Source organism: Pinus tabuliformis, chromosome 1_1 (assembly GCF_031772625.1).
Source record: "Pinus tabuliformis cultivar Carrire ecotype Pingquan chromosome 1_1, CPIR1, whole genome shotgun sequence".
Lineage (NCBI taxonomy): Eukaryota > Viridiplantae > Streptophyta > Pinopsida > Pinales > Pinaceae > Pinus > Pinus tabuliformis.
This window is the reverse complement of record NC_142297.1, coordinates 107,562,479-107,634,567: the sequence shown is the minus strand read 5'-3', so window position 1 is coordinate 107,634,567 and position 72,089 is coordinate 107,562,479.

Below are 72,089 nucleotides of genomic sequence, written 5' to 3'. Positions count from 1 at the left end.
AAAGGGCCTAACTGATTTTTGACTTTGAATTGAGTTCTTTTCTTGGCTAAGACAAAGTTGACTTCATCAGAGTTCATTATCTACCTATAATACTCTAGAGAAAATAACGTCATGGGGAGGTATTTGGGGAGTTTGTATGGGGCTAGCTGGCAACCATAGATTCTTGTACCAATCTCCCACTTTAATTTTCTTGGACAATTGGAGAACTCTTTTGATTTCTTGACTTATTCTAGGTGGAGGGCTTCCTGTCAGCATAGTCATCACTAGATGGACAAAAGAGTCAATGAAGTCTGTATAGGTGTATGGTGATGAATACTTGTAAAATAATGGTGTCCAAAATATGATAGACCTAGGCTAGCCTCTAGTATCAAGATTTTGGAGGGTGAAGGGAAATCTGTCTGACTAATAATATAAAAACATATGGTATAGTACAGATGAGTATTTGAATACTCTCTCATTGTGCATTCTGGTAAATTATTCATACATCCTTTTAGCTATGAACTGGGCATAATCGTACAAAGTAGCAAGAGGCTTTCCTGGGGTAAAAATGGACATAAAGGCTAGGATAAGCTCATCAACAAATTCATCAGTGGTCTAGCCCAAAATACATGATATCATAGTCACAATATGCTTGCCCCTTTTAGAGAAAATGGCAGAAACATATGGAGGGGCATCTTTAGGAATGTGTTGTTCTTCTACAATGAAAGTTTGGAATAATTGGGCCAGTTTTGATGGATTCAACATGGTGTATAGGTCTAACAAATCCCCAATTGAGAGTGGGGTCAGGTTTGGACCCGGTTGGACTTGTAACATCTCATTGATTGATTCAGTTGTAATGGTAAGCAGGACTTTTTTGGTCAGGGGACATTATAGCTCTCTGGCTAGGAATGTAATAGGCATGGCACATAAGGACAATTTCAGGAAAGATATGTACTTGGGGAAACTGGTATTTGGGCAAATTGGAGTCCCACAGGCCAATGTCATCAGAATGGTTCAGATATCTGTCTTTACTCAAATAATGAATTTTGAGCAGGACTTCATATGCACTTGTGTCTCTGATTTGAAAATCTATGTCTACCAAGGGGAGGTGGTCAAGGTCCAAATAGAGAGTTGTGTTAGGTTTGACATCCATGGGGATGGGGGCAGCCATAATTCAGTCCTTGTGGATTTGAATTTGGCAATACAAGTTTATTCAGAGGTTTTGAAGGAAACTGGAAATTTTCAGAAGATTTTGGGCACAAACTTTTAAATTCAAAGTAATTTTGATTAATTTTACTTAATTAAAACACTTCAAAGCCTGAACGTTTTCAAATTTGAAAGGGTGTCTAGTAATTTGTGTTCAAATACCTAGAATTTGGTGATTTAACTGCAAATTCAGTGTTCTCGGGAACTGCAGAAGTTTGGAAGGATCTGTTACAGACTTAGAGGTCAATTGGGGTCTCTACATCTTCTTAAGGAGTGAAATTGGAGTTCAATGGGTTAATTCAGTGTTTTGTAGGTGTCGCAATGGTTTGCGGAGGTTCACAAAGAAAATGAGTGAAAAATGAGAAAAAGGGCTTCTTAGCATTTTTATTAAGCAACAGTCACTTTTTGGTGGGTAATTTTACAAATGAATAGTGGGTGGTTTTTTGGGTTGAGCGGCAAGGCGGTTTCCCAAGCCGTCGCACTGGTTTTCTAGATGAGGCGGTATTTAGGAGGGGTCAACTAATCTATGCCAGCGCTCGACATGTAGCAGTTGTGGGGTCGAAGAAAACCACCTTATCAAGTGGGTAAAGGTCGGCCATCGGGTGCACCCGATATGGCTATAGACCATTGGATGTGGACGTTGATGATCAGACGGTAGTTGGATGAGGGATAAGCACAAATGATATGAGCAGAAGTGTCAGGGGGGCAGGGCTTTAATCCTTGGCGATTTGGGATTAATTAGGGTTTAATCATGGGATTAAACGATTGGGTGGGGCTTAATGGCGCGATTAGTTTAGCACTACCGCGCAGTGGTGTATTAAGTGGGTTTTGTCGAGAATATGGGACAAAGTATAGTTTATATTAAAACTAAGGGTTGGGATATTTATATAGGGGATTTATTTAGTATACGGGAAAAGGTATATTGGGAATTATATAATTAAGTTAAAAATTAATATGAAATTAATGTGCAAAGTGAACATACCACTAAGCATAATGTAATATTGATGCACTTTCTTCACATACATTTACACTTAGGATAAAGCACTTTTGTGGGTTTTTTGAGTGAAATAGAATTTAATTTGGGGTTGTTTACTTTTCCTAGGCAAATGAAGTTTATCCTTAGGAAAAGGGGTTTTATTAGGGTAATGAAGGGAAATTAATTATATGAAGGGAATTCCAACACTTGTGGTTACATAAGTCATTAAGCCAAGGGTCCGGTCCCACCAAAAGTCAGAGAAATGCTCTAAGCCTTTATGACTTGAAGGATTTAAGTACTAGAACTTACTTGTGGATGGGGAAATTAGTAAGTAAAGGGGTGAAAAGAATGAAGGGGAGTTAATTAAATGAACTTGTAAACCATTGTTTTTTCCTTCTTAAATTCTCATGCACATTGAAACATATAATCAAGCATGATAAATGTGCTTTTATCCAATCAACTTTATACTTCAGCAACCTTTCTTCTACTTACCCATTACTTACCCTACCATTTTTTCTTCATTTTATTTGGGTGCATTTAGACTAGCAAACCCTTATCATTCATTTTTCTTTTGAAAAGTAAACTATCTACTTCTAACCTTATATCATCCAAGGGCTCAGATTAAACTGATGAGCTCCTTTTATTTTCTCTACCTATCTAATGATCTGCCAAGATTAAACTGTTTGGTCAGATTTTATTCTCTAACTATAAACATAAAAATGAAAACATGAAATAGTGAAGATTAAGAACTTTGACTACCATGGGTTGTGGCATGTATGACAAGCTGCATACAACCATTATTTAAGATAGTAAAGAAGTAAAATAGTAGTGGCATTTAGACTTGCACACTTTCATGATCTATTTTTGTTTTTGGGGTTCATATTTTTTTATTTTTTGATCTTTTCTTATTCTTTTTGTCCTTTCATATTTATTTTAGGACATACCCTCGTTACATTTTTTAATTTAATATGGAAAACATTTGCAAAAAGAAAATATATATGTACAATATTACAGGGCTTAACATTAGCCAATTCAAAATTATGAATCATATCATTATAGGACCCTAACATGCACAACATCACATGTACATGGCACCACTTGCACAGCGTGTACACAATGCCACATGTACACTATACCACCTGTATAATGTGTACACAATACCACATGCATGACATGTACATGAAACCACATGTACACAGCATCACGTGCACGACATGCACACATAACGACATACACACAACACCACATGTACAACATATACACATCATCACATGCTCACAAAATCACTTGTACAATCATGCACACAACACCATATGTACATAGCACCATATGTAAAACATGTACATAACACCCTATGTACACAACACTACATATCCAACATACGCACAACACCATATGCACACAACACCGCATATCTATCATGCACATAGTACAATATGTACACAACGCTGCATATCCAACATGTACATAGCACCGTCTATACACTCCACTGCATATGCAATATTCACACGACACTATTTGTACCACCTTGTACATAACATTGCATAAATAACATGTACACACACTATATATACACCACACTGCATGAGCATAACATCATAGATGCGACATCTACAACATATGCACAACAATAGTACCACACATCCAAAACCACACTATCTCTACCAAGCAACCTTGCTTTCAATGTCTTATTCATGCTTGTCCTAGCATGTCATAGACCACACTACTTTCATTTCTCTGATGTATCCCTTAGCCTATCCTGTCCTGATCTGAATTGGATCCTTAAACATTCTCTAAGTTTTCATGACTGTTTCAAATTATGTCAAGCTTTAAAATCTTATGGATATCGAGCTTATCAGAAATAACCTTTAAACAATGGCAATTTGTGGTCAGCACAGAAAAATGAGGACCCTCGATCAAAGCACGCAGACTGTTGGCCCATGGTGACTGCGCACTAGCACAAATTGACAAGCGGGAGGTCAAATCTAGAAATAGGGGTGGTTTCTGATACGCGATTAGTGCCACATATTGTAGGGCATCCCCCTCAGTGAAGGAAAGCCCCCAAGTCCTCAGTAACAAGGAAAGCATAAAACCATATGGAAATCACCGATTCCGTCAAAAGGCGGGTCCCGCACTAAAACTGGCAGGATATCAAAAGGGCTTCAAATGGTAAGCGGGTTCAACCGAGTCCTGCCCGATGCCATACACTAGGTGACATGCACCTGGCGGATGAGAGAGAAAATTGGTCACATCGGACGGGTAAAGGCTATGCTACTTACCCACCCGATATGGACGGAGATCGTAGGATCTGGAGGCTCCAGATCAACATAAAAGAAATGATCCGATGTATGATCAGATTCGATGGGGAAATAAGCTGAGTCATATGAGATTTGAGGTCCGGCATGACGGATGAGTTGGCAGAGGAATCAGTTTCGTTGGAAATCTTGGAGCAACAAAAATAACGACCGTTCAAAGAGAACTGACACTCAGTTTGTGAGGAAATAGGTGGCCACCTCTTTATGAAGCGTTACACAGTGGTGATGATGTAGAGCAAGAGAATTCAAGCGGATAAAGGCAGGAGATCTAGAGAGCCAGGGAGCGGAAACAAACAGTCAAGGAGCGGATTGGCTTTAAGCCATGAACAGACAGAGAGTAAGATGGAAAAGGAAGAAGGAGAGAGAAGCAAATTGTAGAGAACAGAGAAGTCGAGCTGACCTGCAGAGCAAAGGCATCATCGAGCAGACAGAGACAGAGAGAGTCTGAGAGTCTGTGAACTCCATAGAAGGCTTGAGAGGTTCAAACAACTCTTCTGTGTATACTTGTTAGGTATTAAGTACCAAATTGGACTCATACCACTGAGACCAGTTGAGGTCGAGATTCAGTAAGGGGAGTCTGTGTACTCTAAAGACTTGGGGGATCCAAGTACAATCCTACTGATCATCATCTGTTAAGTGAGACTCAAATTGAGCTCATTATTGTAAAAACTCTGCTTTTAAGACACAATAGAAAGGCCACCACTGAAGGCTAGACCAGGAGACATAGCCCAGGAGGATTGGGTGAACTCCTTATTAAGCTTGTTGTGTTTTATGTGTTTTCTCACTGTGTTCTTTTACTATTTCAGTGTCTATTTATTTCACAATCTTATCGATCCGTTGCATAAAATAACATTGGCACACCCCAGCACATGAGTCTATAATACCTTCATTAATTCTCTAAGGTCATTTATGGGTGATTTCAGATCAAGTGGTACCAAAGGGGCTAGGTTGTTAAGGTTAGACAAGCTTGTGCTAGATTTTATTGTTGAATGCTAACTAGATCAAAGCTTAAATTAGGAGAAGGAGAATTGGCTAAAACTAACCCGGAAATTGGAAGAGTCTATTCTAAGAGGAAAATTTCAAAAGAAAATCCCTTGGAATCAGACCCCCAGTTCATGGATAGTTTTATGACCCTGAAATCCATGGTGGAGGAAATGTATAGGGACTATAAGAAACATAGAGATGAAGATGCATCAAGCTCCAAACAAGACAAAGGAGTAGAAGAGTCACTCCTCCATGACCACTCCAAAGGAAAAGGGAAAGAAGAAAAATTCCTCATGCCTCCTAATAGCCCTGAACATAAAAGGAAGACATCTTTGATTAAATTAGATGTTAAATTTGACTTACCCATATATGATGGAGACTTGAATGTAAAGAAGCTGGATAATTGGATCAGGCAGATTGATGTTTATTGCATAGTGTAGAGTATTGACTCATACAAGAGTAAGATTCAGCTGGCTAGCCTACACCTTGGAGGCACTACCTTGGTATGGTGGGAAGGCAGGATGCAAGCTAACATGAAGAAACATGGTAATATTCTTTCTGTCTGGAGTGAATTTGTTTTTGCAATCAAAAAACGGTCCTATCCACTAGCTTACATGTAGTAAGCCATGATGAGCTGGCAAACTCTTCACCAATTAAAAGGGCAAAGTGTACAAGGTTACACCCAAGAATTTAGGAAAAGAGCTTTGATTCTAGGAATTTCTTTAGACTCACCTAAGACTCTGTTGAAGTATATAGGTGGTCTACACAGCTACATGAGGCACATTATCCTCATGTTTAATCCCACTAGTATAGATGAGGTATCTGTTCAAGCTACGCATCTAGAAGCTAGAGGAAAGAATGGGAACCCAGAAGTTGGGGGATCATCCAAACCCACTACAAGCAAGAATAAGGAGAAAAGAAAATAGAAATGGAAAGAGAGGAAGGCCAACACTATACAGAAAAGCAAGTCTTCATGCACTCACAGTAAGAAGGATGGGCATGATGATGAGCACTGTTGGATTATGCATCTGGAGCTGATACCTACGAAGTTCGAGGGCAAGAAGAAGAAGACTGCTGCAGCTATTTAGAAAGATTTGGGGTTAGACTCAGGAGATGAAACAACCATTGCAGCCACCGGTATAAAAGGTAAAAATTCTGAAGCATCTACTAGTAATTCTGCACAATCTACTAATAATGAAGAAAATGAGAGGAAAAGACATGAGCTTTCTCATATTCGAGTTATTTCCAATTATCAAAAGATTGATACTTTGTTTGATAGTGGCTCACAATTAAATTTAATTTCTGAAGCAATTGTAAAGAAGTTGGGATTACTGACTACACCTCTCAAGAAGCCATATCCGTTAGGTTGGTTATGTGATAAAGCACAACTACAAGTGACTAGACAATGTAAACTTAAGTTTTCTTTTGGGTCAACATTTGTAGATGAGGTTGAGTTAGATATAGTTCCTTTGGATATATGTAGAACTGTTTTAGGAAGTCCCTACTTGTATGATAGAAAAGCTATTTTCTATAGAGCTGAGAACAAGTATCTACTTGTTAAAGATGGAATCGAATATATTGTAAGAGCTCATAAGCTCAAGAATCATTATACTCTCATAAACTCAAGGCAGATGAAAGGAATTGTAAATTTATGCAAACAAGTTTTATTGATGGTTGTAAAGGAAAAGAAACCTGATAAAACCAATGTATTTGAGGGTTGTGATGCTAAACAATGAGCTGATTTCGAAAAACTTGTTTTAGAATATGATATCTTGTTTCAAGAACCTAAAGGTCTGCCACCCAAAAATGAAATAGTGCATGATATTAATTTGCAGCAAGATGCTCCATTTCCTAACATTGGAATGTACAGGTTGTCCGCTTTAGAGAATGCAGAAATCAAGAGGTAGGTATAAGAGTTGCTCAAGAAGGGGTTCATCAGACCTAGCACATCACCATGTGGGTCTCCAATCATTTTGGTGAAAAAGAAAGATGGCTCATGGAGAATGTGCATTGATTACCGAGCACTGAATAATATAACAATCAAAAATTGTTATCCCCTTCCTCGCATAGATGATATATTAGATCAGTTAAAAGAAGCTATTTATTTTTCCAATTTAGACTTGCATAGTGGCTATCATTAGGTCATAGTTGCAGAACAAGATGCATGGAAGACTACTTTCAAAACAAAGCAGGGATTGTATGAGTGGTTGGTTATGCCTTTTGGCTTAACTAATGCTCCTGCTACTTTCATGAGAATAATGAATGATGTACTTAGACCTTTTCTTGATGATTTTGTTATTGTATATCTGGATGACATTCTTATATTTAGAAAAATGTGGGAAGAACATTTAAAGCATGTTAAGTAGACAGTAGATGTTTTGAAAAGAGAAAAACTTTATGTTAAACTCTCAAAATGTGAATTGGACAAAACATCTTTGAATTATATGAGACATATAGTAGGGGGTGGTGAATTGAAGATAGATCCCTCTAAGGTTGCAGTCATTGTAAACTGGCCTAAACCCAAATCTGCTACAGAAGTTAGAAGCTTCTTAGGAGCAGCACAATATTGGAGAAAGTTCATATCTAACTTTTCCTTAATTGCAGCTCCCTTACATGCTTTAATAGGATGGAACAAGGTGTTTCAAAGGGGAGGAAAACAGTAGAAAGCCTTTGACACCTTGAAAGAAAAGATTAGTACAGCACCAGTACTAGCACTGCTCGATCTTCAAAAACCATTTAAGATCCAAACTGATGCCAGTGACTATGCCATGGGAGCAGTGTTGATACAACACGATAAACCCATATGTTATCATTCTGAGACATTCAATTCTGCAGTAGTTAACTATCCCACATATGATAAAGAATTGTATTCATTAGTACAAGTGTGAAAAAGTGGAAACATTACTTAATGGGCAAAGAGACAGTTATACATATTGATCATCAACCACTTCAATATCTGCACTCCCAAACTAAGTTGCAGTAATCAAGACACTGTAGATGGATGGGTTTTCTACAACAGTTTCATTTAGTCATCAGATATAAAAAGGGCATACACAATAAAGTTGCAGATATGTTATCTAGACCAATTATAAATGCATCTACTATACTTAAGCATAATTCAATATTGCATGAGAGCTACATTGAACAATATGCTCAAGATATAGATTTTAAAGATGTATATGCAACTTTAAGTCAAGGAAAATGAGTAGAAGAATTAGATTATCATATTAAGGACCAACTCTTGTATCATTGTGGGAAGCTATGCATTCCAAAAATTGAAAGAGTAAAGATAATTCAAGAAGCACACACTTCTCTAATATAAGGTCACTTTGGTGTAAGTAAAATGGTTGCACAGCTGCAAATATTTTGTTATTAGCCGAAAATGAATGAGACAGTTTCTAGATATGTAAGAGGGTGTACCATGTGTGCTAAAAGCATGCCCAGCAATAGAAAACTAGGCTTGTACACTCCACTACCAGTTCCTTCTCATCCTTGGGAAAGTGTTTCCATGGACTTTGTTGGAGGACTACCTAAATCTAGGAAAGGTCACGACTATTTATATGTTGTTTTGGATAGGTTCAGCAAAATGTGTATTTTGATACCTTGTAATAAACATATTACAGCTGAACAAACTGCAAAGTTGTTCTTTCAGCATATATGGGTTCATTTTGGATTACCCACTTCCATTGTATCTGATCGAGATTCCCAACTTGTTGGAAAATTTTGGTCGAGTCTGTGGGAATTGATGGACACCAGACTAAAGAAAAGCACAGCCTTTCATCCACAGATAGATGACCAGACAGAAGTGGTCAATAGGAAAATGATCCAGTTGCTCAAAGGCTATTGTAGCAAGCATCCCAAATGTTGGGATGAACATTTGTGTTATGTGTAGCATGCTTACAACCGAGCAAAACATTCTTCCACACAAAGATCTCCTTTTAAGCCCTATTTTGGTTTCACACCAAGGTCTCCCTTGGATTTTGTCTTTGGTAAAGACATAGCAGTTGATGGACACAGTGATGTGGACAAGGCAACCAAGTTCATTGAACAAATCCAAGAGATTCACCAAGCAGTACAGGAACAGTTGGAAAAGAGCCAAGCCAAATACAAGGCAAGGCATGACAAGCATCGGATGGAGCATAGTTTCCAAGTTGGTGATCAAGTCTGGCTATATATCAACAAAGACAGAATGCAAGGTGAAGGTAAAAAGCTAAAGCTAATAAGGTATGTACCTTTCAAGATACTTGAGAGAATTAGTGAGAATGATTTTCGCCTTGATTTACTAACTTACATGCACATCTACTCATTCGTTAATGCAGACAGCTTGAGACTATTTGAACCTTCATTAATTAAAGATCCCGAAGAGCAGAGTCAATTGACTTCTATTGATGATCTGTTACCTGAATATCTCAATGAATTATAAGAAGACACAGTTCTAGACCAGAAGGTGAGGACAATGCACAGGGGAGATGTTGAGTACCTCAAGGTCGCACTCAAGGGTTCAAATCCAAGCAGTGAAAAATGGATAGAGATTGGACAAGTGAGACAGCTATACCCTCACTTAGTCGATGCTTGAAAACCAACTTTTGGTGGTCCAAAAGCTTTTTTAGTGGGAAGGTCGTGATCTAAATTGGATACTTAAACATTCTCTAAGCTTTCATGACTGTTTCAAATTATGTCAAGCTTCAAAGTCTTATGGATATCAAGCTTATCAGAAATAACCTCTAAATAATGGCAATTTGTGGTCAGCACAGAACAACAAGGACCCTCGGTCAAAGCGTGCAGACCATTGGCCCATGGTGACCGCGCACTGGCACAAATTGACAAGCAGGAGGTCAAATCCAGAAACAAGGGTGGTTTCTGATACGTGATTAGCGCTAATCGCATATCGCAGGGCTTCCCCCTCAGTGAAGGAAAGCACCCAAGTGCTCGGTCAAGAGGAAAGCATAAAACTGTATGGAAATGGCCGATTCCATCAGAAGGCGAGTCCTATGCTAAAACCACTAGGATATCAAAAGGGCTTCAAGCGGTAAGCGGGTTCGACTGAGTCCTGTCTGTTGCCATACACTGGGTGACATGCGTCCGGCGGATGAGAGAGAAAACCGCTCACATCAAAAGGGTAAAGGTCATGCTACTTACCCACCCGATATGGATGGAAACCGTAGGATCTGGAGGCTCCAGATCAACGGCGAAGAAATGATCTAATGGATGACCGGATTTGACAGGGAAATAGGCTGAGTCATATGAGATTTGAGATCTGGCATGACTGATGAGTTGGTAGAGGAATCAGTTTCGCGGGCAATCATGGAGCAATGAAAATAACGACCGTTCAAAGAGAACTGACACTCAGTTCGTGAGGAAACAGGTGGCCACCTCTCTGTGAAGCGTTACATAGTGGTGATGACACAGAGCAGGGGAATTCAAGCAGACGGAGGTAGGAGATCCAGAGAGCCAGGGAGTGGAAATGAACAGTCAGGGAGTGGATTGGCTTTAAGCCATGAACAAATAGAGAGTAAGACAGAGAAGGCAGAAAGAGAGAGAAACAAATTGCAAAGAACAGAGAAGCCAAGCTGACCTATAGAGCAAAGGCAACATTGACCAGATAGAGACAGAGAGAGTCCGAGAGTCTGTGAACTTCAGAGAAGGCTTGAGAAGTTCAAGCAACTCTTCTGTGTATACATGTCAGGTATTGAGTACCAAATTGGACTCATACCACTAAGACCAGTTGAGGTCGAGATTCAGTAAGGGGAGTCTATGTACTCTAAAGACTTGGGGGATCCAAGTACAATCCTACTGATCATCATCTATTAAGTGAGACTCAAATTGAGCTCATTATTGTAAAAACTCTGCTTTTAAGACACAATAGAAAGCCACCGCTGAAGGCTGGACCAGGAGAAGTAGCCCAGGAGGATTGGGTGAACTCCTTATTAAGCTTGTTGTGTTTTATGTGTTTGCTTACTGTGTTCTCCTACTGTTTCAGTGTCTGTGTATTTCACAATCTTATCGATCCGTTGCATAAAATAACATAGGCACACTGCAGCACATGAGTCTGTAATACCTTCATTAATTATCTAAGGTCATTTATGGGTGATTTCAGATCATGTCCATAACATAAAAATACTATAACAACATAATATCAACTAATAACCACATGATACTAACCTCGTATTTTTGTCATCACTACTCTTTTGCTTGATTTCTCATAAACCAAGAACCTCTTCATGTCATTCACCCGCGTAAGCAATCATTCCACTAGAATAATGATTCTTGACAACCTTGTCAGACAAAAACATACATACATACATATATATACATATAAATATTAGCATTAAACAATTTGTCAGACAACGACATACATACATACATATATATACATATAAATATTAACATTAATAATCATGATCCATGATGACCCTGTCAGACATGACATACATACATACATACATGTATACACATATAGACATCAACATAATCATGATCACAACATAATTACTAGATATCATAAGGTCAAAGATTAAGAGAACTCCCTTTATGCATGCAACACATGCACAATATCGATAACAACAATTCCCAACATAACCAAGGCATATGACACCTCAAATCCATTCACCTTACCTTTTTTGATTACCTTCCCCATGAATGTCCTACCATCGTCCATTTATACCATTGGACCCAACCAGTCCAACTGGATGTCATACTCTTGCCTTCAACTGCCCTTATACATGCACTGAGCTTCATCCAAGTCTTAGCTTACCTGTCAGGTACCATAAAACTCTCCCTGAGCTCCATTAACTTCCTCCTTCCCCAACCAATTCCCAAGACTCTCAAAACATAAAAGGAAATACCAAGAAGCAAGCAAGAGAAAACCATGAAAACCAATAACAATATGACATCACAAATAAAGTGTTATGGCCATACACCAAACATAAACAAAGTCGTAATCAATCACAAAAAATTAAAAAAGTCCAAAAACACAAGACTAGCAACAAACACCATGACTTAATCCCCATGGTTCCTAGAGCCTCTAAGGGAAATCTCAACCTGAGCCTTCTTCAAGATTTCATGGCATCATCTTTTCCAGGAAATCCCTTGCATCATACTTCCATCAACACATAATTGTCAATGCATAAATAAACATAGCAATACAATGGTTACCTTACCTTGTTGTGACAATCATGATGTCATGCAACTGAACACATCCATGCCATCTTTTCAAGGGACTCCAATTCCTTTGACAGATCTAGCTATAACTAGACACCAACTATTATACCTGTCAAATATATGTCCATGAATATAGCACATACCCACATAATTTTTGATGAAATCAAGGTTAAGAAAACTTTTGGTATGCAAAGAAATCATTCATTTGGAATTAGGGTTTCCAAACATAGGCAAAGGAATTCATGACCATTTCCTTTCTTTTGCATTTTTACCTTGTTGCAATCAAGGGTTACTATGTACTGTCACATCACCCAACTATTAGTTGTATAAACACATCAATTGTTACCTTGTCACATTAATACCAATCATGTTTCCTGCAACTGTTTACACATGTCAACCACATGTTCCAAATATCAAGACAATCATGTCTATCCATTTGAAATCAACCTTTACCAAGACTAACAATCATGTCATAATCCATAGTCATCTCATAGTCATTAGACATAATTCTACAATTTTCACCTACTACACTCAAGTACATATTAGCTATCTCAACACATATGTATTAGTATGACCATATTAAAACAAGATCATTTCTTGATGCAATCTTATAAACACCTACTCATATCATGTAATTGATAAAACATTCAAACAATCTATAAATGTACCATGTTATATACATTAACTAGATGAAATAATAGACACCAAACACTCAAACACCAAATAAACGACATAATCAAACATTCAAGCACCAAGTAGACAACATAAGAAACTCATACCTTAATATATCTCAGGGGAGGCTATATTATCTACACAATCAATCTAGAATAACACAATATAACTTCACAACATATCCACTCAAACATAAACAAGGTCATGATATCCATAATAGTCACTAGCTAACACATTCACATCATAAACTCTTAAACTATTATCAGTGATACATAATAATCACATCAGCGCAGTCAGGCTAGATTAGTATGACACAATGTCACAATATATTAACTCATACCTAAATGTCATAACCCTAACCAATTGCATATTCCAATCCAACTTAGTATGATACATATAACATCAAGGTCTTAATCTAATAACCCTAATCATCAAGTTACTAGCATATAACAACAACAAGTTATATATCATGCTCATCAACAACATATAACCTAACCATCAAGAAAACTATCATATAACAACAACAAGTTATATGTCATGTTTATCAACAACATATGACCTAATCATCAAGCTAACTATCATATATCAACAACAAGTTATATATCATGTTCCTCAAAAACATATAACCTAATCATCAAGCTAACTATCATATAACAACAAGTTAACCTATAACATACTCATCAACAACATATAACATAATCATTAAGTTTTCTAACATAAAACAAAAATAAAAATACATACAACCACAGGTTATTATCATTCATGACTATTTGACACATGTGCATATGGCTATACTAATCAACCAGCATCTATCATGTATGTAACCATAACATCAATATAATGAAATGCATACACCTAATGATAATGCATATAATAATCCTTAACCTAAATACCTTCATGCCAAACATAGAATACCTATATGATGATCTTCTCTTACCTAGAAGTCCATTGTTGCAACCTCATTCTGATGATCTGCATCTCCTGCTTTATCTCAGCTAGCACATTACCATCATAACATACCAATATCATCATGATTACCTAATTGCATACAATGACCTCATGCACAACAACCTTCACCATGACAATGCATGCATAACAACATATAGACACCGACATGCATAATAAATGCATATACAACCATACACTCACGACCACACATCCCACAACAATGTCATCAACCTTCACCTAGCGACATCACTACAACCATGATCAACACCATGAAAATGCAATAAGCACATGGACTACAAGCATAAGGAACACATATAAAATCAACATGAATGCATGACCAACACACATCCCATCCAGTCTGTGGGGTGGACCATGCTATGATACCACTCTGTAACACCCTCCTTCCACATCTACCCAAGTAACCAGCCAACCCGGGTAAACATGTGAAAATAAGTTACTATGATATGATTCGACCTCCTAAGTCATGTTAAGGAAGTGGAACTGACAGAAACAAAGCATACAAACCTTCAACATAAGCTATAGGACCCTTAAGAACCATCCCAACATTTCTGGTAATCAGTACCTTGGCCCCATTAAGGTTTTAGACCACTTGAGGCTTTGGACGCTCTCATTACAAGGCATTCCAGTGTCTAGGGACTATTTTTCTCAGTGTTGTGCCAACGTCCCCGGGATTTGAGCCAGTTTTTCAGGCCAAGAGCCCAGGTCACTACCTAGAATTGAATGACACCTTTAGAACAAAAAGATAGCAAGGAAACAATGAGGCAAATGGAAATACTTGAGCAAGCCCTTGACTAGATCCCTACTAGTCATGATAGGAATTTCGTCAAACATATCATGAATATGTAATGTACAGGTGTAAATAATAGATCTAAGAATAGGGGTCTTATACTCAGTTGAGAATCGCTAAGAAGAATTGGTGCCTCAACACATTAGCTACAATTTAATCCATTAGGTCATAGATACATTGTCCATCCATTTCCAAGTAAAAACATGATGTGATCCATACATAGCTACTATCATAAAACATATACATAACTAGCATAATAGCAACAGAAATACCAAGGAAATCACAACAATATAATCCACATATAAATGAGTATGGTACTCATAGTAATACAAGGAGAAATAACCTCATATTAATGATGCAAAAATCCAAACACGGGATGGGACTTCCACGTTCCATCCAACCGTATAATGGCTGAGCCAAATATCTCTTCAGACATTCACCTTCATGCCATATTCTAAGAATGAATGTGGGATCTCATAGAACACATCAATCCAAAACCATGCAAGGCTTCCAGAGGCCATCCACCTCAACTCATCAAACAATGATTCAACCTCACGGTCAGACATCAAGAAACCATCACCAAATTGGCCTCTACCAAATCCTTCTCGGGCTCCATAGTGTTTGTTCCAACCAAGGCTCCAGGACTAGTAAGTCAACCCACCAAGGGCTCTAAAGCATTTGTCCAACCAAGGCTTCAGGACTAGTAACTCAACCCACGTTGTTGCAGGGCTCTAGAGAGTTTGTCCAACCAAGGCTCCAAGAACTAATAACTCAACCCAAGCTAAGGAAACATGAGAATCAACCACAAAAATTAAAAATAAATATATAAATTAAAAATTAAAAGAAAAAAACATGAACCCACAACACCATGGATATCTAGGAAATGGAAAGGCTAGGAAAATCCTTTGTCAATTGAGGAAATCCTCCATGCCAATGAGAGATCATGACTAATAAACCACATGCATATGCCATGCATGCCAAAACTAGTGAGGAAAACATACATGAAACTCGGTACATGCAAGAAAAACCTGCTATAGTTGCTGATCCTGATGTCCTCTTGCATTTCCTACTCTTCCTTTTCCTTCTTGCTGCAAAACTCCAAGTATGCCACACTCTCCAAGAGTGCTCCAAGAAAACTCTAAGTGTCTAAGAGTATGAGAGAGAGAGAATAGAAGAGAGCTCCACCACAACTGAACTGACCAATCTTACCCATTGATCCTTAGAAGCCTTTTTATCAATGATGCCTCTATTTTCTTCATTTTATATTATTTTCCTTCATTTTCCTCCTCACACGCAACTTGTGATCTTTCACCTCCCTTTTCTCTTAATTTCCATTATTTTCATAAATAAAATTCCAATAAATGCTTCATTCCTTTACAAGTCCTTTTCCATTTCCTTTTCCATTGCATTTGCCAATTTCCTTAGCCATAATAAAAAAAATTAACACCCACTACAATATTTCCTTCACCATTCAGCTTGGAATACCTATCTCATTACCGTCATCTTATATATTTTTACATGGATTTTTAACTGGGACTATTATAGAGAGAGAATGAGATGAAGTTGGAGGGGGGTAAGAGGTAGGGAAGAACAAAGACATAGAGAGAAAGAGAGAGAGAGAGAGGAGATGAGTGAAGATAGAGGGAAGGAGAGGAGAGAGAGGAAGACATAGAGATGGAGGGGAGAGAGAGAAGGAGGGAGGGAGGGAGATAGTGATAGATTTGGAGGGTAGAGAGAGTGAGTGATTAATGAGGGTGAGAGACAAAGTGAGGTGGGAGAGAAAGGAAGGAAGAGAGAGAATACTTCAGAGAGTGAAGGATATAGGGAGGGAGAGAGAGGTGGATTTAGAGGGATATAAAGAGAGAGGGAAGAACAAAGACATAGATAGAGGTGGAGAGGGTGAGGTTGTGACAAGGGAGAGATGGAGAGAGAGTTAGCAAGAGAGGAGAGAATCAGGGAAGAGAGAAAGAAAGAGAGGAGTGGGAGAATGAGAGGAGGAGATGAGAGATGGAGGGGGGATAGAAGGGGAGAGATACAGAGATAGGGAGGGAGATAGTGGAAAAGTTAGAGGCATGCGAGCGAGAGAGAGAGAGAGATTCATGGGAGTGGAAATAAAATGATTTGGGAGAGAAAGAGAGAGAGAGGAAGGAAAGGAGAGAGAAGGATAGAGGGATGGAGAGAGAGATGGAGGGAATAAGAAAGACATAAAGAGATAAATTTGGAGAGGGAGAGTGAGAGGATCACAAGGGAGAGAGAAGGAGGGAGGGAGGGAGGGAGGGAGGGAGAAATGGAGTTGGATGGGGAGAGAGAGGGAGTGATCTAAAAATAGATGATCGTCCTTTGACACTTTGCAAGCTTTTAGAATTATATCTTTAGTTAATAATTTATTCACATATTCATAATCAAACTTTAATGAACTATAAGATGAAAAATATTCAGACACATAAAAATGAAACAAAGAAAGAGACACAACCAATTGATGATGGAGTTCACCCCTCCTGGGCTATGCCTTCGGGCCTTGCGCAAAGGCTAGGTCACTTTATTGATCTCGCATGGAAAGTGAGTACATCATTAATCTTTGTCTTGTAGAGTCTATCTGATGGTAAAGTGGAAATGTCTCCCTTCAAGAAATGACCTCCCATAGAGAACTCTCATGCTCGCACTAACTGAATTCTACAAAGCAATGATTACACCAAATACAAGGAGGCCTAAGCAGTAATGGTCCTTGTACTCAACTCGAGATCAACAAGAAATATGTCAGCTTCAAAAATTCCCTTTCATCAACTTCATCATTCTGGACTGTGCTCGCAGGCATCAATGGCTACAATTCTGCAGTAATTGGCTACTGCAAATAAGAGACAGACTCTGCCAGTGTGTCCGGAGTGCCTCAAAAACCCTATCTTGGTTTTTAAAATGCTCAGTTTTGCCTCCTTATGACTTTGGAATGCCAAATACAAATTATGATCCAACTTGGCTCAACCACACCTCTCTGCCTTGCTCTGGTGCATTGGAAATACATTTATAAGGTTTTCAAAACTCTAACTTTATGGTTCAGGTAACAATATTGCAAACATAGAAATATGTTTCAATACATGGAAAATTGGTTACAACTTCTGCACTAATTATATATTGTTTTAATAATATTCATACCATATATATTATATGGTTGAAACTTTAGTGTATCGACGACTAAACATATGCTATGTATAACATGTGGTTTAAACCATAAATCTTCTGTGTAATATGAAACAATACATCTGACATATGGTTAATAACCTTATTCGGTGGCAATACCCCATGGCATATGACATGGCTCAGTGGTGTCTTTCTATTGGAGTTAGCGCAACAAATTTCTAGACCCTGTGGCATATAATCTTGTGGCATGAGTTGTAACCACTCCGCGCCAACTGTGGCGACATAGCACAATAATTCCACGGTGATACCTGTGGACATATTTGGCATATCACATAGTACAACAACAACTCCGACGTTGTTATAAGAAACATCAATGGTGATACATAAATGTCGATTCGTGGCATATATTGTAACCTCTGCATATGGTCTAACATACTCCGACGATGTGGCAACATAGAACCTCGTCTCATGGCATATCAACATTCCACCTCTGCGCCAACTTGGCACTTCCCTGCAACTAGGGTCACGTGGCTTGCATATGCCATGGGGCTTAAAAACTCTACTCCTCATTCGCCGACTCCTTTTTCCACTGTTGTCAATCACGTAGCTATTCATGTGCCCCGGAGCTAGGCTCTTGGGGTTGGCCCCCTTCGCCGACTTTCCTATGTGGAGGTTCCACTGTATTTATTTGTTCCATTTCCCATGCATCAAAACTTTTAATACAAATCGTGGGTTTGGAAAGGCCGTTGGATGTGGTGAGCTCCACCAACCCTTACCCCATAATACCAAAAAATATCACTTAAATACAATATGTGCCCAATGCTTAAAGGAGGAACATAACCATGTTATTATGGTGGAGCACTCTAGTGTGGAAACTTATGTCCATGGCTTGAATCTTTGGGAGACCTTGCAGGCTCATATAAAACTTTTAATATGTAATGAGGAGGCCACGTGGTAGCCAGTCATTGGCCGACGAGGCCCTCCATTATTGGTTAAATTCAAAATCGAGCCAACCAATCATAAACACAAGAATTTCGACAAACCAGAAGAAGACACTTGAAAGAATCTAGACGTGCCATGTGTTGATTGGAACCATGAGTTGACCGTTGACCTTGACTAATTGACTTTGACTTTGCCGAGCTTGAACTAAACTTTGACTTTGCATAACTCCTTCATACGAAGTCCATTTTGCAAATCGAACATAACACCAAAATTAGTGCGACGAGCTCTTCGACTTGGCACTGGTTGCATGAGCATCTGACACTATAAAAGTCTAATCATGTCAAGAACTAATGCTATCTATGACCAACTTGGTCTCAAAAATTACATAGCCAACATGACTAGACTCAATCAAAATCCATCCTAGATCATTCCTCCCAACTAAAAGACTTTTGGTCCTCCAAAAGTTTATTACAATAAGTAATTTATTACATCATTCATAAGTACATAAATAGTCTTGACCCTATTTACAGACTCAACTAGACTTACTGATGTGATGACAAATCATGAACACACAATTGAAAATTTACATATAAGGCATAAAATTTTCCCAGTTCCAAGTAAGCGACTTCTCTGGAGACTTACATTCTTCCTTGCTAGTTCTCGTTGCTTTCCCTTGGCTTGATTGTGTTGTTGTAGATTCATGTGGCAGCATTGGACATATGTTTTCTATGTACAAATTCTCCTACAGATTAAACTGATAATGCAATGTAACTAAAGCAATATACTTAATCTACTTCTATGATCAAACTTGTGAAAGCTTAATTGAGTTTTAGCAAGATCAAATAAAACACATATAACAAATGAAGAAGAAATCAATCACACATGAAACATGAAAGAATACTCTAGGGAAAGCCTCAGCTAAAAACCCTTCTATCTGTATTATCATACAAGTGTAAATATATCAACATTAGACAAAGCTTTAGCTCACAAGCTATCCAGCTCTCAGTACAATCCCTCACTGTTGCTCATAGACAGTCATAGAATTCTCATGAACCTTCTCCTCTACCCTCCAAGCCTCCTATTTCCTTGTGCAGTTTCTCCTGGGTCCTCTAGCTGCAACCTGTGTGATATTCACCTCACACACAACACTAACCTCTAAACTAATTGCGCAATCTTGAAGGAGATAATTCCTTCTGCATGGATGAGTTTCCTTTATAGGAAAAATTCTCCAACTGATAGTACATTGCCCCTTCTTTTAATCTCAACTGGCTCCCTATCTAAACTGACATGCATGAGTTATTTATGAGAGAATATTTAGTTATCTAAAGTACACTAGTTGCATGCATGCATGCATTAACTAACTGAACTCACACTCAGTTCCACAAATAGTTTGGAACTAATCTAATTGGACTTAACTCAGTTAACTGAGCTAACTAATTACAACTCAAATACAACTCATCCTTATCTCCTTAATTAAGGGATAACTTCCTCAATCAAAGGGATAATTGTTGCATGTCTTCACATAGACTTCAAGTTTGATTTTCTCCAACTAATTAACTCAAGATGAATTAATTAATTATTTTTCAAACAGCTAGTGAGACTAAATTCGAATTTTAATTCTCAGTTTTAATTCAGGGACTAATTAAAATTGGAATATATCCTGGAATGCTATTTATAGCAATGCTATTTTTATAATTTCTATTTTATCATTCCTTGTTGCTATTTTCAACACTAGTACCTGAAATGATATTTATAGCAATGCTATTTATAGCTTTTCTATTTTTAGCATTTCTTGTTGCTATTTTAAACATTCTAAATGTCCCTTCATCTTACACTGTGAACAAACTCTATCTCTTGAGTTTGTAGTGATCATCTTCTTGCTCGGTTTCTCTGAGCTCTATTTTGACGGTGCCGAATCCTTCCCTGATTGCATCAAAATCTTTCCCAAACTTTTCTTTACCTACAGTGTCACATCATGTTTCCGCATAATACTCTTTGTAGCATGCACCTTCTTGCTATAAACCTTTTGCTTCCAACTTTCAGCTACACAATGGTTGTTACTTCCACATAAAGTACATGGGTAAGTATATTTAACAATCTTCATAATAAAATTTTGATTGAAAGGCTCACCTTTCTAATCACTGTTAGAATGATTCATTTGCTTACTTTTATGATCCTATAGATTTTTTGGAATTTTCTCAAGATTTAATGACCAACATCGATCTGCTATGTGACCTTTATTCCCGCAGTAGTCATATGTTGATTGGTCAAATCTCAATCCTTCGTATTGGGGTCTTTCCTGAATGGAGATTGGTTGGAGCCTACCTTGGCCATGCTTGTTGAGGCCTTTACCTTGCTGATATTTCATTATGTTCATCAGCTTCATACTAATTCCTTTGGTAAGTTTCTCGAATGCTCTAATATCAGGATCACTTCAAGCCTCTTCCTTCTCGGTTTCTAAATTCATTTTCTAAGATGTTGGTACATAAGAATGTTCCTGAGAAGGTGACAAAAAAGTACCAATCTCTTTTTCCAATGACTGTGCTTTTGGAGAAGTGGATGGACATGAACTTTCTTCATCTGATTAATGAAGTGAATATTCTTCATTGTCTCCAATTATGGACGAACATCATTCTGAGAGACTTCCTCTCTATCGATTTCTCTGCATGGTTTCAATCCTCGCTTGCTGTCTTTGTTTTTCTTCCTTCAATTCTTTCACCATGGTCGTAATGCATCATTCTCCTGTCAATATTGTTGATTGGATTCTTCCAATTCTTGTATCCAACTTTGCTTCGTTCATCTACTCATCCTTGCAGTCTGGTCAGAACTTGCTCTGATACAAAAAATGATCTGAAAATAGATGATAATCCTCTGACACTTTGCAAGCTTTAAGAATTATATATTTAGCTCATAATTTATTCACCTATAGATAATCAAACTTTAATGAACTATAAGGTGAAAAATATTTAGAAGCATAAAAATGATAGAAAGCAACAGACACAATTGACGATGAACTTCACCCCTCCTGGGCTACGTCTCCAAGCCCTGTGCAAAGGCTAGGTCGCTTTATTGATATCGCTTCGAAAGTGAGTACATCATTAATTTTTGTCTTGTAGAGTCTAGCTAACGACGGAGTGGTAATGTCTCCCTTTAGGAAACTTCCTCCTATTGATAACTCTCACCCTCGAACTAACTCAATTATACAAAGCGATGATTATGAAAAATTATAGGAGGACTAAGCAGCAATGGTCCTTTTACTCAACTTGAGATCAACAAGAAATATGTTGGATTCAAAAAGTCTCTTTCATCAACTTCACCATTCTGGACTATGCTCGCAGGCATCAATGGCTACTATTCTGCAAGAATTGGCTACTGCAAATAACAAATGGACTCTACCAATATGTCTGGAGTGCCTCAAAACCCCTATCTTGGTTTTAAAACACTTAGTTTGGCTTCCATATGACTTTGGAATGCCAAATACAAATTATGCTCACAACTTGGCTCAACCACAACTCTCTACCTTGCTCTGGTGCATTGGAAATGCATGTTGAAAATAGCAACAAGAAATGCTAAAAATAGCATTCAGAATATTCCAATTTTAGTTTGTCCTTGAATTAAAATTGAGAATTAAAATTCGAATTTAGTCTCACCAGCTGCTTGGAAAATAATTAATTAATTCATCTTGAGTTAATTAGTGGAGAAATTCAAGCTAGAATTCTTTGTGAAGTCATGCAACAATTATCCCTTAAGTTAAGGAGATTATCCCTTAATTAAGGAGATAAGGATGAGTTGTATTTGAGTTGTAATTAGTTAGCTCAGTTAACTGAGTTAAGTTCAGTTAAATTAGTTCCAAACAGTTTGAGAACTAATTGTGAGTTCAGTCAGTTAATGCATGCATGCATCCAACTAGTGTACTCCAGATAACTGAAGATTCTCTCATCGATAACTCATGCATGTCTATTCAAAGAAATACCTAGTTGAGATTAAAGACAGGGACATTGTACTATCAATTGCATGAGTCTTCCTATAAAGGAAACGCATCCATGTAGAAGGAACAAGGCTCCTTGAGGATTGTGTAGTTTTACAGGGTGTGAGATCAGTGTGAGTGGTCAGTGTTACACTTGGTAACAGTAGGATCACCCAGGAGAAATTGCACAAGGAAATAAGAGGCTTGGAGGGCAGAGGAGAAGGTTTCTGAGAAGCCTTGTTTACCTATGTGTTGACCTAGGTTGTCATTGATATCAATATGGAAATATTCTAGATACTAGATGATCCATGAAGGGGAATCAAAGTAGATCCATGAAGAGATAGGAGCAAGGCCATCAGGATAGCCAAGCCATAAGCAAGATTCTATTAACGGAGGATTTAACAAAGGAGGCATATCAAAGCTATTGCTTATGCTTAAGAGTATTGTAGAATATCATAGCAAGAGAGGCATATCGGAAAAGGCAAAAGCCATCAAGGTATGAAGGTATCAGAGGAGGTCATTGAAAGACATTGCAAAGACAAAGGAAGACATTGGAGAAAGAGTAGCCATGTCAGAGGAGCATCCCATGTAAAACATGCCCAAGAAGAATCGAGAGGAGTTAGCATATCGGAGGAGCAAAAAAGAGCATATCAGAGGAGCAAACAGAGCTATCGAAAGATCAAATAGAGCTATCGGAAGAGAAAAACAGAGAGGAGTAAATAGAGCTATCGGAAGAGAAAAACAGAGAGGAGAAAATAGAGCTATCGGAGGAGCAAACAGAGCCATCGGAGGACAAAAATAGAGTTATCGGAGGCATATCAGGAGTATCGAGAGAAATATGTGCCAAGGAGACATATCAAGAGTAATATATGCCAAAGAGACAAAGAAGAGCGGAATACATATATATGTGGAAGAGTTAAAGGAGCGGAGTTTACATGTATATGCAATATGCACTATCGAAGGCAGAGTATATGTATATATCGGCGATATCATAATTGACGGGTTATACAATGAGCCACTACCGCAACCCCTGACAGCGATATACATGTGCGGACCCGACACTATATTTGTCTGGGTGTATAATCAAGTGAAGTCTGCTAAGAGTGTCGAAGCATGTTTTTAAGTTTATTTCATATATTTGGGCTTTAAGCCTTGCCACGTTAAAACATGTGAAATGTGATATATATATATATATATATATATATATATATATATATATATACGTTGCAAACCCACTGCAACATTATGAAATGCTTTATTATATATCACATCCACCTATTGGACCTCGCAAAGTGCCGATTGCGATATATGCTACAAACCTCCAGAAGCTACGACTGCCGATTGCAATTACACTGTGGACCCGATGCAGGTATAGATGCCGGTGTAATGTTTTTGAAGTCCGCCCTTTCGGCCGGTTTTTTTCATATATTCCTGTATATTTGAATATTTGTATTACACGGAGTTTGAAAGCCAAAATGCACAAAAAAACGCTCTTGATCGTTCAAGAGGCTTGAATGATGCCGATTGTGATTGCGATGGTGACATGGCAGGTGGGGCCTCCTGATTGGTACAGTCTCTCCGTTAATAGTAAAGCCCTGTGTATAAACATTATTAAAGAAAAAAGGGACCTCTCTTTGATATGGTTTAATAAACATCATTTCCTTTGTAATTCGGACTTCTCTTCTATATTAACGTGTCCGTGAAGCATTGGCTAATCCAAATAGGTAGAGGAAACTACCGCGGCAGAGGAGGGAAGCCAAAGGATCAAGCAAGCCAGTGGAAAGAGGAAACTGATGGTTAGAGGCATCAGGAAGATACAAAAATAGAGAACAAGGAAAGTGGAAGGGTTGTTGAAAAGGCTAGAGGAAATAGAGGTAGCTATAGGGTCCAATAGAACAGAAAATGGCTGAAGGACCAATAGGACTGGAGGCATTCGAAGGGTAAGCTTCTCAGCTAATCGTATTACCCTGTGAAAGAATTAGTTAGGTACATAATGTAGTATGTAGAACAATTCTGGGATGTAATAAATAAAGTTTTATCTGACATTGTTTGAAGGGAGAAGTAGTCAGCAGAGAAGCAGTCATGCTGAAGCATTTACTGTGACAGTAAGAATAGATGCTTGAACAGAAAGTTGGTTCTTATGCAAAGCTTAGTGCAGCTAATAGTAGACTCACTAAAGCTGTGTGGAGACATTATCAGAGGTCATGAAGGCTATTGGAGACTCTATGTGGACAGTATGAAGACTCCTTCATAAGGAGACTGGTTGTCATTGATGTTGTAGCATGGATACTATAGTGAAGTTGTAAATAGACATAACTCAGTAAAGAAGAGTTCTGAGAGTAGAACATTACTATCAAATGTGCCTTGACAAGATTGGGTCAAAACCCTTGGGGTTGGTGCCTCAGAAGTAAGAAGGATTGGAGTCCTTGGGGTTGATGCCTCAGAAGTAAGAAGGATTGGAGTCCTTGGGATTGGTGCCTCAAAAGTAGGAAGGATTGGGGTCCTTGGGACTGGTGTCTTAGGAACTGGAAGGATTGAAGTCCTTGGGAGTTGGTGCTCCTAAGTCCAAGATTGTTGCCTTGGTGAAACAGAGTTGGAGCTCTGGAAGTTGGAGCCTCACAAAAGTCCAAGTTGGTGCTTGGAAACAGATTGCAACCATTTACATATTGTATCTATTTTATTGCAAAGATTATATAAATAAAATCATCGATACTTGTTGTTCATCTTGTGTTCTGAATATAAACGTTTTAACTAGTAAAATAATAGTTGAAAAAAGAAATATTGATTCACCCCCCCAGTATTTCCAACACTATGAGCATCCAGGAGGATTGTACTGAGAGTTGGATAGCTATGAGAGCTAAAGATTTGTGTAATTCTGAGATATTTCCACCTTGTATGATAATACAGATAGCGGGGTTTTTAGCCGAGTCTTTCCCCTGAGTATTTTCTATGTTTCATGTGTATTGATTCTTCTTCTCTATTATATGTGTTCCACTTAATCTTTCTCGAATCTATTAAGCTTCCGCAAGTTTGATAGTAGAAGTAGATTATTGTATTTTGGTTTGGTATATTGCATTATCGAGTTAATCTACAGTCATATTTTCTACATAGATCTCAGAGGTATATTTGTAGAGAATTTGCAGGAAATTCTACATGGTATCAGAGCAAAGGTAATCGAAGCCGTGAACAGTATATTGAGAAGAGAATTCAAAGTTTGATGTTCGAGGTTGCAGGTACAAAATTGAATTCATCTCATACTTCAATTTGGTCAATGGAGTTCTATGGCTTAAGACTCGAGTATGCCTTGGATGGCAGCTCAAATTACATAGCATGGAAAGATCGCATGGAGACTGTATTAGAAGACAATGGTTTGAAGGATTTCATTGATCAAGAAATCCCAAGCCAGCTGTTGCTAATGCACAAGAATTGGCTAAATGGAAGAAGTGTGTGGTGAGGGCGAGACAAATCATCCTTGAGGGATTTCAAGACCATATTGTCTCGAGTCTCCATGGGAAGGATACTCCATATTCAATGTGGAAGACATTGAAGGACCTCTACCAGAACAGTAGCAACCAGAGGAAATTGGTGTTCAAGGACAAGATTCGAAGAATCAAGATGGAGAATGGTGATACTATTTCCACATATCTGAACAAGCTCACCACAATCGAGATGAGCTTGGAAGTGTGGGAATAACTACTTTCGATGATGATATGGTGAGCCTCACTCTCCTTGGCCTTCTAAAGAGCTGGCATAGCTACCAATACTCTATGAATGGAAGGGAGAAATTGTCAGATTAGGAACGATTGTGGTCAGATCTCATACAGGAGGAGATCAGGAGGAGCACATGAGATGGTTCTTCATCCAAGGATGATGAAGAAAATCTGGCCTTAGTAGGTAAAGCAAGGAAAGGGAAGGAGAAGGATTCTCATCCCAAATTGAATTCTTCTCATGGAGGGAAGAAGGTTGACAAGTCTAAAGTGAGATGCTTTAATTATCACGAGATGGGTCATTATGCAACTAATTTACCATCGAAGAAGTCCCAGAAGAAATCCTCGGAAGGATCTGAAGGTGAGGCATTGGCCTCTCAGTTCGACATGGACTTCCCCCTCATCGCTTGCATGGTGTCTTCGATGATGGGTTGTGGTTGGTTTCTTGACAGTGGAGCCTCATTCCACATGACCGGTGATAAAATTTTATTCAGTGCCTTGGAGGAGAAAGACCTCAAAATACTCATAGAGATGGGTGATGATGAAAGGCATAGTGTTTCAGGAGTGGACACAGTTGCTTTTCAGAGGGAGCATGGAGCTCTTATCACCTTGACAGATGTGAAGTATGTGCCTAGATTGAAGAAGAATTTGGTATCGATCACGATGTTGGAGGGAAAGGTTTTCCTTAGACACATCACCACAGTACAGGTGAAACAAATCGGTTGACAAGTATAGAACCTATATGCTCTTGAGGTTCAAGATGCATGCAAATCCTGGAGGAGAAAGGAAAATGTTAGAGACTTGGTGGTTGAGAGGGAGAGTACATTACCTCTCAACATGCAGTCCTAGAAGATGCCTCAGAAAATTGTAGAGGAGCCACAATTGGAGATGCTGAGAGGATACTGAGTGGAGGCATCCACTCATGCAAAGACCTCCAGTAGGGGGAAATTTTGAGCCAAGTTAGCAGAGGGATCAAATGCAGCCATACCTCCAGGTGTGAGGTGGGGCGATGTGATGTGATAGTCTCATGAAGGCTGAAATTGGGTAGTGTCCATTAAGAAGTTTTATCTCATCGATGGTACCTTGCTACGGGAGCCCAAAGTACATAGTAGCAGGAGGAATCAGTGGGATTGTTGCAGTCAGAGATCAAAGTAACATAGGCTAGAGCAATCAGATACTGAAGAGCACAGAGAAGGATTGACAACAGTGCAGAAAGGCAAAGTCATTAGAAGCATAGAGTTTTCAGTTGACAGAGGTAATAGCAGTCAGAGACCTTGATGACAGATGCATCATACTGAGTCATGTTGGATGTTTTTTTGTTTCTGGACATTGCTGGAGCAACAACACTAGAGAGAAGTGTTGCATGCAAAACATTCCAAAGGTTCAAGATCGGGATTGAGTTGAATGAGGAGTGTTGAAAATAGCAACAAGAAATGCTAAAAATAGCATTCAGAATATTCCAATTTTAGTTTGTCCTTGAATAAAAATTGAGAATTAAAATTCGAATTTAGTCTCACCAACTGCTTGGAAAATAATTAATTAATTCATCTTGAGTTAATTAGTTGGAGAAATTCAAGCTAAAAGTCTTTGTGAAGTCATGCAACAGTTATCCCTTAAATTAAGGAGATTATCCCTTAATTAATGAGATAAGGATGAGTTGTATTTGAGTTGTAATTAGTTAGCTCAGTTAACTGAGTTAAGTCCAGTTAAATTAGTTTCAAACAGTTTGAAGAACTAATTGTGAGTTCAGTCAATTAATGCATGCATGCATCCAACTAATGTACTCTAGATAACTAAAGATTCTCTCATCGATAAATCATGCATGTCTATTAAGAGAAAGACCCAGTTGAGATTAAAGACAGGGACATTGTACTATCACTTGCATGAGTTTTCCTATAAAGGAAACTCATCCATGCAGAAGGAACAAGGTTCCTTGAGGATTGCACAGTTTTACAAGGTGTGAGATTAGTGTGAGTGATCAGTGTTACACTTGGTAACAGTAGGATCACCCAGGAGAAACTACGCAAGGAAATAGGAGGCTTGGAGGGCAGAGGAGAAGGTTTGTGAGAAGCCTTGTTTGCCTGTGAGCATCCAAGAGGATTGTACTGAGAGCTGGCTAGTTGTGAGAGCTAAAGCTTTGTGTAATTTTGAGATATTTCCACCTTGTATGATAATACAGATAGCGGGGTTTTTAGCTGAGGCTTTCCCCTGAGTATTTTCTATGTTTCATGTGTATTGATTCTTCTTCTCTGTTATATGTGTTCCGCTTGATCTTTCTCAAATCTATTAAGATTCCGCAAGTTTGATAGTAGAAGTAGATTATTGTATTTTGCTTTGGTATATTGTATTATCAAGGTAATCTAAAGTCATATTTTCTACATAGATCTCAGAGGTAGATTTGTAGAGAATTTGTAGGAAATTCTACAATGCATTTATAAGGTTTTTGAAGCTCTAACTTTAGAGTTCGGGTAGCAATATTGAAAAAATAGCAATATGTTTTAATACATGGAAAATTGGTTAAAACTTCCACACTAATTATATATTGTTTTAACAATATTCATACCATATATATTATATGGTTGAAACTTTAGTGTATCGGAAGATAAATATATGTTATGTATAACATATGTTTTAAACCATAAATCTTCCTCGCCATATGAAACAATACATCTAGCATATGGTTCACAACCTTATTCGGTGGCAATACCCCGTGGCATATGACATGGCTCAGTGGTTTCTTTCTATTGGAGTTGGCGCAACAAATCGTCAGACCCCATGATGTCTAATCTCATGACATGAGTTGCAACCACTCTACGCCAACTTTGGTGACATAGCACAATAATTCTACAGTGATACCTGGGGATATATTTGGCATATCACATAGGACTCCAACAAATCTTGCGCAGTTATAACAAACATCGATGGTGATACATAAATTTCGACTCGTGGCATATATTATAACCTCTGCATATGGTCTAACATACTCCGATAGTGTGGCAACATAAAACCTTGTCTCTTGGCATATCAACATTCCACCTTCGCACCAACTTAGTGCTTCCCTACAACTGTGGTCATGTGGCTCTCATATGCCTTGGGGCTTAAAAATTCTGCTCCTCATCCATTTATTCCTTTTTCTACTATTGTTGGTCATGTAGCTATGTATGTGCCCTGGAGCTAGGACCTTGGGGTTGGCCCCCTTCACCGACTGTTCTATGTGGAGATATAGTTCCCAGGCGCCAAAACTAGTAATACAAACCATGGGTTTGGTGGGGCCACTAGATGCGACAGGCTCCGCCAACCCTTGCCCCATCATAATGAACAATATCACTTAAATATAATATGCTTCCAAGTCTTTAACAAGGAACATAACCGTGGTATGATGGTGGAGCACTTTGGTGTGGAAAATTAGGTCCACAGTTCAAATCTCTTGGAGACCCTGTAGGCTCATACAAAACTTTTAATATGCCATAAGGAGGCCATGTGGTAGCAAGTAATTTGACCACCCAGTGCTCCATTATTGGTCAAATTCAAAATCGAGCCAACCAATCATAAACACAAGAATTTCGACAAACTAGAAGAAGACACTTAGCGGCATCTGGATGCGCCATGTGTCAATTGGAACCATGAGTTGACCATTGACCTTGACTAGTTGACTTTAACTTTTGACCTTCTTGACCTAAACTTTGACTTTGCATAACTCCTTTATATGAAGTCCATTTTGAAAACTAAACATACCACCAAAATCAGCACGACTAGCTCTTTGACTTGGCGCTAGTTTCATGAGCATCTAAGACTGTAAAATTATGAGCATGTTGGGAACTGATGCTATCTATGACCATCTTGATCTCAAACATTACATAACCTGTATGACTAGACTCAATCAAAATCCATACCGGATCATTCCTCCCAACTAAAAGGCTTTTGTTCCTCGAAACGTTTATTACAATAAGGAGGGGATACATGGAGTGAAATAATAGTCCTGATGATGGATCCCTGTTGGGATTTGAAACATTGACAGAAAAATGGGTTTTACTGTGGGTTCTCTGGTTACTAAGTTAGAAGATATTAACCACATAAGTCTTAAATCCAAAATCATTTCCCTATGCAGAGGGGATACATGGAGTGAAATCATTTTACTCGAAAAATTTAGGGTGAATATAGCAAGAATGGCTGCAGTATCTCGCAATTGAGCTCTTCTACTATCAACATTCAATAATAGTCCTGATGATGGATCCCTGTTGGGATTTGAAACGTTGATAGAAAAATGGTTTTTACTATGGGTTCTCCTGTTACTAAGTTAGAAGATATTAACCACAGAAGTCTTAAATCCAAAATCATTTCCCTATGCGGAGGGGATACATGGAGTGAAATCATTTTACTCGAAAAATTTAGGGTGAAGATAGCAAGAAGAGCTATAGTATCTCGCAATTGAGCTCTTCTACTATCAACATTCAATAATAGTCCTAATGATGGATCCCTGTTGGGATTTGAAATGTTGACAGAAAAATGGTTTTTACTGTAGGTTCTCCGGTTACTAAGTTAGAAGATATTAACCACAGAAGTCTTAAATCCAAAATCGTTTCCCTATGCGGAGGGGATACATGGAGTGAAATCATTTTACTCGAAAAATTTAGGGTTAAGATAGCAAGAAGAGCTGCAGCATCTCGCAATTGAGCTCTTCTACTATCAACATTCAATAATAGTCTTGATGATGGATCCTTGTTAGGATTTGAAACGTTGACAGAAAAATGGTTTTTACTGTGGGTTCTCCGGTTACTAAGTTAGAAGATATTAACCATAAAAGTCTTAAATCCAAAATCATTTCCCTATGTGAAGGGGATACATCGAGTGAAATCATTTTACTTGAAAAAATTAGGGTGAAGATAGCAAGAAGAGCTGCAGTATCTCGCAATTGAGCTCTTCTACTATCAGCATTCAATAATAGTCCTGATGATGGATCCCTATTGGGATTTGAAACGTTGACAAAAAAATGGTTTTTACTGCGGGTTCTCTGGTTACTAAGTTATAAGATATTAACCACAAAAGTCTTAAATCCAAAATCATTTCCCTATGCGGAGGGGATACAGAGAGTGAAATCATTTTACTCGAAAAATTTAGGGTGAAGATAGCAAGAAGAGTTGCAGTATCTCGCAATTGAGCTCTTCTACTATCAACATTCAATAATAGTCTTGATGATGGATCCCTGTTGGGATTAGAAACGTTGACAGAAAAATGGTTTTACTGTGGGTTCTTCGGTTACTAAGTTAGCAGACATTAACCACAGAAGTCTTAAATCCAAAATCATTTCCCTATGCGGAGGGAATACATGGAGTGAAATCATTTTACTCTAAACGTTTAGGGTTAAGATAGCAAGAAGAGCTGCAGTATCTCGCAATTGAGCTCTTCTACTATCAACATTCAATAATAGTCCTGATGATTGATCCCTGTTGGGATTTGAAACGTTGACAGAAAAATGGTTTTTACTATGGGTTCTCCGATTACTAAGTTAGAATATATTAACTAGAGAAGTCTTAAATCAAAAATCATTTCCCTATGTGGAGGGGATACATGGAGTGAAATCATTTTAATTGAAAGTTTTAGGGTGAAGATAGCAAGAAGAGCTGCAGTATCTCGCAATTGAGCTCTTCTACTATCAACATTCAATAATAGTCCTGATGATGGGTCCCTATTGGGATTTGAAACGTTGACAGAAAAATGGTTTTTACTGTGGGTTCTCTGGTTACTAAGTTAGAAGATATTAACCACGAAAGTCTTAAATCAAAAATCATTTCCCTATGTGGAGGGGATACATGGAGTGAAATAATTTTACTCGAAAAATTTAGGGTGAAGATAGCAAGAAGAGTTGCAGTATCTCACACTTGAGCTCTTCTACTATCAACATTCAATAATAGTACTGATGATGGATCCCTATTGGGATTTGAAATGTTGACAGGAAAATGATTTTTACTGTGGGTTCTCTGGTTACTAAGTTAGAAGATATTAACCACAGAAGTCTTAAATCCAAATCATTTCCCTATGCGGAGGGGATACATGGAGTGAAATCATTTTACTCGAAAAATTTAGGGTGAAGATAGCAAGAAGAGCTATAGTATCTCACAATTGAGCTCTTCTACTATCAACATTCAATAATAGTCCTGATGATGGATCCTTGTTTGGATTTGAAACGTTGACAGAAAAATGGTTTTTACTGTGGGTTCTCCAGTTACTAAGTTAGAAGATATTAACCATAGAAGTCTTAAATCAAAAATCATTTCCCTATGCGAAGGGGATACATGGAGTGAAATAATTTTACTCGAAAAATTTAGGGTGAAGATAGCAAGAAGAGCTGCAGTATCTCGCAATTGAGCTCTTCTACTATCAACATTCAATAATAGTCCTGATGATGGATCCCCGTTGGGATTTGAAACGTTGACAGAAAAATGGTTTTTACTGTGGGTTCTCCGGTTACTAAGTTAGAATTTGTTACATCATTCATCAGTACATAAACAGTCTTGCCCTATTTATAGACTCAACTAGACTTATTGATGTGATGACAAATCATGAACACACAATTAACAATTTACATATAAGGCATGAAATTTGCGCAATTCCAAGTAAGTGACTTCTCTGAAGACTTACTTTTTTCCTTGCCAGTTCTCGTTGCTTTCCCTTGGCTTGATTGTGCTATTTTCGATTCATGTGGTAGCATTGGACATATGTTTTCTAAATGTCCCTTCACCCTACACTATAAACAAACTCTCTCTCCTGAGTTTGTAATGTTCATCTTCTTTCTCGATTTCTCTGATATCTGTTTTGAAATTTTTGAATCCTTCCCTGATTGCATCAAAGTATTTCCCAAACTTTTCTTTACCTGCAGTTCCGCAGAATACTCTTTGTAGCATGCACCTTCTTGTTGTAAACCTTCTTCTTCCAGCAATCGACTACACAATGGTTGTTACTTCCACAGAATGTACATGGGTAAGTATGTTTAACAATCTTCATAATAAATTTTTGATTGAAACACTCACCTTCTGAATCACTACTATAATTATTAGTCTGCTAACCTTTACAATCCTGTAGCTTTTTTGGCATTTTCTAGGACGTAATGACCAACAACGATCTGCTATGTGACCTTTCTTCCCACAGTAGTCACATGTTGATTGGTAAAATCCCAATCCTTCTTATTGGGGTCTTTCATGAATGGAGATTGGTTGGAGCCTACCTTGGCCATGTTTGTTGAGGCCTTTACCTTAACGATATTTGATTCTGTTCATCAGCTTCATACCAATTCCTTTGGTATCTTTCTCGAAATATCCAATCTCGGGATCGCTTGAAGCCCTTTCCTCCTCGATTTCTGAATCCATTTTCTGAGATGATGGTACATAATAATGTTCCCAAGAAGGTGAGGAAAAAGTACCAATGGCTTCTTCCACTGACTGCGCTTTTGGAGAATCAAATGGACATGAAATTTCTCCATCCGACTGATGAAGTGAATACGCTTCATTTCCTCCAATTATGGATGGACTTCATTCTGAGAGACCTCCTCTCTGTTGATTTCTCTGCATGTTTTAAATCCTTTCTTGCAGTCTTTGTTTTTCTTCCTAAATTTCTTTCACCATGCGCTGCAATGCAGCATTCTCCTACCGATATTACTGATTGGATTCTTCCAACTCTTGCATCTAACTTTGCTTCATGCGTCTGCTCATCCTTGCAGTCTGGTCAAAACCTACTCTGATACCAAAAATGATCTAAAAGTAGATGATCATCCTCTGACACTTTGTAAGCTTTTAGAATTACATCATTAGTTCATAATTTATTCACATATGAATAATCAAACTTTAATGAACTATAAGACGAAAAATATTCAGAAGCATAAAAAATGACACAAAGAAAAATACACAACGAGTTGATGACAAAGTTCACACCTCCTAGGCTACGTCTCCGGGCCCTCCGCAAAGGCCAGGACAATTTATTGATGTTGCACAGAAATTGAGTACATTGTTAATCTTTGTCTTGTAGATTCTAGCTGATGATGGTGTGCCAAAGTCTCCCTTTATGAAACATCCTCCTACAAAGAACTCTCACCCTCGAACTTACTCAATTCTACAAAGTAGCGATTATGCCAAATACAAGGAGGATTAATCAGCAACACTCATTGTACTCAACTCGATATCAAAAAGCAATATCTCGGCTTCAAAAAGTCTCTTTCATCAACTTCAACATTCTAGATTATGCTCGCAGGCATCAATGGATACTATTCTACAAGAATTGGTTGCTGCAAATAATGAACGGACAATGCCAATGTGTCTGGAGTGTTAGCACTTAGAATGAACCTCAAGACTGAGAAGAGGCAATTCCGTGGTAACCATGGACCAAGCTTTTGATCTGACATCTAGCCCTGCCAAACCAGAGAGGGCTCTCTCTTTTCCAACAAGATGTAGCTGTAATAAATGAAATTTTAGGCTAGCTATGGAGTATGGGGATTTGTTTGAAAAGTTTTGGGTTGAAATAGCAAGAGAAAGGATGATTGGGCTATGGATTCGATGCCAGTTCCTGCCAGCAAACTTGGGGCAAAGTAAGTGCCATGTTCAGCCAGATAGAATATTGCAAATGTGAGAAGAATAGGGGAGAAGACCCGCTACCCTGCAGGCATGAAACAAGGGATGGATCTCAAGTAGCAGCATTAGATGAAAGAGAAATGTGAGGTTTCTCAACAGAGCATCTAGGAAAGGATGAATTCTACAAAGACAACCATTACATCTAACAGAAAAATCATCATGAAAGGAGCATCATAGGGAATGGATTCCTAACACATCTCTTAGATAATGTTGTAACAAGGTAGAGAAAACAAACTATGTAAGTGAATTACAAGAAAAACATACTGAATAGTAAACACCGTGATGGATCCCAGGTCCAACGGGCAAAAACTGTTTTATTAAAATGATATTCAATAAAAACTTTACACAATGCCAAGCAGCCTCTCTGCTGCAAAAATCCAACCATTACACTCTAAAATTCATCAAATATATAAAATTAGCTCATCCATGTACTAAGGGATTTGAGCTCAACCATCTCTCTCAAGATAGAATCAGTTACATTAAATTTGGGCCGAATTTCTGAAAATAGGGCTCAAAGATGAACTCGTATCTCCTAAACCATAGCACCTGTTACAAAACGGAAAGAGTTTTTTGTAGATAAGGTCATTTTTGAAAAACATCTCTCTCAAAGTTTGGAAATTCGTTTCCAGTTTCTCGAAAGCTATGCCACAAAAGCATCTCTAAAACATAAAACCATTAAAAATTGAAATCTGTAAAAATAAGTTGTAAAGATCTAGTCAAATATTCCAATTCACGACACCTGTGAATAAACTGAAAGAGGTTTTTGTTATATGGCTCATGGTTGACAAAAGAATCCTTGGGTTTCTCAAAATTACTTTCCATATTTTGTAAAATGGCACCGCACTAAAATGACTAAAACAGTAAAGTAACTGCAAAATTTGTTTTGTTTTAATGTAGGTTTCAGATATCACTGCATATCTCCCACATAGTAACAATTGTGCATAAACTATAGGAGGTTTTTGTTATTTAGTATGTGATTGACAAAATCCTCTTTCACTTTTGTAAAATTCCTGTCCAAACTTATTTTGTAGTAAACTTCTCCCTGTGTGCAACAACTGACCTCAAAACATGCATAACCAAGAATCAATCATTCATTTCGATCATATCTTCTGATCCAGAAACCAGTTACGGGAGTGTGATATACCATTGGAAATATTTTTCTGAGCTACTTCTAATGGACATACTTAGGATATGATTTTCACTAAAACTCATGTGCAAAACATCTCTAAAATCCAGACATAGTAAGAACCCATTTTGATCCCTGGTGACAAGCTGTGAAGACTGGAACTAACATTTGCCTTATTGGGGATGGAAGCTCCTTGGAGGTATCAAGAAAACCATAGACCAAGTGCCTCATCCATTGGGAAATACGGTCCCAAACCATTGTAAACCCAAAAAACTCATACCAATCCAAAAAACCATATACATACTGCAATATGTACATAAACAAATACTGGAAACAAAATGTTGCCTTGGGCAGCGTATTTATGCACAAACCTACCCTGCTTTGCAGCAAAATCAATAGATCAAGTGATGTTGTATTTCCATATCAACCAATCAAGTAACTATGACAAGGATGTTGCTTGGAAATGCTTGAACTAGGACACAACTGGAAATGCTGACAGCCATACATGCACAAAATGAGTCTGGCTGTGTAAAAGACAATCTGGTTTGTCATTCAAACTGAAAAAAATTTCCATGTACACTGCAATAGGATTGAAGAAACCAGACTCTGTTTGTTGCCCTAACTCCTCAACGCAGACCTCCAACTACAAACTGTCAATGCAAACATCCACGGGCAGCTCTATTGTTTCTTGTTTTGAAGGAGGGAGAGTTTCCAAGAACTTTTTGGGATCTTGGAATTCATATGATTAGATCTGATCATTTAAATATTGAATCTCCTTCTCAAAATTTTCAACAACTAACTCAAAGAAACCAGTTTTAGCTTTAGGAGGAAACTTCGGAGATCTCAAACATTGAAGCACGGTAATGAAAAATACTTCATCAATTTCAATATCCACTAACTGATCTCTAATTTCTTTTAAAACTTCACAAAACACGGGATTTTCCAAATACCCTACCATCTTATTTTAGTGCATGAATGGATCATTGAGCACTGGAATCTCTAGATTGAGTTGGAGTCACCAGGTGAATATTTCAGCCTTCATATGTGTCTGACTGTTGTCCACTATCAGCAACCAGATCTGCAACTTGAATGATCTTTCCTAGAGAATATCTGTCACCTTGTCCCTGGCAATAGCACCAATATGTTAGCACTCAGAATGAACCTCAAGGCTAAGAAGAGGCAAGTCCGAGGTAACCACAGACCAAGCTTTTGATCTGGCATCTAGCCCTACCAGACCAAAGAGGGCTCTCTCTTTGCCAACAAGATGTGGCTGTAATAAATGAAATTTTAGGCTAGCTATGGAGTATGGGGATTTGTTTGAAAATTTTTTGGTTGAAACATCAAGAGAAAGGACGATTGGGCTTTGGAGTCTATGCCAATTTCTGCCAGCAAACTTGGGGCAAACTAAGTGCCATGTTCAGCCAGATAGAAGATTGCAAATGTGAGAAGAATAGGGGAGAAAACCTACTACCCTTCAGGCATCAAATAGGGGATGGATCTCCAGTAGCAGCATTAGACAAAAGAGAAACATGAGGTTGCTCAACAGAGCATCTAGCAAAGGATGAATTCTGCAAAGACAACCATTACATCTAATAGCAAAATCATCATGAAAGGAGCATCATAGGGAATGGATTCCTAACACATCTCTTAGATAATGTTGTAACAAGGTAGAGAAAACAAAATATTTAAGTGAATTACAAGAAAAACATATTGAAGAGTAAACATCGTGATGGATCCCAGGTCCAAAGGACAAAAATTGTTTTATTAAAATGATATTCAATAAAATCTTTGCACAGTGCCAAGCAGCCTCTCTGCTGCTAAAATCCAACCATTTCATTCTGAAATTCATCAAATATATACAATTAGCTCATCCCTATACTAAGGGAGTTGAACTCAACCATCTCTCCCGAGATAGAATCAGATACATTAAATTTGGGCCGAATTTCTGAAACTAGGGAACAAAGATGAACTCGCATCTCCTGAACCATAGCACCTGTTACAAAACTGAAAGAGGTTTTTGTAGATAAGGTCATTTTTGAGAAAAACCTCTCTCATATTTTTGAAATTCGTTTCGATTTTCTCGAAATATGTGCCACAAAATCATCTCTAAAATAGAAAATCATTAAAAATTTAAATCTGTAAAAATAAGCTATAAATATCTAATAAAATATTCCAATTCACGACACCTATGAATAAACTAAAAGAGGTTTTTGTTATATGGATCATGGTTGACAAAAAAATCCTTGGGTTTCTCAAAATTACTTTCCATTTGTTGTAAAATGGCACCGCACTAAAATGACTAAAAAAGTAAAATAACTGCAAAATTCGTTTTGTTTTAAGGTAGGTTTCAAATATCACTGCATATCTACCACATAGTAACACCTGTGCATAAACTGAAGGAGGTTTTTGTTACTTGGTATGTGATCGACAAAAACCTCTTTCACTTTTGGAAAATTCCTGTCCAAACTTATTTTGTAGTAAACTTGTCCCTGTGTGCAGCATCTGACCTCAAAACATGCATAACCAAGAATCAATCATTCATTTCAATCATATCTTCTGATCTAGAAACCGGTTACGAGAGTGTGATATACCATTGGAAATATTTTTCTGAGCTACTTCTAATGGACATACTTAGGATATGATTTGCACTGAAAATCATGTGCAAAACATCTCTAAAAACCAGACATAGTAAGAGCCCATTTTGATCCCTAGTGACAAGTTGCGAAGACTGGAACTAACACGGAGTGCCTCAAAACCACTATCTTGGTTTTTAAAATGCTCAGTTTGGCTTCCATATGACTTAGAAATGCAAAATACAAATTATGCTCCAACTTGGCTCAGCGACACCTCTCTTCCTTGCTCTGGTGCATTGGCAATACATTTATAAGGTTTTTGAAACTCTAAATTTAGTGTTCGGGTAACAATATTACAAACATAGCAATATGTTTTAATACCTGGAAAATTGGTTACAACTTCCGCACTAATTATATATTGTTTTAACAATATTCATACCATATATATTATATGGTTGAAACTTTAGTGTATCGACGAATAAACATATGTTATATATAACATATGGTTTAAACCATAAATCTTCCATGCCAAATGAACAATACATTTGGCATATGGTATCTGGAGGTTCCGCTATATTTTTTCATTGCCTATGCACCAAAACTGGTAATACAAACCTAGGTTTGGAGGAGTTTCCGGATGTGCTGGGCTCCGCCAAACATTACCCCATAATACCAAACAATATCACTTAAATATAATATGCGCCCAATGCTTTAACAAGCAACATAACTGTGTATGATAGTGGAGTGCTCAGGTGTCGAAACTTAGGTCCATGATTTGAATCTCCCGGAGACCCTGCGGGCTCATACAAAACTTTTAATATTCCATGAGGAGGCCATGTGGTAGCCAGTCATTGGCCCATGTGGCACTCCATTATTAGTCAAATTCAAAATCGAGCCAACCAATCATAAACACAGGAATTTCGACAAACCAGAAGAAGACATGTGGTGAAATATAGGCATGCCATATGTCGATTGGAACCATGAGCTTTGACCAATGGAACAATGAGTTGACCATTGACGTTGACCAGTTGACTTTGACTTTTACCCAACTTGACCTAAAATTTAACGTTGCATAACTCATTTATACGAAGTCCATTTTACAAACTGAACATACCACCAAAATCAACGTGAAAATCTCTTCGACTTGGCACTGGTTTCATGAGCATCTAAGACTCTAAAATTCTAAGCATGTTGGAAACTGATGCTATCTATGACCATCTTGGTCTCAAACATTACATAGCCAACATGACTAGACTCAATCAAATTCCATCGTTGATCAGCGAGGGAATAAGAAAGACATAAAGCGAGAAAGGTGGAGAGGGAGAGAGAGAGAATGACAAGGGAGAGAGGGAGAGAAGGGGAAGAGAGAGAGGGGGAGAAGAGAGAGAGGGAAAATAAGAAGGAGGGAGAGAGAGATTGATAAATATGGAGAGAGTGCGTCTCTATTTAGGGGGTGAGATAGAGAGACAAAGAAGGAGAGACAAAGGGAGATATAGATATATGGAGGGGGGAGAGAGGGAAGAAGAAAGATTCAAAGAGGGGGGGAGAGAGAGATATATATGGAGAGAGAGAGAGAGAGAGAGAGAGAGAGAGAGAGAGAGAGAGAGAGAGAGAGAGATAACCAACCTAGATCCATCTTAACCCCGAATGTATCAAGCACCGAGAGGGATCAAATCTCTCAAGGTGCAAAACTTTCCTCAAGTTTTACACTGAAAAAAGAGTTATGCACCTTGGGAGATTTGATCCCTCTTGGTTCTTGATAGATCTGGGATTAATATGGATCTAGGTTGGTACAAATATTATGCATTTATCAATATATAAAATGTGTGGTCATAAATGTTTTTAAACATATACATTTAACATTTATATGTCAACTCAATTATAATATAATAAAAGGCTAAATTAATATAGATCCAAATATGATGGAGATGTAGTTTCCTTAAATGAATGTAAACATTTAAATATTAGATCGATTAATAATAAAAAGTTAAAAGTAATGTTCGGGGGTAGCTCAATTGGTCATCCGAGATATGTGAAATTGTTGAAACTCAATAGACTCAGGTTCAAATCCTCCTGTTTGCAACCCAATTTACGAACAGGAGGACAGGTCATAGACCCTTAAAGGTGAGGTTTATGGTGAGGTGTGAGGTTTAAGGTTAGGTTTTCTTTCTTATTCATAAGAACCTGCATACATTTTGGTGGGTAGCAACCAATAGTAAGTCTACATATTTATAGTTTTACTCCTACATATGTGCCCAACAAAACATAAATGATGGTGGGAAGTAAATTTATATTTATTTACATCACTAAACAAATATATGAAAATCACTACTCAAATATCTGAAAATCATAAAAAAAATCACTACACAAATATCTAAAAATCATGCACAAATATTACAACTATATCCATAAATTATGGCATAAATATTATCGACAGGGCATTATATTGTGCAAACACCTCAATAAGACTTTAAAGTTATGGTCTAATCAAATATTTGAAAGTTAGTTTTTTTATTAATATTGAAAAATAAATATTTATTTTCCAAAGCTAAACATTATAATTTGCATCAGTCAATGCTAAACTAATAGTGATTAATGCTAAAGTAATAATGATTAAGAGACAAATCAATTGTTAGAGCCCTGCCTTGGAAGGGACTAACAATGTTTCCATAACCATATTTAAATTTAATTAATAAGCACATAAAAACTTGATACTTACAATATAAAAATATTCCTATCCATGGATATTCACCCCACTTTACTGTGAATATTATTAAGTTGTAAACAACTTTTTTACAATACCATGGGCCAATATTATGGCATATCAATACCACACGTCCAAAAACCATAACACATTTCAAAATGAAAAAAAACATGTAAAATATTTTTGACTTTACATATATCATTAATTATATAGAGTGACAATTCACGATCTTATGGATGGATCGAGAGATAGAGAGAGATGGGGAGGAGAGGGAGAGGGATGAAGGTGTGAGAGGGAGGGTGATCCAGGTGGATATTGGTGGCCACCCACCAAGTTCACTTGGACCCCCACCATTGTTTCTTTTAGCTTTTCAGTTTCCTTAATTGTAGCACAATTTACTATTTTTAGCAGTTTTTCGGGTCCCAAACTTCGAAAGCCATTTTGAGGCCCTAAACAACGTTTTTTGGGAAAAATGGGAGCAACATGGGTCCATGGACCGATGTTTCTCTTCCCAAAGTTGTAGTTCTCAGATAGATCTTTATAACGAGATATTGTACGCGTGAAACGGAGATCGTATGCCAAAGTTATGACCCTGGGAAGTTGATGTACCAATTTACCCAAACGAGGCCCACAGTTTGGCGTTTCATCTTCTAGGGTTAGGTTTTTGGATGTTTAGGGTTTTCCCATGTTTCTCAACAATAAATAGGCCTTCGAGCCTCATTGTAACACAGTTCAGAGGAATGTAGCCACCACATCTCTTCTCATAGATAAGCTACCATTGCCCTAGCTGGTTTATTTCCATTGTTGTTTGTAAGCATATTTCAGTATTTTACATTAATGAAATGAAGTATTATTTTCTCTGCATCTTTGTGTTTATGGTTATCTCTGTAATTTATTGCGTTCCAGTTTAAATCTAGATCAGTGGTGTCAGAGCGGTCTACTTTTTCTTTGTTTTTCTTTGCATGTCCCCAACGAGGCCTAGATATAAGGAGTTAGGGCTTGAACTGGTCAAACCTTTGCAAGACCAGCCTCACAAATCCCGACAACCTCCCATGGTAGATGAGAAGAAAGATGAGCGGGCAGGAGATCCTATCAAAATCTTGCTCGAAGAAGCCCTCGAGTGACAAAGGAACGCGATGTTGGACAACTTTACCTAGATCCTTTAGCGGCTACCCAGAGGCGATGCATCGGCTTCCAGCAGCTACTCTAGAAACACCACGCCCTTTAAGGTACAAGTTAATTTTGAAATCCCCATATTCGAGGGTCAGATAGACGCAGATGTCGTAGATAAATGGTTAAATCTGCTAGAGGGTTATTTTATTGTTCATGAATTTACGATCCGGGAAAAGATTGTTTTCACTCTCTCAAAGAAGCCCCCCATGTAAAGGACTGGTTGGAAACTTACTGCGAGCAAAAGGATGAAAATACCAGCTCACTATTTTTAGCCACACCCACCTGGAATTCATTCTGGGATGCCATCAAGGAGCAGTACTACCATGTCAGAAGCTCTGAGGATCAATACATAAAGTGGACTACGCTGCGGTAGGGAAGGGACCAAGACGTGCTGGAGTTTACCAATATTTTCCATACCCTTCAAACAAAGTTGGGTATCAAGGATTTAGAGTAGCATTTGATACTCAAATACTGTAGCTGCCTACACAAGTACATCCAGGAAGAAATAGAATTCATGAACATCTCCTCGCTCGGCATGGCATACCAATATATCGTCAAGGTCGAGCAAAATTTTAAACAGAAGAAGTGAGACTTTGGATATATGAATCCGAAGCAAGAAAAAGGTGCCCCCAACCTGCAGAACAAAGGACAAAGCCAAGGCGAGGTAGCCCAAGACAACCCGCCAAAGCTACAAGCAAATAATAGTGTCGCAAGGCCGAAAAAGGAGACGGGAAAATGGTGTGAGTTCCATAAGAGCTCCACTCACAACACAAGTGAGTGTCAGGCCAAGCAGTCATTGGTGGCTGAGCTAAAGGTTTCAGAATCAGATTCATGTTTCGACTATGAGTCATAACCCGACAAGGGGAATGACAAAGGGAAGCAGATTATCGATGCGGAGCCCAATGCCATTGTTGCCACCACAAAGATCTAGAAAGAGGAACCCGAAGATCCAGAGGAGGAGGAGCGTCTCTTCCACTCCTAGATGTGGGTAAAGGGATGCCCGCTACAGTACATTGTTGACAATGAGAGCCAAAAGAACCTCATTTCAGCATAGGTCGTGAAGCGGCTAGGCTTACCGACCATAGCACATCCATAACCGTACACCATCGGGTGGCTTCACCAAGGACAGGATCTTCGAGTGAGCCAGCAATGTCGCCTTCCATACAACATCAAGCCCTTCATGGATGAGGTATTGTGTGACATTGCTCCCCTTGAATTTTGTGATGTACTAGTAGGACAACCATACTTTTGGAAGTGACATGCTATGTATGAATCAAGGCCTCGCGCTGTTATTATTACTTTGGGAAATAAGTTGTATAGGATACTGGAGGTAGCAACGCCTATCGCCATCTCTTTGGTTACTGCAAAACAATGGAGTAAGCTCATTTCCAAAACCGGGAAATTTGTTTTCCTGATGATATGTCCTCAAGGATAGAAGAAGATGGTGGCCACAACCTCCAGACAGGACCCCTCCACATGACAACTACAGATGGACAAGGTCGTGGAGGATTACGAGGACATATTCACCTCCCCCGCAAGGGTTCCTCTGCACTATCAAGTCAAGCACTCCATTGATCTGACCCCAAGTGTGCCGCTGCTCAATGGACCAATCTATTGGCGCTCTGTTCTGGAGAATGACGAAATCAAGAGGTAGATTCAGGAGCTGCTGCAGAAAGGTCACATACATCCGTGTTCATCACCCTGTGGAAGCCCGATCATGTTGTTATAGAAGAAGGATGGAACTTGGAGACTCTGTATTGACTATCTGGCCCTGAACAAGATCACTGTCCGTAATAGGTACCTGATCCCACGGATTGATGACCTCCTAGACCAACTGAAGGGGGCAAAATATTTCAGCAAGATCGATTTGAAGTCGGGATATCATTAGGTACCAATCAAACCCTCTGATGTGTGGAAGACTGCCTTCAAAGCCAAGGAGGGCCTTTTTGAATGGTTGGTTATGCCTTTCAGATTGATGAATGTTCCTGCAACCTTCATGAGGCTAATGGATGACATATTGTAGCCATTCACCAACTCATTTGTAGTGGTATACTTGGATGACATCCTGATCTTCAGCTAGAGCTGGGAAGAGCACCTCCACCACATCCGACAAGTTCTCCAAACATTATGGCAACACAAGTTATGTGCCAATTTGGAGAAATGCACTTTTGGCATGACCCAGGTTCAGTATATGGGATACATCATTGATGAACAGGGGGTGCATGTGTATCCAACCAAGATCCAAGTCATTCAGGATTGGCCCTCTCCAACCATTCTAACAGAGCTTCGCAGCTTTCTAGGTCTTGCCAGCTTCTACCGCATATTCGTGTTGGGATTTTCTCATATCACTTGGCCCTTGAGTCAAGTCACCAAGGGAGGAGGGAAAGCAAAATTATTTTGGTCTGAATCTCAACAGAAGTCATTCACAGAGTTGAAAGATCGTCTTTGCTCAGCACCAATGCTCGCATTTCCAGACTTGCAAGAACCATTTGAGGCCGAGACAGATGCCTCTGACTATGCTATTGGGGCAGTCCTTACTCAACACGGGCATCTAGTGGCATATCACAATGGGACACTTTTAGACACAGTCCGGAATTATCCTACTTATGACAGAGAGATGTATTCCATTCTGCAGGCCTACCGACAATGGAAACATTACATTTTGGGGAAGGAAACGGTCATCCACATAGACCACCGACCCCTCCAGTTCATACAGACCCAAGGGAAATTGTAGAATGATCTCCATCAAAAGTGGTCCACATACCTACAACAGTTCCATTTGAATATCAAGTATAAGAAGGGCAACACCAATAATGTTGCAGATTGCCTTAGTCGACCACCGATCATTGCATTAACCATTGTGCTCAACTCTTGTGGGCACGAGACTTCTAAGTGGCCACTTCTCTACAAATACGACCCAGAATTTGGCCACACATACCAGACACTCTTGGAGGGTCGGCATGTTCCAGATTTTCACCTCCAGGATGCCCTGTTATGCCACCTGGGTCACCTTTGTGTTCCTTCAAGTAAGCGTGCCAAGATGATTTGGGAAGCACAGCACACTATAGTCGGGCTACTGGTCATTTCAGGGTCGAGAAAATGGTGGTAGTACTGTAGAAGTATTTCTATTGGCCGAATCTTCGGCAGGATGTCAAGAAGCACATCAGATCATGCACTACCTGTGCCATTGCCAAATTGACCGTCAAGAAGCAAGGCCTCTATACCCCGCTGCCTACTCCTAGTCGACCTTGGGAATCCATCTCCATGGATTACATGTTAGGCCTTCCTTCGACTAAGCATGGAAATGACTGTGTTTTTGTGGTCGTTGACAGGTTCTCGAAGATGGCCATTATGGTGGCCTGCAAGAAGAATATCACAACAGAAGCCACTGGTAAACTCTTCTTTGAACGAGTGTGGGTACACTTTGGGATCCCATAGCCTATCATCTCAGATCGGGATAGAAGGTTCCTCAATACATTTTGGTCCAGTCTCTGGTCGATGCTGGACACCAAACTCACTAAGTCCACAGCCTTCCATCCTCAAACTGATGGCCAAACAGAGGTTGTCAACAGGATGATTGTACACATTTTGCACATGTACAACTCAAAGCATCCACGCACATGGGACAAGAGCCTCCCCTGTGTTCAACACAACTACAACCAGGCTCTCCACAGCTCGACTAGCCATAGCCCTTTTTAGGTGGGCTTAGGATTCCAGCCACTATGTCCCATTGATGTGGCCATGCCATTTTCAGCTACTCACGCAAATTCGGCTCATGTCCAATCCAAAATAGATAACGCAAACAACTTCATTGAGCACATCCAACATGTTTGCCAGCAAGTCCATGACATTCTAGAGAAATCAAATGCCAAGTACAAGCAGTAACATGATCAACATCTGGTGCCACACAAGTTTCAGGTGGGTGACAAAGTCTGGTTGCATTTGCGAAAGGAACGCCTTACCGAAGCCTATCAGAAACTCATACCACTCTGATATGGTACTTACACCATTACCAAGGATGTGGTAGACAATGCATTTGAGCTCATCATTCCCCCATTCCTGAGCCTGCACCCAATGTTCAATGTGGACAGCCTTCGGCCATACTTTCCACCATTACTAGACACATCCGACATTGCAGAATAGCTCACACCCATAGAGTTAAATCCAGATTGCATGGAACAATCTGCAACTGATCGGATCATGGACACATAGATCAAGAACAATTGATAGCAGAATATCCAAATGTATCGAGTTGTCAAAGCAGGCCAACTCCTTCACCAAGGCAAGTGGCTCACCAGGGACCAAGTTCAACAGAAGTTTCCTCATCTCATGGAGGAACTCAACGCAATGGGGACCATTGCTTCCTAAGGGGGGAGGAATGATCCAAGTGGATATTGGTGGCCACCCACCAAGTCCACTTCGACCCCCACCATTGTTTCTTTCAGCTTTTCAATCTCCTTAATTGTAGCACAATTTACTATTTTTAGCAGTTTTTCAAGTCCTAAACTTCCGAAGCCGTTTTGGGGCCCTAAACAACATTTTTTGGGAAACGTGAGAGCAACATGGGTCCATGGACCGATGTTTCTCTTCCCAAAGTTGTAGTTCTTGGATAGATCTTTCTAATGAGATATTGTATGCGTCAAACGAAGATCATATGCCAAAGTTACGACCCCAGGAAGTTGATGTACCAATTTACCCAAATGGTGCCCACAGTTTGGCGTTTCATCTTCTAGGGTTAGGTTTTTGGATGTTTATGGTTTTCCCATGTTTCTCAACAATAAATAGGCCTTCGAGCCTCATTGTAACATAGTTCAGAGGCATGTAGCTGCCACATCTCTTCTCAGAGATAAGCTACCATTTCCCTAGCTGGTTTATTTCCATTGTTGTTTGTAAGCATATTTCAGTATTTTACATTGATGAAATGAAGTATTATTTCTGCTGCATCTCTATGTTTATGGTTATCTCTGTACTTTATTGCATTCCTATTTCTATTTAAATCCAGATCAGAGGGAGAGAGAGGAATGAAGAGAGAGAGGAGGGGAGGGAGAGAGAAATATGGAATTAGAGGGGGAGAGAGGCGGAGGGAAGATCAAAGACACAAAGAGATAGAGATAGAGAGAGGGAGTAATAAGGGAGAGATGGAGAAAGAGTGAGGGATAAAGGACATTAGGAAAGAGAGAGGGAAGGAGAGGAGAGAGACGGAGACATAGAGATCGGGGGGAGAGGGACAAGGAGGGGGTATATAGTGATAGATTTGAAGGTTAGAGAGAGAGAGAAGGGGATGGGGGAGATAGTGACAGAGTTGAAGGTGTTGTCACTTCCAAAGACAGCCTCCAATTGCTTACAAGGCCAGTGCATGGGCACATATAGATTATGTGTGTCTCATATGATTCTCGGGAAACTAGAGATATCAAATATATTTTATATATATAGATAATAAATGGCATGGGTTGATTCATTCATCTAAAGGCGTAAGCCATGTATTTCTAGTACTTCTTCATGTATGCAACTCATAGAAATATATGCATAAGATAGTGGAGGCTGAGTAGTTCAAGGACCTACAGTTTAATAATATTTGATAGAGAAATGAGAGAGGATAAGGAGAAGGAGTAACTCATCACATAGAGCTTGAAGCGTCAGGAATTCTACACTTATCGCATAGAGCTTGAAGCCTCCGAGATTCTACACTTATCTGAGTTAAGGGTAGACAAAATGGATGAAAGAGGATGGGTGTGATGATTCATGGAGAGAAAATTTAAAGATAATAATATCAAAGATCCATACAGGCACATACAATAACAAGTCAATACAAATGAATTTGTAAGAGAATATGAAACATTTCTAATAGCTACGATTACATGAATTCAGAGAGGAAACTTGAACATAATGGAATTCAATAGAGGGATAACATACTGTAGTGCTCGAAGTAGGAATCACCACCATTTTCTTTATATTATGAAAGATCCATATCATAAAGTCATATGGTCATGAAAATAACATATAGTTCTTTCTTTAGGATTCTGAACCTCTGTAAAGTGGTGTTTCTCGCTATTTATCTAGAGAGGGGAGCATTGAACATTAATTACAACACAATATCTTCAGCTGAGTCTCAGCTATCAGATCGACTAGCTATCTCGGCCTGGGATGGCTCTATGGCCGAAAAGCACTACAAAATATTAATTACTTCATTAAATGGTCAACACATTACATGATTACAAAACAGGTCAATCAAGCAGATGAAAACACCAATAAAATATCTTCGTGCCCATCCCTGTTATCGCCTTTTCTTCAGGTTGTTGTTTGCCCACGGTCTAGCCTCCTATGCCACCCAACCAATCCCCTTTGCTTTTGCCTTTACTGCTCGGGTCATTCATTCTTCAAAACTGGGAGTGGTCAACTATCAGTTTAATGCCACAGTACAGAAGTGGAGGGCGCCTGAGCGGTACTTCATCTTCCCTCTGTATGGAGCACCATGCTCGATAATTAAATCTCCCCGAACCCCCATGTCTGCATTTACTTAGTTAGCATCAACCTTGTTTTTGTGTCACAAGGGGCCTTTCTAGCTCAGCCTATACCGATTTTGAATGTTGCATCTCCTTTCTTAAATGCCTCAGCTGTCGACCCACCATGCCTTTAAGGTTTTGTGTTACTTTGTCACAGAGTTATCACATTGGGGTTTTCCATTAATGACCCAAGCCTCCACTTAACACTTGTGATCACCGATATGCAAGGGTTGGGCCCACCTGGGATATCGCAATCAACCATTACCTAGTATTACCTTTGTTTTCTCTGTATTATGACCATTCTGCTAGATATACGCCAAAAATTACCCTCATAGTCCCACTGAGCGGAAGTGAAATAGACGCTTTAATGTTCGTTGATCTGGGCTGATTCAATCTGGGTCATTATTAGGATGGAATCCCCCACCGCATGTTTTGGGGCTTAAAGCCCAAGTTTTTAATAATATTATTGTAAAGATCCACGAAGTGCGGGCGCGGAGCACAAATTGTATGTTAGAGTCATAGGGTTGTCCACCTTAAGTTTTGAATGTAGTGTCGTCCTACCCATGGTCCGTGGACCATGGGAATGTATAAATAGAGTGAAGCTCTAAGTTGTAAAGAAAGGAGTGAAGAAATAGAATGAATTAATGGAATCTGATGGTTACCGAAGCATAGAGCAAGAGTCTAAGTGTCTTGGGTCGTAGTAGTAGGAAGAGGCTCTGCAGCTGAGTGCACAGAGGCCTAGTAGAGTCTGTAGCTAAGTATGTGGACCCCTACAGCTGAGTGTGTAGGGTAGAGTCGAGTCTATAACCGAAGGAAGAGAATAATAAAGAGAAGTTTTGTTACCAATTCTGTGTATCTATTCTAAGTTATTACTTGTTTGATGTTACTTGCAATTATACCGTTTATTTATTTTGTGCATTTGTATTGTGAATATTGCTAAGTATAATTGAAAGCATAGAAATAAGTTAAGTAAATCAACTAATATCAGACTGCGAGTAGGAACTTGGGTAATAAAAATGTTCGGCCCCTGAATAGGGCTATGCGAAGGCAGCATCTCACACTGCGAGGTACGGGTAAGTGCACATAGTGACATGTGCATTGGATCGAACCACGAACCACTTGAAATCATCAAACATCCCCAAGTTATAGAAACCTGGTTCTAGCACCCTCCCATACGACTTCGGGTGAGACCTCAGTCCACGCTCCGCAGGCCATTGTCGAAAGGGCCAGTAGTACCGGGATTTGTTTGGCTAAATCACTTCTGAACGTAGGTCAGACCCCACTAAGCCAACAAATGGTTCTGTTGTCAAGACCGAGATCTGCATAAGGGATGTCAGATGTCGTGTCATTGGAATCCGACAAAGAAAGAAATTGAAAAGTGGCTGGACAAAAGGGTTCATGAGTTCACGGTGCAAGAAAACAAGAATTCACCAATATCAAAGGAACAATGGTTAGAGCACTATGTGTATACAGAAATCAAAGATATTTTCTTTGCATCCTTCACCTCTGAGATGTATGAGTGGATCGCGAAGCTAGTAGACATAAGGGAGGTGTAAGCTCGACAAACCAATTGTGTGGACCCTGGAATTGGTGCACAGACTAGAATCCTCGGAAGATAAGATCATGCGCATTGTGGACCATTGGCTTGATCGGATTATAGGAGGGTTCATAACCAAGTTCGCAGTAGACACATCAGTCAGCGACAGCGAGGCAGAACGATGTTTCCTCAAAGGACCGTGAAGTAAGTACATTAAATATTTGAATACCTGGATTAAAATGCTACTATGCGAAAAGCGGTTTATGCGAATAAATTAATGTTTGGGATTACGCGAAGTGGGAAGATCTACAGAAATGGAAGTAGTGAAGAATTAGAGACTAGTCCCTTGATTTCACCCTCGCGAGAAAGCAAGGAGGATCTCGCGAAAGTTTCTCCGAGAAGTACGATTAGTCTGATAGGGCAGCGAATCCCACGCATACCACCCCGAACTACACCGCCACTGGTTTCACCATCATCACCTCCATCTCCACCCACACCACCTCTGCCACCCACCCAGTTCAGTATGGTGAGCACAATAAAATTACCAATATTCAAAGGAGTAGGAAACGAAGATCCAAACCAATTCTAGTTCGTAGTAAAAGCAGTATGGGAAGCACAAGGGGTTATGGATGACAACATAAAGAAAGAAACATTGGTAAGCGCGTTGCAGGACCACGCAATGTCATGGTACATTAAACACTCTAATGATAATCCAAACGCAGGAATCATAGAAATCCAAATCGTGCTGAATAGGGAGTTTAGCAAGCCAAAGTCGGAGACGCAGTTGATTATTGGGTTTAAGGAGATCACGATGTTGCCAGGCAAGACCCCATGGGAACTGGATCAAAGGCTGAAAGGGATGATTCGCGAAGCCAACGTGACCTTGACGAATGCATAGCACCACACATGTTTTTTAGCATCCCTAACGCCACATCTGAGGACGGCGTTGTCGCAGCAGAATTTATCCACCCGGGCCGAAGCATTGGAGATTGCAATGAGATTGCACAAGACCCCTATACAAGATCCCGGCCTGGGAATCCAACAAATCCACGTGCAACTGAAAAATTTATGTCTAGATATGCAAAGTTTAAAACAGGACAGGACAACTCACCTAAAGGTGTGGGAGGAGATATGGTGCATCAAATGCAAGGGACAGGGACATGACAAAGATCATTGTCTAGTCTTCGTGAATTATTTGGCAGCAGGAGGTTTGATGCCATTGAGACTGGAGGCACAATGAGGGCTGACGTGGTGCCTACATTATGGTGCGCAATCTATTAGATAGGAGGAAAACATGCTACGGACAATTGTCACCTATTGCAAAAGTATACACAGACGTCCCAACAATTGTTCTGTAATTTCTGTAGGTCAATAGGCCATGATGAGTGCACCTACAGAAGTTATGAGCTAATGATGGATCGAACCCCTACCTACAGGGTACAGATTGAAACACGAGCCCTCGATCAAAATACAGGACTGGCGCGCACTGGATTTCAGGGGCGTGGCTGAGGTCGAGGTGGAATGGGCCTAGGAAGAGGTCGCAGATAGCTGATTTGTTACAATTGCGAAGGGCCAAGATGTTATGCCCTCGATTGTAAAAATCTGAGAAGAGCATCATTTTTATATTGTACTCAATTCAACCATGATATGGAGGATTTCTCTGCCCTGATAGCGAGGCTGCGCAATAAGGGAATAATCCAGCCTCCCCCAACTCAGAATAATGATGAGGGCTGAGCAACATGAAGAGATTCTGAATGTGAACATTGTTCTTCGGAGTGGTATCACAACAAGAGATGACAAAGGTAAGTAGCCTGAAGAAATTGCGTGGGTTCGCAAGGCTCCTACAAAGGAACCTGAATTTGATTTGTAGCGCGCGAGGGAAACATTCATGGAAGCTGGTATTGCAAGGAGTAACAATCGATATTGAAGGCACGAGTGCACTGGCAGATTTAGAAGTGATAGAAATTGTTGACGATATAAATCCCTATCTTACACTATTGGGCATAGACTGGGCCACTGATATGAACGGAGTCATAAACCTGAAGAAGCGCAAAATGGTTTTTGAGAAAAAGTCACTCTGCATAGTGGTACCACTAGACCCTGCCGAAGGAGCACGATACACTGAACCTATGCGTGACGATGATAGTGATGAAGATCTTGATTGTATCTACAATATAACCACGCGAGAGTAGGATTGGGTGAATCCGACAGCAGAAGGTAGAATTTCATTGGAGCGCGACAGTTCTTGCACTTCAGATTTAGACGAGGAAGTAGAACGATGGAAAAACCAGTTACACGAGGTAACCACGCTAAATTGCAATATGATGATAAGGTCATTATGCTGTGTAGAAATAGAGGAAAGGGATCTTCCCATGTATGATGGATTGACATCAGTGGAGGAATTCCTGAACAAATTTGAAAGCGAAGTACCAGAACAACAACGGTTCGATGCTCTGAAATGGGACCCCGGAATTGGTGCACAGACTAGAAGCCTCGAAAGATAAGATCGCGTGTGCTATGGACCATTGGCTCGATCAGATGATAGGGGGGTTCATCATTGAGTTCGTGGTAGAAACATCAGTTAGCTGCAGCGAGGCGGAACGACGTTTCCTCAAAGGAACACGAGGTAAGTACATTAAATCTTTGAATACCTGGATTAAAATGCTACTATGCGAAAAGTAGGTTATAAGAATAAATCAATGTTTGGGACTACGCGAAGTGGGAATATCTATAGAAATGGAAGTAGCGAAGAATTAGAGACTAGTCCCTTGATTTCACCCTCGCGAGAAAGCGAGGAAGAGCTCATGAAAGTTTCTGCGAGAGGTGCGATCAGTTTGATAAGGCAGTGAATCCCACACATACCACCCCCACATACACTGCCACTGATTTCACCATCATCACCTCCATCTCCGCCCACACCACCTCCAAAACCCACCCAGTTCAGTATGGCAAGCGCAATAAAATTACCGGTATTCAAAGGAGTAGGAAACAAAGATCCAGACCAATTCTTGTTCGTAGTAAAAGTAGTATGGGAAGCGCAAGGGGTTACTGATGACAACATAAAGAAGGAAACACTGGTAAGCACGTTGCAAGACCACACATTGACATGGTACATTAAACACTCTAATGACAATCCAAACACAGGAATCGCAGAAATCAAAACCATGCTGAATAGGGAGTTTAGCAGGCCAAAGTTGGAGACGCAGTCGATTATTGGGTTTAAGGAGATCGCAATGCTACTGGGCGAGATCCCATGGGAACTGGATTAGAGGTTGAAAGGGATAATTCGTGAAGCCAACATGACCTTGACGGATGCACAACACTGCGCATGGTTTGTAGCATCCATAATGCTGCATCTGAGGACGGCGTTGACGTAGCAGAAGCTATCCACCCAAGTCGAAGAATTGGAGATTGCAATAAGACTACACGAGACCCCTATACAAGATCCTAGCTTGGGAGTCCAACAAATCCACATGCAACTGAAAAATTTATGTCAGGAGATGCAGATTTTAAAATAGGGCAGGACAACTCGCCTAGAGGTGGGCGAGGAGATATGGTGTATCAAATGCAAGGGACAGGGACATGACAAAGATCACTGTCGATTTTTCATGAATTATTTGGTGGCAGGACGATCGATCCCACTGAGACTGGAGGAAAAAGCAGGGCCGAGCATGGCGACTGCATTATGGTGTGCAATCTATTAGATAGGAGAAAAACATGCTACGGACAATTGTTACCTATTGCAGAAGTATACGCAGACATCCCAACAATTGTTCTGTAATTTCCGCAAGTCAGTAGGCCATGATGAGTGCACCTGCAGAAGTTATGAGCTAATGATGGATCGAACCCCTACCTAGAGGGTGTAGACTGAAACATGAACCCTCGATTAAAATACAGGACTGGCACGCACTGGATTTCAGGGGCACGACCGAGGTCGAGGTGGAATGGTCCCAGGGAGAGTTCGCAGATAGCTGATTTGTTACAATTGCAGAGGACCAGGACACCATGCCCACGATTGTACAAATCCAACAAGAGCATCATGTTTATATTTTACTCAGTTCGACCATGAGACGGAGGATTTCCCTACCCTGATAGCGAGGCTGCGCGATAAGGGAATAATCCAGCCTCCCCCAACTCAGAATCTACAAATGATGAGGGCTAAGCCGCGCAAAGAGGATCCGAATGTGAAGATTGTGCTTTGGAGCGGTATCACAAAAGGAGATGACAAAGGTAAGTAGCCTGAAGAAAGTGTGTGGGTTCTGAAGGCTCGTACAAAGGAACCTGAATTTGATTTGGAGTGCGCGAGGGAGACATTCATGGAAGCTAAGAAGAGCTTCATGGAGGCCTCCACTCCAGGTAGTAAGGATCAACTAGAAGCAGAGATGGATCCTTCAATGCTCACTACCCTTATGGAGACATGTATGAAGTTGCTGCGTGACAGTAAGGCTATGAAAGGATTGCAGGAACTTATCACTAGGTGCGTTGGGTCGGGTGAGCCACGCATAGTACAAAAGCTCGGAAAACATACATCACAAACAGGAAGGGAAATGAGGTTGACTACTCAAATCAGAGAGTATGAAATGGATCAAGTAATTCTAGATCTAGGATCGGATGCAAATGTACTCCCAAAGGAGACCTGGAAATTCATGGGCAGGCCCAGGTTGCAGTGATCTCCTATTCAATTACGAATGGCAAACCAACAGAAGATCTTACCCATGGGAAGATTGCAAGGAGTAACGGTCAATATTGAAGGCACGATGTTATAGACATTTTTGGGCACTGCAACCCCAAGCATAAAATGTCCATAAACCAAGGGCTCCTAAGTCCCTAAAAGTGTTGTTCCAACCCCTAAAGGAACAAGGTCAACTGATTAGAGCTTCTCCCAGAAGTTCTTCATGAAAAACCACTCAGAACTGGTCAAAATAGGATCATTTCACCTGCTCCATAGGCAAAGTGTGTTGCATCTCACCCAAGTACACTCTGTGGGTGCGTTGCATTTCAAAAAGCCCTTCTATGGGGTGCGATGAGCGAGAAGAGACAAATGGCAGTGTCAATCCGCGAGGTGGAAAAGCATGGAATCTTCCAGAAACTTCTCCTGTGACACTTGCCATTCTGAATTTGACCAAGGATGAGTAAGAGATCATCAATCTCCAAGTGGAAGCAAGAACTATCAGAGGGAAGACACTAATCAAATCACAAGTTGACTCATCTCCCTTTACAGATATCTATATATGGATCCCTCATCCTAGAGATCTAGGGGCTGGAATTTTGCATCTTGTAAGGAATAGTTGTTGGTTTCTTGAGGCAACATCATAGTGTTGGGTGATCTAAGCTTTGCATGAGGTGAATAAGGGCTTACTTGCTGAGAGGATGATGTTGGGTCAGAACAACTGGTTGTAACTCTCTTGGCTCTTTCTTGATTATCAATAAAGCTATTCAAGTTTTCCTCCATACTCTTGTGTCATTTATGTTTCATGCATTTGTATGGTCAATTTACATCTGATCCTAGATTGTTTATGATAATAGATCCACGTTCTTGTATAGTGTTATGCTACTTTGATTCTACGGGTACTCTGTGAAGCTGGGTGTACGAGGAAGCAAGTGGCAAAGGACTATCAGAAGAGAGAGGAATCGAACTAGGAACCAGTGCAAGACAGAGGTTGGTCTCCTTTATTCTTCTCTCATATATATTTCATAAAGGAAAATGAAAGTAGCTTTACTTTGTTTGTTTCTAAGGTAGCTACCACACCTTAGTGGGATTAGCAGTTCTGCATAGACACTTTTCCCTGTAACAAAATGGCGACTCCGCTGGGGAGCGACTAGGTTGTTTGTCTATCTATCTTTGTTTACTTTATAAACTTACAAATGGAGCCTGAAGTTGAGCCAGGTAGCTTTCGAACTGCATTTGCTATGCAAATGCAAAGTAGATTAATGCCGCTTCAGTCAATCTCCGGGTTTAGTTTATGAATTAAACAACTGATTTACAAACTCTCTAATTGCCCTTGAGGTGGCTCTAGTAACCTCCTTAGATCTACCCCTGTTGTTGATTTACTGATTACCACTTGCTCGGCCAAAATCCCTGAACTGAACTGCAAACTGTGACCTGGAACCCAAGCAAAGTCTCGTCTCTGGCCCAGTGCACTCTCTGTTCTATGAATCTGAAATTCAATGCACTTCCCGAGTGTAGTAGGTGCGCTGCATTTCAAGTTCATTGTGTTACAGGTGCGCTGATCAGACTAGACATTGTTCCTAAATTTTGGTTTCTTTGTTCATTCTTTTCAGTTCTATTCATGAGTTTTGCTGCCTATGGTTAGTACACCTCTGTTTAAAACCCCTTTCCTTGCTGATATTCTGCCTCCATTGTGCAAAGAACTGTAAATGTTTTTGTGTATTTGTTGAATCATTTTCAGTTCTCCTTTGCAAAAAAGTAACGAAATTGTACTGTCGTTTCTTGATTTGAAAGTGTCGCAAGTGTCGTTTTCAGTCATAGAAGAGAGTCTGATTGCTCTTGATAGTTGATTACCCTGTTAATATTGTATTTGATCTGAATTAGTAGTTTTTCTAGTGTCGAAAGCAAGTTGTCATTTCCAAATCGCAAAGTGTTGTCATTGTCTTCATTTTTTATTTTGAAAAGAAACTTGTTAGTAATTGTCGCTTGAAAAGTAATTCAGATTTGCGCATTACCTTTCTTTTTATCATTCACATATTAAGAAGGCTGAAAACAAATACCTGCATGTGCATTTGCATTTAGACTGTTTGATTGGTTTGATTTAGGACAATGCATATAGTGTGTGCTCTTTGCTCTTTGTTGAAAGAATTTTGTCTTTCTTTCCTTAGTAGCTAGGATTTTCATTGCACAAAGAAGATAAAAGACTATTTATCATCTTAGATTGCATTTTAGGAATTGTACATCTACATAACATGGTGAACCTGAAAGGCAAATTTCTTAAGCAAGATCAACTATAAAATAAATTTAATGAATCTAACAACGCTTTGAAACCTAACGCAAAACATCTAGAAGTCTAGGCTAGAGACATATTCCGGCATCGTAAAGCCTGGTAACTGTTGTTCTCACTGTTGGTTGGGTGATTCCTCCACTTTGAGACGATAAGTGCCAGTACAGACTTGTGCTCCCAAGTACCGTTGAGTATATTTTGGGAGACCACAATAGACTTAATCCTTTATCCATAGGAAGCCGTGTTTGCCGCCCTATCGATCGCAATGCACTGAACACAGCATTCAGGAAGATTGACTGTCGTACCGTAAAACGTATTCTGCAGTTTTGTGATTGGTTTGGTAATCCCTCTGTCTAGATTTCCAGAGCAGTCCCTTTCTTTCCTTTTCAGACTCCTTAATGGAAAATGTTCATCTGAGCACTTGTCATTCAGGCTCATTAAAAATCGAAGGCGACTAGAGTCATCTTTTCTTTCTTCTCGACTCTTTAAAATTGAAAAAACAAGTTGTGTCAAAGCATCTAAAATTTATTTTAAACGGAATAATCATCACCTTTCCTACGTTGGTCTTAGGTTGAGAAAATGGAATCCACCAACCAAGGGATTCCCCTTGGAGGAAATCCTAGTCCCTTCTCCTCTTGGGGAGATGTTGGTGCACCCCACATGGCCACATTGTCGCTTCCAGGATTGACAATCGGCTTGCCCGTATGGCTCTTCTCAACCTCTGTCGTTCAGAACACCGCAATTCCTGAACAATCGAGTCAGCAATTAGATGATTCCAGAGTTACCCCCCAACCCTCTACTTCCTCCAATTCTTCCTCTCCTCCTTCCTCTTCGCTTGATGAGGCTGGTAAAGCCAAAAATCAAGTATCTAAGAATAAGAAGGAAAAGAGGAAGAAAAGAAGAAGAAGAAGGAGCCAAAGGCGAAAGGGGGCAACCAAGCGTCGTCTAGTGAAAATCCACACACTTCACCGACCAGGCCTAAATTGCCATGTGTCATTTGCAAAGGAGACCACTATCATAGAGATTGTCCTTGCATCCCTCGGATCTTAAGGGACTGGTCTCCTCGTTTGCACAATCCGGTGTCGTCAACCTCTGATGATCATGTTGAAAACACACCGTCGACTAGTGAAAGTGAAGCCCCAGGACAAAAACGAAAATATAGATTTCCTTGTAGGCTATGCGAAGGTGATCATGCCATCCACCATTGTCCCTTCTTAGATGAGGCTAAAAGAGTTTTGGATGATCGTCCGGTTTCACCGTTACGACTTCCCCCTGGATATAAAAAACTCTTGCTGAGTCTGTCACCAGTTGAAAATCTGGCTGATCCGCCCAGGTGGTCGGCCGAAGCGTCTATCATTGAAGACAAACCATCTGAACCCATGCCAGACGAAAGTCAAAAGGTCGAGGCAGCAGTTGACCCGGTCTTGCCTTCAGAGGTTCCATCTTCAGATGATACAGTCACCGAAGAGAACAAGGATGACACCGTCCAAATTCTTTTCGTAAGCACAGACTCCGATGAACATGGGAGCGATTTACCCATTCCTTTGCCGCAGGAAGGAAGTTCGTCAGATTCGTACCCGACCGTCTATTCGGTCCCACCTCCAAGCAACCTAGTTGTTTCCTTTGACTGGAATCAACTAGGCAGACCCCGTTTACCGGCTAGTATACCATTCCAAATCATTTCTCAAATATATAGAATGGTTATGGCCGGTACCATCATAGATGAAGGGGCTTCTATGAGTATCCTTTCCTCGACTACTTGGAAAGCGCTTGGTTCACCATCGCTTTTGCCTGAGATGAGAAATATAACAGGATTTCATAAAGGAACCAGTCGACCATTAGGGATCCTTCCCAATGTGCCCATAACATTGAGAAGGAAAACCGTTCATATGAACGTAATGGTAGTCCAAGGACCCCTGGATTATAATCTACTCCTTGGACGAGACTATATTTATTGCATGGGAGCAATTATCTCCTCACTCTTTAGAGTAATGTGTTTTCTGCACGAAGGAAGAGTGGTCAAGCTCATAGACCAGCTTTCATTTCCTGGATCACACATAGCAAATAGTCATATACCATCCCTGAATGGTCTTTTCACACAAGGAATGTCTCATCAATCCCCAGTCCATCCACCTGATGAGCGCGAGTGATTCGGGGGATGATCTGAATTTGAAACTACTTGAAAATTTGTTTGCAAGGTATTCAATTCAGAATTAAACATGTTTAAAAGATTTCCATGTCTTGCAGAAAGAAAACACATGAAATTTTCAGCTGTTCATGACCCATTTAAGCATAGCAGAGTTATTTCCTTTTACTGTTTAACACATTAAAATGAATTTTTTCTGCAAAATAAATCAACCACAAATGCAAAAGAAGTTGATAAAGCAGTTCACCCCCTCTAGGGCTACGTCCGCTGGGTCCAAAGCTCCCAACTAGGCTTGTCCTTGTTTTTATTAAATGCTCAAATTGAAAATACAGCTGAATAGAAGCATCTACAGGAGAAATAGATGGTAAAAATGGATTTAGAACACTTGAATCCTTCAGGATTGACTATTGGATCACCTCCAATGGATACCTGCAACCCTATACAGTCTTCACAAAACTGGGCCCTGATGGCTCCTAGAAATTTCACGGCTCCAAAACCTCTACAAATGACCTCAGATGGCTGTAAGACCTGCACCAATGGCTTCAGAAGGTTGAAAAAATCCAAAATAAAAAAAAAATTCGTCTAAAACTGACTTTCCTAGCCAAAGTTATGGCCATTTAAAGTTTCTCCAGTTTTTCCCTAGAAAAACTCCAGCTAACTTTAGTTAACTCCATATAGCTCCGCCAATTATGGCTGGTCCGCCAAATTTGGTGCTCCTGCCAAAATTCCGCCAACTTAACTACAGTTACATTTAATGTTTGGTGGTTGCCTTGGATTTCGTGCCCGGCTGAATATTCCTTTTTTAATTTTTTTTGAAAAATTACAATTTCTAATGTTATGGACAAATTCTTCTTTTTGCCATAACTTCCTCATACGGCGACCATTTTTCGAACCGTTTGCGGCGCTGGAATTGGGAAGACGAGCACGTTCCAGTCATTCAACTTTGAACCAGTTCTAAACACTTTAAATTTTGAGCATTTTATGACACTTAGGACGTGAGCACCTGATCACGCCTCCCCATTGGGAAGCTTTTGGACCCCAAAAGCCTTCAACTACCTGTTAAAGAGGTGAGGGTATAGCTCCCTCACTCTATCCACCTCCATCCACTTTGCCTTGTTCGGTTTGCTGCCTTTGAAACCAACCCGAACATAATCTACACTGCCCCTTCTTGAAGTGCGTGTGCTTCTGTCAAGGATTGTATCTTCTTTCAGCTCATCTAAGAATTCTGGCGAGAAATCTTCTATAGATGGCAGCTGAACAGCATTTTCATGATCAGCAATCAAAGGAGGTTCATACAAACGTAAGTTCTCCACATTGACAACAGAATACATTTGCATGTAGGAAGGCAAATCTAATTGAAAAGTATTATTTCCAACCTTCTTGAGGATTTTGAATGGACCATAACGAATAGGCTTCAGCTTTTTACCTTCTCCTTGCATCCTTTCCTTACTAATGTACAGCCATACCTCATCTCCTTCTTGAAACTTGTGATCGACTCTATGTTTGTCGTGTCTTTCCTTGTACTTGCCTTGACTCTTCTCAAGTTGTTCTTGAATTTGCTGATGTATTTGCTGAATTCTTTCAATGAATGAACGAGCTTTGTCAATATCACTATGTCCCTCAATGGCAACATCTTTCTCAAGAATGAAATCAAGAGGTGATTTTGGCAAGTAACCAAAACAAGCTTCAAACGGTGAGGTGTTTGTGGAAGAGTGCTTGGCACGATTGTAAGCATGTTGTATGTAGTGCAAATGTTCATCCCAAAGCTTGGGATGCTTGTTGCAATAACCTCTCAAGAGGTGCACAATGGTTCTGTTCACAACTTCGGTTTTTCCATCTGTTTGCGGATGGAAAGCAGTACTTTTCTTCAACTTTGTGTCCATCATCTCCCATAGGTTGGACCAAAAATTCCCCACAAATCTAGAATCCCTGTCACTAATAATGGAAGTAGGCAAACCAAAGTGAATCCATACATGATGAAAAAATAATTCAGCAGTTTGTTCAGTAGTTATAGTTTTCTTACAAGGCATAAGTATACACATTTTGCTGAAACGATCAACTACTACATATAAATAATCATGCTGCTTTCGAGATTTTGGCAAACCTCCTAAAAAATCCATAGAGATGCTCTCCCATGGTCTAGAAGGTACCGGCAAAGGAGTATACAAACCAAGCTTCCTATTGCTAGGCTTGCTTGTAGCACATAATGAACAACCTTTTATGAACCTTGAAACAGAATCTACCATGCGAGGCCAATAGCAATACCTCTGTAGATGTGCAACTGTTTTGCTCACACCAAAATGGCTAGCAATAAGAGAAGAATGAGCTTCTCTTATGACATTTATCCTCTCCCCCTATGGTATACACAACTTTCCCAAATGAAACAGCAAATTGTTATGCATGTGATAGTCATTTTCCTCTACATGATTTCCTTTACTCAAGTTAGCATACACATCTTTAAAGTCATCATCAGATGCATATTGTTCTATGTAACTATCATGTACAATGGAAGCATTCTTAAGTAAAGTAACAGCACCAATAATAGGCCTTGAAAGCATATCAGCAACCTTATTCAAAATACCTTTCTTATACCTTATTACCAAATGGAACTGTTGCAAGAAGCCCATCCATCTGAAGTGTCGTGACTGTTGTAACTTGCTTTGTGATTGCAAGTACTGTAAGGGCTGATGGTCGGTATGTATAACAGTTTCTTTGCCCATCAAGTAGTGTTTCCACTTTTTGATGCTTTGTACCAACGCATACAACTCCTTATCATATGTAGGATAATTTACAACAGCACCATTAAAAGTTTCAGAATGAAAAGCAATAGGCTTACCATGCTGTAGAAGAACTGCACCCATAGCATAATCACTAGCATCAGTTTGTATCTCAAATGGCTGTCTCAAATCCGGTAATGCAAGGACTGGAGCTGAACTAATCTTCTCTTTCAAAGATTCGAAAGCTTTTTGCTGCTTGCCTCCCCATTGGAAAGCATGCTTCACACTTGTCACTGCATGCATAGGAGCTGCTATAGAAGAGAAGTTAGAGATAAACTTCCTCCAATATTGAGCTGCACCCAAAAAACTTCTTACCTTTGTTATGGATTTGGGAGTAGGCCACTTCACAATAGTCTCAATCTTAGCAGGATCAATTCTCAAAGCACCTCCTCCTACTATGTGTCCCAAATAAACCAAAGAAGTCTTTCCAAATTCACACTTTGACATTTTAAGAAATAACTGATTCTTCTTCAAAACATCAAGTACTTTTCTAACATGCATGACATGATCTTCTCTAGACTTGCTGAAAATTAAGATGTCATCTAAGTAGACAATAATGAAATCATCAAGAAAAGGACACAAGACATCATCCATTACCCGCATGAAAGTTGCAGGTGCATTGCACAAACCAAACAGCATCACAAGCCACTCAAAGAGTCCTTGTTTGTTTTTAAAGGTTGTCTTCCAAATGTCACTTTCTTCAATTCTTACTTGATGATATCCATTGCGCAAGTCTAGCTTAGTGAAATATCGAGCATCTTTCAGCTGGTCTAGCAAATCATCTATCCTTGGGAGTGGGTAACGATTCTTTACCGTTATCTTGTTCAAGGCCCTGAAATCGACACACATACGCTAAGTGCCATCTTTCTTTGGAATCAATACAATCGGTGACCCACATGGCGAAGTACTTGGCCTTATGAAACCCTTGTCCAACAAGTCCTTGATTTGCTTCTTTATTTCAGCATTCTCCATAATAGACATGCGGTACATGCCTATGTTTGGAAGAGGACAATCTGGATGCAAATGGATTTCATGCTGAATCTCCCTCTTAGGAGGCAAACCTATTGGCTCCTGAAACATCTCATGATATGCATCAACTACATCATACAGATCTGATTTAAGTTTTGGATCACAATTGTCAAATGACTCATGATTCACATCAACCTTGGGCTTAATCATAAGAAGAACAAAATTCTTACTTGAATTGACCAGCCTTTTTACCTGTCCTGCATTCACCATCACTATATTTGTCTTCTTGCGATGAGCTCTAACAATGAACTCCTTGCCATCTTTGAACAGATGATATTTGTTTTCATGGCGATCAAAGATAGCTTTCCTGTCAAACAAGTAAGGACTTCCCAAAACAATTCCTGCTATATCAAAAGGTACCACATCAAGTTCAACTGTGTCAATAAAATGTGCAGTAATTGCAAAGCGCAATGTGCACTTTCTTGAAACTTGTAAATTTGCATCCTTGCAAATCCATCCAAGTGGATATGGCTTCGGATGTGGAACGGTCTCAAGTTTAAGCTGTTTGACCAAGTCCTCTGATATAAGGTTTGCTTGTGACCCACTATCAAAAAGTGTGACAATTTTAGTATGTTTTGAAATCACCCTCACATGAAACAGTTCAATTCTTTCTTCCTCATTAGGAGCTTGTACATGGCAGTTTGAGGTACTAGTGCTGGCTTGAGTTTCAACTTCTTTTCCCTTAAAGTTTTTCAAACCCATGGCTGTAATTTTGGTTTCATCACCTGAATCTTCCCCTAAATCTTGTGGTGTAGATGTAGTAGCAGCAGTTTTCTGTTTCCCTTTGGATTTGTTAAATTGAGGTCTTTTTTCAGGATATAATTTCCAACAATTTTTCTCCTCATGGCCTGGTTTAGAACAGTGTTTACAGATCACTTTCTCACTCTCCTGTTTGACAGATGCATTCTTTTTGCCCTTTCCCTTGGAGGTTTTCTCTTTGTTTTTCCCCTTGGGGGGCTTGTTTCTACCCTCTTCAAATGTGTTTTTTCCCCTTGCCTCTAAATGGGTAGCTTGGACACAAACCTCGTCCAGGCTAGTAGGGTTAAACATCAAGATGGTGTGTCTAAGGTAGCTATGCAAGCCACAAATGTATTTCAACAAGGTTTCCTGGGTCTGCAAATCTACCCCTAACAAGAGAGCTCTTCTCCTGAATTCTTGGGTGTAGTCTTGGACACTCTAACCCTTAAGTTGTCTGAAATTTTGCCAATTCATAATGGCCTTCTGCATGTGAGCAAGAGGATAAAACTATTTTTTAATGGCTAACAGAACTTTAGGCCATGTTAAGGTAACCTTACCAAATTTCTTGATCTCCTCTTTAGTCTTTGCCTCCCACCAGACCAATGCTGCTCCATCCATTCTCAAAGAAGCCAATTGAATCTTTGTGGCATCATCATGCATATTCTAGATCCTCAAGTAAATTTCCAACTGCCTAATCCAGTTGTCAATCTTTTCTGCATTCACTTCACCATTAAACATAGGTAATTCGAATTTTACATCAAGCTTCAAAAAAGGACTTTTTCCAGAGGATCTATGCTTATGAACATAAGAAGACGAGGATGAAGAGGAAGAAGGTGAAGATGGGGGTGGTGGATCACCATTTCCTCCATGTCCTTTCTTGGAATGATCATCATCCTTCTTACCTCCTGAAGAGCCCTCTCCTTCATGTGGATGTTTGGACCCTTCTCCAGCCAATTTCTCATTTCTTTCTTGGTACAATATCCTCACCATTTCAGTGAGGTCTAAGAAAGCCTTTCTGAAGACTCTTTCTTCTTCTCTTGGATCTGTCTCTATAGGAATTTCTCCTTCATGTTCAGACATCCTTGAAGCTTCTGCTAAGACTCTTGAGGGTGAAATTGAAGGTGGAGGTGATGGCTCTCTGGCCTTCCTTGACTGAGGATTCTCTCGTTCTCTAGTCAACTGTCCTTCCCCTCTTTTAAGTTTCAACCTGGTAAGCATCAATACTTTGCAAGACAGTTAGAAGATCTTTACACAAAACCCTGAGCTCTGATACCAACTTGATCTGAATTTGAAACTACTTGAAAATTTGTTTGCAAGGTATTCAATTCATAATTAAACATGTTTAAAAGATTTCCATGTCTTGCAGAAAGAAAACACATGAAATTTTCAGTTGTTCATGACCCATTTAAGCATAGCAGAGTTATTTCCTTTTACTATTTAACACATTAAAACAAATTTTTTCTGCAAAGTAAATCAACCACAAATGCAAAAAAAGTTGATAAAGCAGTTCACCCCCTCCAGGGCTACGTCTGCTGGGTCCAAAGCTCCCAACCGGGCTTGTCTTTGTTTTTATTAAATGCTCAAATTGAAAATACAGCTGAATAGAAGCATATACAGGAGAAATAGATGGTAAAAATGGATTCAGAACACTTGAATCCTTCAGGATTGACTATTGGATCACCTCCAATGGATACCTGCAACCCTATACAGTCTTCACAAAACTGGGCCTTGATGGCTCCTAGAACTTTCATGGCTCCAAAGCCTCTACAAATGACCTCAGATGGCTATAATACCTACACCAATGGCTTCGGAAGGTCGAAAAAATTCAAAATCAAAAAAAAAAATCGTCCAAAACCGACTTTCCTAGCCAAAGTTATGGCCATTTAAAGCTTCTCCAATTTTTCCCTAGAAAAACTCCAGCTAACTTTAGTTAACTCTAGATAGCTCCGCCAATTATGGCGGGTCTGCCAAATTTGGCGCTCCTGCCAAAATTCCGCCAACTTAACTGCAGTTACATTTAATGTTTGGTGGTTGCCTCGGATTTCGTGCCCGGCGGAATATTCCTTTTTTAATTTTTTTGAAAAATTACAATTTCTAATGTTATGGACAAATTCTTCTTTTTGCCATAACTTCCTCATACGGCGACCATTTTTCGAATCGTTTGTGGCACCAGAATTGGGAAGATGAGCACTTTCCAGTCATTCAACTTTGAACTAGTTCTAAGCACTTTAAATTTTGAGCATTTTACGACACTTAGGACATAAGCACCTGATCAAGGGACATGACTGAATCCCAGGGGGCATGCACCCTGGTCTGCTTTGGCAGGAAAACTTCGGGTATAGGGTAGGTTTCCGCGAGAGATATATGACTAGTCTATACTCCCATCTGTGATTGGAAAAGGGGGTTAGAGTAGAATAAGATTCCCTCGTCAAAGTTATGTGAGTGGAGGCGTCTGCACCGCTCGCCTTTGTCTATTTCAGTAGACATCGCCGAAGAAGTGTTTTGTTTGCGGTGTGAATGGAACAATCTTTGGTAACCTGAAAGAGGTAGACCTTTCCTGATAAAACAAATGTTTTGTCAGTAGAATAAAAGGTGACCTTGAAACTCTGTTTTATACCTGGGGGCATGCAAACCTTTTGGGGTGCAAGTGAAGAGCGATCATTTATATTTTTTTTTGGATTGGTCGTTTCCTAACTTGCATAAAGAAAGGATGTGGGGCAAAGATTTGAAAAATTTTCGTTTATATATGAGACATTCTTATTATACAACTGGATTAATCGAGCAGTTTTAACGCGGACTTCATGCTCGTTAAAAAATAAACATAAGCAATGAGTAAATGTTTCCCCCAGCGTTTAAGCTCAATAAAAAATGAACCAATTCCCAGTAAATAATCATCGTGAATGTAGTACTTCAACCTTTAAAGCCTTGGTCGTGTTCCCATCATCACCTCCACTCTGTATTGGCCGATCATTCACCTCCATTTGATTGTTTACCCCTTTTGAGGAACAGCTGCGAAGAGTGATCCTATTAGCCATCCTTGTAACATTACCGTGATTGGAAAATTCCAAACCTTACCTGGAATCAGCTGCTACCCAATTTTATCTCTCATTCCTCAAAGACGAGTCTCCTTTAAGCTCTTTTCAATTGACTCGTAAAATATGAAAAGATTGCCGAGCCATTGGCCTCTCCAGCTCATTAAAGGGACCGGAAGTGCTATCCCTCCTTTAGATTTTAATCTTTTTGGACCTGAGGGATTATTACACAAAAAGATCGAGCGCTTGTTTTGTTCGGCTCGTTAAAAAGTATCGAAAATTCATCCCTTCTGTATTATTTTATACTTTTTCAGACTTAAGGGATTAGATGACGAAAAAGGATTTTTGGAGTTTCCTTTACGTCCCTTTTCAGACTCTCTAAAATTGAAAAGGACCGAGTTATCTTTGTCGTTAAACTCGTTAAAACTTAATAGCGACAAACTTGTCCATAGTAGACAAGAACGAGTTTCACTATCGCTAGGCTCGTTAAAACATAGCGATGGATTTGCCCAAAGGGAAAATTATAGAACGAGCATATGTTATCCTCCTCAAGCTTGACAAAAATAAAGAGGTACTGGTCAGCAATGACTGGGGAAAAATTGGGAAGAAAACTTGAAGAAACTTTGTTGGTAGCAAGTCGCTCTTGAACATGACACTTTCACTCCGCATCCAAGTCGGGTTGGGTTATTTCATTCACCGGTCACATCACCATGGTCCCATCACACCATCCACATCTGATGTTAATGCTACCAATCCATCATGTTAGTTTTGCCAATATGTTCAAGAGAAGTCACTCAGAGAATTCACCTGTGTCTCACCCGCTGCAATACATTTATGCTCCATTCTTTCATGACCGCCACCCCGAACCTTATATCACCATATCGTTTTCACCTCCATTAAAATCATTTGCTCCGTTCCGTGTCATTAATGTGGGATTCATTAAGGCCTTCCTATGACGGACCGCTTCTTGTCGACATCAGCTCATTATCCAAGAAGTCGATCTAGGGACACCCCTTTCAGTACTTTGAAGCTTGCATGCCTCAATGGCAACTTTCTCACTTCCAGCAACAGGTTTACATCAATGGCCTTCGACCGAAAGATTTTGCGTGGTGTTCAACGCCAAGTCCTTTATTCACACCACGTGAATTGTACTGCAGTACCTTAAGGGTCATTATCATTATCGGTGATTCCTCTCGCGCCTGTTAAGAGCTTACATCATTGGCTGGTAATTAGGCGATGTCTTTCCATGTTCGACTCCAGAACGTCTCTCACATGGATCGACTTGACTTTGAGTGAAGACCGAACGAGATTGAAGACCCTGGATCTAGTTTCATCCATCCGGGCTGTGATATATATTCAGGAAAATAAAGACATCAAAATGTACATCATTGCTGCACAGATAATCATCCAATCAAAGGGATGATGGCTCTACCAGAATCATCAGTCTACACTCAGACGATTGTCTATCCTATGTACATGAAAATGAATTTATAAAGCTGAGCATGGGAATGCCCACCTCAGCTAGGTCATGAAAATATTATCAAGATAATGTATTGTATTGTATCTTATTACAGGTCTCCTCCCAGCTTGAAAGAACTTCGGATCCTCATGATAAAGCATTTCACCCGACATCAAAAAGATTAACGACCTCATGCTTTAGGGGGCAACTATTATAGAAATTTTTGGGCACTGCAACCCCAAGCATAAAATGTCCATAAACTAAGGGCTCCTAAGTCTCTAAAAGTGTTGTTCCAACCCCTAAAGGAACAAGGTCAACTGATTACAGCTTCTCCCAGAAGTTCTCCATGAAAAACCACTCAGAACTGGTCAAAACAGGATCATTCACCTGCTCCATAGGCAAAGCGCATTGCATCTCACCCATGTACGCTCTATGGGTGCGTTGCATTTCAAAAATCCCTTCTATGGGGTGCGATGGGCGAGAAGAGACAAATGGCAGTGTCAATCCGCGAGGTGGAAAAGCATGGAATCTTCCAGAAACTTCTCCTATGACACTTGCCATTCTGAATTCGACCAAGGATGAGTAAGAGATCATCAATCTCCAATTGGAAGCAAGAACTATCAGAGGGAAGACACTAATCAAATCACCAGCTAACTCATCTCCCTTACAGATATCTATATATGGATCCCTCATCCCAGAGATCCAGGGGCTAGAATTTTGCATCTTGTAAGGAATAGTTGTTGGTTTCTTGAGGCAACATCATAGTGTTGGGTGATCTAAGCTTTGCATGAGGTGAAGAAGGGCTTACTTGCTGAGAGGATGATGTTGGGTCAAAACAACTGGTTGTAACTCTCTTGGCTCTTTCTTGATTATCAATAAATCTATTCAAGTTTTCCTCCATACTCTTGTGTCATTTATGTTTCATGCATTTGTATGGTCAATTTACATCTGATCCTAGATTTTTTATGATAATAGATCCATGTTCTTGTATAGTGTTATGCTACTTTGATTCTACAGGTACTCTGTGAAGCTGGGTGTACGAGGAAGCAAGCGGCAAAGGACTATCAGAAGAGAGAGGAATCGAACTAGGAACCAAGCGCAAGACAGACGTTGGTCTCCTTTATTCTTCTCTCATCTATATTTCATAAAGGAAAACGAAAGTAGCTTTACTTTGTTTGTTTCTAAGGTAGCTACCACACCTTAGTGGGATTAGCAGTTCTGCATAGACACTTTTCCCTGTAACACACGAGCACACTGGCGGATTTCGAAGTGATAGAAATTGTCGACGATAGCAATCCCTATCCCATGTTTCTGGGCATAGCTTGGGCCACTGATATGAATGGAGTCATAAACCTGAAGAAGCGCAAAATTATTTTTGAGAAAAAGTCACTACATGTAGTGGTACCACTAGACCCTATCGAAGGAGCGCGATACAGTGAACAAGTGGGCAATGATGATAGTGATGACGATCTCGATTGTATCTATAAGATAACCATGTGAGAGCAGGATTGGGTGAATCTGACAGTAGACAATACAATTTCATGGGAGCACAACAGCTCCTGCACTTCATATTCGAACGAGGAAGTAGAATGACGGCAGAACCGGTTACACGAGTTAACCACGCTGAATTGCAATATGATGATAACGTCATTACATTGTGTAGCAACAAAGGCAAGGGATCTTCCCATGTATGATGGATGGACATCAGTGGAGGAATTCCTGAAAAAATTTAAAAGTGAAGTACTAGAACAATAGTGGTTCGATGCTCTAAAATGGGCACTATGCGCTACGCCCGCAAGGTGGTGGGGTATGCACCAGTAGAGTTTCGGGGATTGGCACGACTGAAGAAAGGTGATGCTTACACGATTTGGAAAACCTCAGCTATGGATGAGAGCTAGTTTTGAGGGGCGAAACAACTTTCATGCCCACCTTTCTAGATGGATACAGGTGTATGGTACATAGCCCGCACCAACGCACACCACTCTCCTAATAGAAAACAGGAACAAAACGCAGAAGCAACAAAGATGAAGTGCACCAAGGATTATCAACAGGGAAGCCTTTGACAAGGTGTGCGTACTGCTGAACATGGTCCACCATGTGAAATGCACTGACTATGACCTATGCATACCAGTGGTTCAATGGGCCTATAGGACCATCTGCAAAACCCGAACCGCAAGAGAAATTCCACATCCGCGGTATGAAGCAGGGGCTATAATCTCTGAGGAGCATGCACAGTCGAGTCTACACGTAACAACAACCATAGATTCGACCATGCATGAAGCCTGAAACAAAGAAATCATACAGCTACATGAAGTAGAACATATAAGACTTCAGGAAGAAATCCGACAGGGAAACTTTAGATTTCGCAAAACTGAAAAGGACCAGGTATGGCTAAGGAAGAAAGGAATTTTACTAGACGTAGAGGTCACACAGCTAGAAAACGAAATAAACAGGGAAAATTTTAAGAACCCCCCCTAAATTTACATGTATAATAAATGGGCTAATCTCCATGGTATATAGGAAAAATGGAAGGCGATTTTATCAATAATATGATATGTATATATAATTTTTTGGTGAATCTCTCACCAGGCATGGTGAATATTTTACTCAATTATAAAATCCTGTGTTTACTGAATACACAAATGAAATCATTGCATTTCTTTAAAATATCTTTTGAAATCAAAATTACCGAAATTACATATCGATAACCTAGTGGGTGTAGGATAAAATTCACCCGTGCCATTGACAAAAATCATGAGAAAAAACCTAATACTATATATAAAACCAAGAAAAATTCAAATTCATCACTTCTAGGACCTCGTAACCACCCTGCCAATACACAAGTATGTTCCTGTTTGCAATTAGAAAAATTACCCAAATTAAAATCTGTTTACTCCAGCATATGTTGGAAAGTTATA